The following is a 66,134-nucleotide window of genomic DNA, read 5'->3' as shown; positions in this document are numbered from 1 at the left end:
CCCTTTCTAATATCGGTTATCTTTTCTCCATTGAAAGTTTGTATATGATGATTAAGATCTGAGTATTTTCACTGGCTTGTTCTTTCAGAATCAATGGTTTGATGTCTGTATTAGTAATGATGATTTGTTCGTTGTTTGGATATTTTCTGGAAGATCTGTCATGCGGTTGGTTTTTTTTAAATCTCTTTTACTGATGGGACATGCAGCGGAGAAGTTTCATTGTTGTCATAATTCAAAGCTGTTTATGACATACAAACCACAAGATTTCATTCTGGTGTTTGATAAATCAAAATTAAATAAAGTGATACACATCATGGAATATTTTACTAATATCGTAACAACTAGGTCATAAAAGTCATGATTTTAAGGAGTTTTTCATTTCCAGGTGTGTTTGTACATATATGTCTCTTGTGTTTCTTTGCCGAAGAAATGCATTTAAATAGAAAAAAATGAAAATCTGTTATAACCATGTAAATCACGATAGTCCTGCATTAATGCCCTGAATGTCTGTAATGGTCCAGTTTTGTTTTTATTAATAAATGGGTAGTTTCATACATAATACAATAAACCGCTTGCTAAATCAGTATAACGATATTTTTCTTAAACAATATAGATGTATAATAACATTGTTTTTTAATTCCTTTTCGAATTCAATTTTATAAACCTCAAAATGTAATAAAGTTTGTCATGTTTAGAATATCTTGTATTGGTTGTGATATTTTGGAATAAGGTTTAATCATTTTTTAATAAATGGTCTATTTACAAATGTATGAACTTTTCGAAATACTATGGATTTTCTTATCCCAGGGATAGATAACCTCAGCCGTATTAGGCACAACATTTTGGAATTTTGGTATATTACGGCGTATTAAATTATAAGCCTGGTACCTTTGATAACTAAATAGATCTTCTGTCGAATAAAAATTTTAACTAGCTTACTCAGTGTCAATCGGATACAATCGTCAAAATCCATGAATTTTTTGTATAGCGGTTGGCTTTTTAGTTTTTTCTAGTTTATAAATTAGTTCTGTATGGAGCTCTTTTGGTCCAGCACTAGAGATTCAAATAATTTATAGACTTGGTTGCTTATGCTGGAGATGAAAAGTTTAAGGTTGTGGATGTTAAATCAAGTACAGGACTATACATCTTCAGCTCTTAACTTGACATTTCGTTCGAACTTCAAAAACCACAGGGCTTCATACAAAACTAATGTCGAAACTAAAACAAGTAAACATGACAACCACTTAACAGAAGGTAAATGCATTTTGACCGTCGTATCCGATTGACATTTAACTAGTTTAAAAGTTACATAAAACAGAAGACCTCGACCTTGTTCCAGAATATCACAACCGATACCACATAATCTCAAACTGACATACTTAATACATATTTAGCTTGATAAATTATATAAGTAAAGACATAGAAAAGACTGTTATCATACGTTTATATTTAGTAAGAAAAATGCCAATATTCTGATATATATGTTAGCTTTATTGATTACCTCACTGTCATTTTGTCAATAACTGACTATGCTGACCCCTACACACCTACGGAAGAAAAGTTATTCCGAGCTCATTTTATATATCATTGTTCCAAGTAATAGATGAGACAAGTCATAATTTAGTAGTATATAGCATACCATTCTCATATTTAACAACAAAATTCAAAGATTGAAAATTAATGGAAGAAAAGTCGACCTACCCTATTTTTACATATTCTTTTCTGTTCAAAACACTTGCTGTTTTCTATTTTTACTAACATTTCAAACAGTTTTACCAATTGCTGAGTGATTTAAAATAGTTCGTTTTCAATATCGACGCAACCAGTCTCGGTCCTGTTGGAGTTCATTGCGATTTGATCAAGTTGATTTTCATCTCGAGTGATATCTTCTTACAAAGGATTTTCTTATCCAAGACATAGATTACCTTAGCCGTATTTGGCACAACTTTGTGGAATTTTGGATCCTCAATGCTCTTCAACTTTGTACTTATTTGGCTTTATAAATATTTCGATATGATCGTCACTGATGAGTCTTATGTAGACGAAACGCGCGTCTGGCGTACTAAATTATAATCCTGGTACCTTTGATAACTACTTACAGTAAAAATACCTATTCTAGTGGCGATATTGGTCAGATTGGGGAACTGAAAGATCTGTTAAAATCTACAATAAATTGATTTATCTTTCCTTACAAAAAGTATACACATTTCTAAACTTTAAAAATTGAAAAATCTAACGTAGTTACAAAAGTATGAGAACTGATTTTACACTTATTATATTTGCAACAACTCCCAAGCTAAGCATATGGTGTGTTCGAATGCAAAGTTTATAGTAATGATTACAACAATAGACTCTAATGAAGATATGAATTCAATAAGAGATCATAGCGTTGCCGGCATCACCTTTAGAACTTTGAGATCGAGGTCTAGTTTAAGTTCTCTGTATGCAAATTATGACTTTCACTTAGACATGGTGAAAGTGATGGGGGTAATTGTCCTCCTTTGACGAGTGCAACACTAGCCGTTACTAACAATCTACTTGTTTGTGAATTAAACAAGTTTCGAAGGCTACATATTGTATTAAATTAACACACCACCCAGTAGAAACTATAAGACAATATAATTCATCTATATTTGACTTTTTTCAACAATTTGAACTCCCACAGGACTATAAGGCTACTGTGTGTCGATATCAGAGAGAAGAAAGGATTTATTTTAGACAATTTTTTAGTGGACACCCAACAATCAAAGGACTTTATTTCAATACAAGACAGTGGCAATATCTAAAGTGACTAATACCTCAAATTGACAATTTTAACACTAAAGCACTGATGTAAAAAAATCAATCATATTTGTGGGGGTTTTTTTTATCAATAAAGCTGTGTTGAATTAGCATTGTATATCAAGTTATTGCTCATTTATACAAATGAATTGTTTGTTGAATTTATCAGTAATGTGAATAATCACTGGGTTTTATATGGTCAGTCCAGCAAACTCTCATGATTTTATCAGTTAGGTGAATAATCACTGGGTTTAAAATGGTCAATCCAGCAAACCTTATCTGATTTTTGACTGGTCAAAGGTTACAATTTATCCATTCAATATGACAAAACCAAGGTGTGAAATTTTTCTCATGATGTTTAAACAGAAATAAACTAATAAACAAATTATTTCTAGATGTTTAAGACAAAAAAGACTCTTTTCAAATATCAATTTTAATATCATACTATCAAATCAGCTAACTGCTATATACATATACATACAAACAAATTATTCAACATCATCAGTAGAAAATATTCATTGTAAAAATGTGTAAAAGTTATCTGATACAACCAAAGTATTTAAGTGGTGAATTGAAATCATATTCCAAAATAATGTTTACTGAGACATTTTAAATTACTAAGATTTTATAAATACTGGTTATGGTGGAAACAACTTAACTTTTTGGATTCATAAAAAGTGTTAAAACTTGCATATACATATCAAATGAGAAAAAAGACATTAAATTTCTCTTAAAAATGCGAAACAACAACAGCAATAATCAAAAACAATTTTACACAAATCAGCTAACTGCTGAATATATATATACCACCATCACAACCATAAGAAAAAAGTTATTGTAAAAATATATAAAACTCTTTCTACCAATACCGATTTTAAATAACATTGACTAGAAACTGCAGCCAAGATTAGAATGATGATTTAAGTAAAATTTGTAAAACGAAGGAAGAAAAATACGAACCAAATGTGTGACGTTTAAAGGCATATAACTTTATCTAAAATGACAGAAATAAACTCACAAAATGCACCAGTATTGTAAGGGGAAAAACTCAGATGTTGTTATCAAAATTATAATACTGAATTAAAAAAAAAAGAAATAAAAAAAGAAATGCATATATCAATCAAGAAAAAAAAAGAAATAAAAAAGAAATGCATATAGCAATCAATAAAATTGACATTACATTTCTCATAAAAAAAAACCACAACCAACCACAGCATTGACCAAAACATTCCAAACTTTGATAAGAAGCATGTCTATAGGTATTCATTGAGCATTCTGATAAAATCTGGAAAAAAGCACCACAAACCTCGATCATATTTTCTCAAATTTCAAAGCGTGATTAACTGATAATTAGAAGCATCTAACGTACACTCGGTTGGTAAAACTGACCAATCTTTTGTTTTCGTTGAACACTTTGTCTCGCAAGAGGTGATAAAATCAGAAAAAGAAAATTCATCACATTCATTGATACCATTTACTAAAATTTCAAAGCAAAGTGATTAAATGATTCATCAAAAGCATCTACCATTAACTCGGTTGATAAAACTAACTTATCTTTGGTTTTAATCAAACATTTTGTCTCTCAAGTATTGATAAAATCAAAGAAAGCAAACTCGCCACACACCTCGACTATATTTTTTAAAATCTCAAAATCATCTGAACTCAAATTGATCTATAAAACTACATCATTTTTGGTTTTCATCGAGCACTTTGTCCTGCAAGTGGTGATACAATCGGAAAAATCAAACCCATCACGCAAATTGATTGCATTTAAAAAAAAATAAAACCAGATCAAATGATAATCAAAAGCAGCTAAGCTCATATTGATTAACAAAACGGGCATATCTGTTTTTCAATCGATCACTTTGTCCAGACCCACTAGAAGGTGGTCTTCTTTTCTATATAATCAGCTAGCGAATCAAAGAAGGGATATAAATACGACAGTGTTTGAAACACTTTACCAAAACAATTTGAACCAAAAGAACAAATTATGGACCAATACGCATACTGCAACAACAAAAAAACAACATGAAGGGAAATTAGGAGATGAGCACCATGTTTGGTAGAAACATGGCTCTTGTTTTGACAAAAGTCAACGGATATTATTATGTCAACGTATACAATAATAACCCGCGCAACCCAGGCAGGTGTTCCCTAGGGTGGGATGAATTTATCGAGATGGCCGCAATGCGTAATGTGTTGGAGTAGCTACATTCTCAATTTGAGGTAAGTTGTGTATTTTGTTAAGGTTTATTATGGTACTGCTCGAAGGTACTTTTTTTCATCTCTTCAACTTTTTAGTTATTTTTTAGGCAGTTAATCTGCCTTTTGCGAGCACCCTGGATTTGTGTGCTATCCAATAAATGCTGTAATACGTGCCATTGTTATCATCTAGCGGGCTACTATATTATTTATAACTTATTGGACAGTTTTTTCATACTTTTCATTCTGGATTACAAAAAATATGACCAGAAAAACCTTAAATGATCGTCGATTTTCCCAAAAGTTTTGAAGTTGTACATGGGAAGTAGAGCACATTAGGAATCCTTATGTAGTTTATTATCCCCTGAGCTTTTGGCTAAGGTGTCAAAGAACAAATGTATGAAATATTCAATCGCCGAAAATCTCTAAAGACAAGTAGTTAAGATTTCCTAAATTGCAAAACTCGTAGGAATATTGTAGTCAACTACGATAAGATAAGATAAGATATTTTATTTTCCAATTATGGGCCCAAAGGGCATAAACATTACAACATCAATAATTTTTTCATAATACAATACAAACAATGAGATAAAAAAAAAAAAGAAGTTAAACGAGAACTATTTAAGTTCTTAAAGCATACGTAGATAAAGAATCTATAGTATGCTGTTTTTTTTAATAATAATGCATTTTATTGCAAGTGTGGTTGATATAGATAACAAACAAGTAGCCCAAAAAGAAAAAAAGAAAAATAGATATCCACATATGTATAGTACACAAAAAGTTGGATCAATTAAATATATAATAATTAGCCAAAAAGAAAGTAGAAATTAAACGTGTCCATGACTCATCCTGTGTCAGCAGCAAATAGGAAAGCCTTATGGTTTCCTAAAGGCAGCTGACACCAGGGGGCGATACCTTATGGGCCATAGGCATGTAAAATGTGTGTAAATGTCTCTTTCCTACCTGTATCAAAAGCAAACAAGGAAGCATCATAGGTAACTTGAATGCAGTTGATACCAGGGGACGATGCCTCAAGGATATAAGAGAACATTTGAATAAATAATATATCTTAACAATTATTTTTTTTTTTAATCGGCTAGTATGTTTGTGATATTCAGATAAATATAATTTTCTATGTCCAATCAAATATATATACACACATAGATTTCCTTTAACTAATCTTCAATAAGGAAGATGTTTGTATATAAAATTACATATTATTTTAAGTAACTCAACATTTTCTACACTAAATAACCAGATAATTTTGCTTTGACTGTTCATATGATTAAAATAAGAATTATATTGTGCAATACTAGCTAACATACAATTTCTATCATCCTCAAATTTGTTACAATCAAATAGAAAATGAGCCTCATCTTCGACAGTATTGGAAGAACATTTATTACATATTCTGTTAATTCGGGGAATACCCTGATATCTACCTAATTCTATTTGTAATCTATGAGAAGATACACGTAATTTAGTAAAACTTCTTCTAAGTTCAAAATTCTTGATCAATGTTAGATATTTTTCAAAACCAAAATTTGTTTTATATAAAAGGTAGGTTTTCAGTTTACTGTCTGAAAATTTATCTATTTGTTTTTTCCAACAGCTAATAAACAATATTGATAGCTTGGTTTGTATATATTTCTTAAATTTGTATAAGGATTCACAAAATGGAGCATTTATGGCATTTGTATAGTCAATACCAAGTATTTTAAAAACAACATTTATTGAACCATACCATGATGTTATATTCATGTGATGTAGTGTCTTTGATTGTGTATACGCCTCTTTTAATATAGGAAAATTATTACCTAAATTCTCTAATCTATACCAGTACAATAACATTCCTTTTATAATATTAAAATATATTGGAAATCTTCCAAGTTCAGATAACACTGCAGCATTTGTTGTTTTCTTGTGTACCTCAAGTATAAATTTACAAAATTTTATATGAAGTTTCTCACAGGGTAAACCTGAATATAATTTTTCAAAAGATATATCTTCCTTCTTACATTTAGAGGAAAGAGAATTAAACATCCCCCATATTTCGTATATAAGTTCAACTGATCACGCTGTTGGTGGCAATTTTGAATTAGAAGACGAAGTTTTCGTATCTTTTTAATTTGGACGCAGGGGTTCAGATTAGCGGTGGTCTGGGGTCTGTGACCTTCCACTTTTGCAGTCGGACTTTCTACTTTATTACTAGCTACGCCCGACGGACCTTTAAAGAAAATTTAAAAAAAATTATCAAAGTTTCCTAAAAAACGATCTCAAACTTATTTTCATCTTTACTATTCATGACAGCGATGTTCAATTTGTTCAACCGCTAGCTTTATACAGAAAATCACCGATAAATAATGTGTAAATCCGAGTAAAATCGTATCTCACTTTCTGTCAAAAACAACATTGTAAACAAAATGGCTGCCGCGAGATTACAATATCGGATCCGATTCCGGAAGCGGATAAGGGTAATCCCGGGTTTTGGGGCTATCAACTAAAATAATCCAGACAGTTGACAAAATACAGCTATGCATGGTAAATAAATATAAACACTAGAATTGAAAACCAAAATTGTTTAAAAGAAAGAAAAAGCAGAAAATATTTTGTACACCAATTTTAATGTCAAAATCTAATACAAGTGACAGCTGGGAACAGTTTATCTAACAATATATATGTCATATATGTTCCTGGTAATGCATGTTAAATGCTTTTCAAGTTTAACATATTACTTCAATTTCAAGAGGTATTTTTTTCTTCTCAATTTTGAAAGGTCAGTTAAAATAGCTGGAAGTTTCTTATATATATAAAAAATGTGGTATGATTGCCATTGAGACAACTATCCACAAGAAACCAAAATGACCAAAACTTGGTAACGGTCAAGATCCCCACCACTAAACCATATATATTCATGTATGGGACAATATAACAAATCATATGAAATATAGGTGGAGTTCGTGGGGCCACTCTACCCCTTTCTGTTTGAGAATTTATAACGGTTGAGATCCACAATCTTAAACAACATATATTTATGTATGGGACAATATTACAAATCAAATAAATTATAAGGGGGTCCCTATGGTCACTTTACACCTTCATGTTTGAGAACTTGGAAAAATTCGAGATTATCACCCCGTGACCATATATACTCATGTATAAGACTATATAACAAATCAAATGAAATATAGGGGAAGTCCCTGTGGTCACCCTACCCCTCATGTTTAAGAACTTTGAAACAGTTGGGATCCCCAGCTCTAAATTAAATGAAATATAGGGGGAGTCCCTGCAGTCATCTGATTGAGAAATTGGAAACAGTCGAGATCTCCACCTTTAAATTAAACCATATATAATCATGTATGAGAACTAATCAAATGAAATATAGGGAGAGTCCTTATGGTCACCCTATCCACTCCTGTTTGATACTTAGAAACAGATGAGATACCCACCCCTCAACCATATATATTCATGTATTGGACAATATAACAAATCAAATGAAATATAGGGGTCTAGATCCCCACCCATAAACCATATATATTCATGTATGGGACAATATAAAAAATCAAATGAAAAATAGGGGTAGTCCCTAGGGTCACCCCACACCCTCTTGTGTGTGTTTTGAGAACTTGTAAAAGATTTAGATACTAACGCCTAAACCGTATTCACTCCTATTTTTCATTTCAAACAGATTGAATGACATACAAGGTCAATCTCATAGGCGACACATATGCATATCACTTTGCTAGACACTAACACTTGTTATTTTATTCCAAACTGAGACTTCATGGACTTGAGGTGAAGGTGGGAGATATTTACATTTACTATGGACAGGTCAGTCAGACCTCACCATTGATCCCTGTAGTAGTAAACATTTGTTTGATTTGTGTTTCATAACTTTTGTACTGTAAAACACAAACTCAATTTTCTTTCCAGGGAAGCAAGTCCTTTCATACTTTTACAAGCTCGTACTAAAGTCAACTTGAAATACTAACAGTCAACTAATACGAACAATTACGCACAACTAGAAGAACTGCAATCATTGCAAATTTGTACCACTGCTGACTCATGAAAGACTCATGACCATTCGTGGTCATGTGAGTTACTATTAAAAACCTTGATAAATAAAAATATAATTATTTGCCTTAATGTTTAATTCATTAAATGAACATAAATGCACAATTATATATGAATGTTAAATGTTTGTTCTTTTAATAAAATTGATAATGGAAATGGGGAATGTGTCAAAGAGACAACAATCCGACCATAGATAAAAACAACAGCAGAAGGTCACCAAAAGGTCTTCAATGAAGCGAGAAATTCCCGCACCCGGAGGCGTCCTTCAGCTGACCCCTACAAAAATATATACTAGTTCAGTGATAATGAGCGCCATACTAATTTCCAAATTGTACACAAGAAACTAAAATTAAAATGATACAAGACTAACAAAGGTCAGAGACTCCTGACTTGGGACTGGCGCAAAAATGCCTTAAATCTTTAAAAAAAAAAGTTGAAGCAATATTGCCACAGTTTTCATACCGGTAATTATGTTTGCCATGGTTTTTGGTTAACTGCCTACAGTGCTTACAGCGCTTTGATTTCTAACAACTGGTATGATGTTTTTTTTATTATTATTTTTAAGGACCCACAACAACCACCAAAGGAACAGACGTGCACCCCACCAACACAACCACCACCCTACATTTTTTTTTGTAATCAGAACGATCGCGTCCCTTTATACTTTTATGCTGGATGTCGAAAAGGCCAAATTCTTCACGCCCGACTTTGAATGAGTAGTAGTTCTTTAAACTGTCACTTGTTTCCAAGTAGCTTAGTTTCTTCCCCTAATTGTCGCTGTGGTGACTTAGAAGCTAGCTCACATTTTCTATTATTTAGCCCATTATACTCGGACATAAGACAAGAACTGATAATATCATTTGGAAGCCTAAAATTAACGGCACCAATGGACACCGAATTTCTATTAAATGGCTCAGATACAATTTCGAATGAAGAAAACATTAGTTTATTTCTCATGGTAACAAGGTTCGTTATCAAAACTAAAAGGTTTACAAATTAATGACTCAAACAATAAACCTGTAAGCATTTCGTCTTATCAGTTACATTTTTTTTCTTTACTTTTCAGTTCATTATGTAACTCAACTGACAATATCAATATTTTTATTATGTAACAGAGCATGTAGATTTGATTTATTTGTGTATTATAATGAAATTAATTTACCAAGGAGACAGATTAATATAAGCAATAATTATTGTTGCTTGTTTCTGGATCCTCATTGTGAATGTGTTTATAATTTATACCTGTATTTTTCATAATAAAAATATTGTTTACACTAAGTAATCTATTGTACAATTAATTCATATTCATCATTTCCTTAAACATTTGCAACTCCTTTGATTTCATATAAAAAATTCTAAGAACAGTGTATTACTTGTTACTATGTTATTAATATGAACGATTTTGTAATTTTAGGAGTTCCAATCAAAGAATGTATAGGTTTGCGTCCAAAGATGTATAGTCTAATATATGACATAAAGAATGGTGAAGAGTTATTTGAAAGGGAAAAGCGGACTGCAAAGGGGTTGCCAAATGCGCTATTGATAAACAAATACGACATTTTCATTATAAACAATGCTTAGTTGATAACAAGATGAAAATAAATGTTATGGATTTAATACAAAGTGAAAATCATACTTCATACATAAATAATGTTCGAAAAGTTGGTTTATGTAACTTTGACGATAAAAGGTTTTGGAAAAACTCAATTAACAGTTATTCATATGGACATTTTAGAATATCAAATGTAAAAACATGTTGTTCGATCTATTGTTAAAACATTTATAAATATAAGAGTATATTGTCTATTCGTCTTTGTGTTGTCTAGATACTGCATATAAAACAACTATATTCCCTCAAACTGCTATAGATGTTGAAAAAATTCTAGGGGGTTAAAATTTCCCTCTGTTGACACAATCTGTTTCTTCGGTTGAGGTTCGTTCTTGACCGTGTCGTGCTGTCTTTTTCCCCCTTGTGATGATATTGGTGTGGCAATGTAGGATGGTGGTGGTGTTGGTTGTGTGCACGTCTGTTCCTTTGGTTGTTGGTGTGGGTCCTTAAAAATTAAAAAAAAAACATCACACCAGTTGTTAGAAAAAAATAACTAAAAAGTTATGAGGAATGTAGCTACTCCTACACATTACGCATTGCGGCCATCTCGATAAATTCTTCCCACCCTAGGGAACATCTGCCTGGGTTGCTCGGGTTATTATTGTATAAGTTGACATAATAATATCCGTTGACTTTTGTTTCTCCCAAACATGGTTCTCATCTCCTAATTCCCCTTCATGCTGGCGTATTGGTCCATAATTTGTTCTTTTGGTGCAAATTGTTTTGGTAAAGTGTTTCAAACACTGTCATATTTATATCCTTTCTTTGATTCGCTAGCTGATTATATAGAAAAGAAGACCACCTTCTAGTGGGTCTGGACAAAGTGCTCGATTGAAAAAAAGATATGCCCGTTTTGTTAATCAATATGAGCTTAGCTGCTTTTGATTATCACTTGATCTGGTTTTTATTTTAGAAAATGCAATCAATTTGTGCGATGGGTTTGATATTTCCGATCGTATCACCACATGCAGGACAAAGTGATCGATGAAAACCAAACGATAATGTAGTTTTATAGATCAATTTGAGTTCAGATGATTTTGAGATTTTAAAAAATATAGTCGAGGTGTGTGGCGAGTTTGCTTTCTTTGATTTTATCAATACTTGAGAGACAAAATGTTTGATTAAAACCAAAGATAGGTTAGTTTTATCAACCGAGTTAATGGTAGATGCTTTTGATTATCATTTAATCACTATGCTTTGAAATTTTAGTAAATGGTATCAATGCATGTGATGAATTTTCTTTCTCTGATTTTATCACCTCTTGCGAGACAAAGTGCTCTCTGAAAACCAAAAGATTGGTCAGTTTTATCAACCGAGTGTACGTTAGATGCTTCTAATTATCAGTTAATCACGCTTTGACTATTTGAAATTTGAGAAAATATGATCCAGGTTTGTGGTGCTTTTTTCCAGATTTTATCAGTATGCTCAATGAGTACCTATAGACATGCTTCTTATCAAAGTTTGGAGTGTTTTTGGTCAATGCTGTTGTTGGTTGTGTTATTTTTTATGAGGAATGTAAAGTCCATCTTATTGATTGATATATGCATTTCTTTTTTCATTTCTTTTTTTTTTCTTGATTGATATCTGCATTCCTTTTTTTTTTTTTTTAATTCAGTATTATAATTTTGATAACAACATCTGGGTTTTTTTCCCATATACTGGTGCATTTTGTGAGTTTATTCCTGTCATTTTAAATAAAGTTATATGCCTTAAAACAACACACATTTGTTTTGTGGTTTTTTTTTGTCCTTCGTTTTACAACTTTTAACTTAAATCCTCATTTAAAATCGGTATTGTTTGGATGAGTTTTATATGTTTTAACAATAAATATTTTCTTATGGTTGTGATGGTGATATATATATATATATATATGTATATATATATTCAGCTGTTAGCTGATTTTTTACTTTTGTGTTAAATTGTTTTTGATTAATTCTTTTGTTGTTTCATATTTTTATGAGAAATTTAATGTCAATTTTCTCAATTGATATGTATATGCAAGTTTTAGCACTTTTTTTTTGCATTTTGTATCCTTTTTGAATCAACAACGTTTGTTCTTATTATCAGTGAGTTGTTTCCACCAAATGTTATACATGGCTAACCAATATTTCTAAAATCTTAGTTATTTAAAATGTCTCAGTAAACATTATTTTGGAATATGATTTCAATTCACCACTTAAATACTTTGGTTGTATCAGATAACTTTTACACATTTTTACAATGATGATGTTGAATAATTTGTTTGTATGTATATATATATATATAGCAGTTAGCTGATTTGATATGATGATATTAAAATTGTTATTTGAAAAGAGTCTTTTTTTGTCTTAAAAATCTAGAAATAAATTGTTTATAAGTTTGTTTCTGTTTAAACATCATGAGAAAAAATTTCACACTTTGGTTTTGTCATATTGAATGGATCAATTGTAACCTTTGACCAGTCATTGAAAATCAGATAAGGTTTGCTGGATTGAACATTTAAAACCTAGTGATTATTCACCTAACTGATAAATCATGAGAGTTTGCTGGACTGACCATTTGAAACCCAGTGATTATTCACATTACTGATAAATTCAACATACAATCCATTTTTATAAATGGGCAATAAGCACACATGATATACAATGTTTATTCAACACAGCTTTATTGATATAAAAAAATCACAAATATGATGGATTGTTTTAAATCAGTGCTTTATTGATAGAATTGTCAATGTGTGGTATTAGTCTCTTTAGATATTGCCACTGTCTTGTGTTGAAATAAAGTCCTTTGATTGTAAAGTGTCCAATGATAAATTGTCTAAAATCAATCCTTTCTTCTCTCTGACATCGACACATAGTAGCATTATAGTCCTGTGGGAGTTCAAATTATTGAAAAAGTCACATATGGATGGACTGTATTGTCTTACAGAATCTACTGGGTGGTGTGTTAGTATAATACAATCTGTAGCATTTTGTGACTTGGTTGATTCACAAACAAGTAGATTGTTAGTAACGGCTAGTGTTGCACTCGTCACTGAAAGGAGGACAATTACCCCATCACTTTCACCATGTCTAAGTGGAAGTCATAATTTGCATACAGATAACTTAAACTATACATCAATCTCGAAGTTCTAAATATGCAACGCTATGATCTCTTATTTATTTCATATCTTCATTAGAGTCTATTGTTGGAATCATGTCTATAAACTTTGCATTCGAACAAGGCACATGCTTAGCTTGAGAGTTATTGCAAATATAATAAGTCAGTTCTCATACCTTTGTATTTCTACCTTCTATTATCATTGCATTCAAAGCTAGCAACATTTCTCGTGAGCGCATAACACCACTTCTCATGAGATAAAAAAAAAAGAAGACTTGTGTGTAAGCCTTCCTGATAACGAGATTTTACTACTCATTTACTGTTGTGTATAGATAATGTAAATAATTTGAAAGTCAGTAAAATTTTGAGTTATTGTTAATGTTAACAGTTTGTTTGAGGAGTGTGATATCGTCGTCAATGAATCGTTCTACCTTACTTATTGTAAAGGGGGTCTTATCTTGGAATGTCAACCACATTGCATACTTGTCTGGTGTATCAGTTGAATGATGTTTTAAAAGTTCAGGCTTTAAGATCACTGAGTAGTTTATCAAATTCGTTTCTTATCAAGGCTAAAGGGACGTTGGCGTTATCTGTAAAGTTGTATGTCCCGAGCCATCGAAACGGGAACTGTATGCAGTCGTGCTATTTATTTGTGTCGAAGTTGTCTCACCGTTGCATTTATGCGTTTGAATAATTAGTCTTCATTGATGATACAGACGTTTTTCTCAACTTTCAAATAGACCACGGCACATGTACCAGTTCTGTACACCATCTGAATAATTCTAGTTTTCATTTAAGTTTGCTCTAAGTGTGTGTTCTGTCATGGTATTTTCCTTAGAAATGGTATATTTGTGTAATATCTAAAAATATTCGACTATGTTTGAAACATGCATTAGAATATGAATGACGAATGTATGATCAAATATATGATTCAATGTGTCTGCATATATGAAGAGGCAGTAAGGGCTTTAAAGTGACCGAACTGTGGTATGGGAACATTTTGAACTATGGAACAATTTAAAATGAAAAATCATCATTTTGACAGCAGTGCGGTTCGTGAAGGATAATTGTTTTAAAGCCACCCGGTCACCATGAAGGTTTTTTAAGGTAAGTTCAAAAATACTTTTTTAATATGTAAAATTTCGACAATTATTTAGCAACATGTTTGACATTGCATTTGTCATGCCTTCCAAAAATTTACATTAAGTTCAATTATTCAACATGATGTTTTTTTATGAATCATGACACCTTTCATGAAATTAAAATTCGGAATTGCATAATCGTCTAAAAAAAAATCTCAAATAATTCATTAAATTGTTAAACGAAACATTTAAAAAGTCCTCTTTTTTTCAGTATAAATAATGTTTTATTTTTATTTTAACAATATAGTAATTGAAATTGCTTTTTTTTAAGAATATAAGTTGACGATGACATCTGAATATACTACAGTGTAACTTACAAGTCACTAATATGGTTTACGTCAAAACACTATTAAACAATTCAATTAATCCAAACAAGTTTAACGACTGATATAACTAAAAAGCAATATGATTTCTTTCAAAACATTTGTCAAATCATTCTTTCACAATAGTTAAATTTGAGACTATGTATTTCACCTAAATAATAAAAATATTTACCATATCCCTTTAAATGTAACATAATATTGTTCATATTTTGATAGATCAAATGTCATGTGGCATAGAAGTCAATGTATGGTCGCCTTCCTTCAACACTGGACTGAAAGTACGATTAACAAAAGTAAATAAAGGTAATGTATTACTTTTTCATTACAATTTCTTTTTTTAACAAGGAAAAAGTGCTATAAATTATAAAAAGGTATATTATATCGGTATTCCTGTCCCCCCTTTAAATTGTTAATGATATATTTGTGTGTATATATATAAATGAACTATCTCAATGAATTTTCCTACAAGGATCAGCATTGTTGACAGTGTGCTAGGGTATAAAATGCTGCAATCCCTATGCTTCTCCCATCCACCAGTAAGACCATTTGTAAAATTCGCAGCTACTTATGTAATTATATTAATACGTTGAGTAAAAAACGTCTTTATCAATAATAAGTAGAAGCATTCAAAGCAACTTATATATGAACATTTTAAACCTCTCAACATTCTGTATGCGTCTGTCTCAGGTTAGGAGTATGTCCTTTAGTGTTTGTCATTGGTTCATGTCTGTCACATTCAATTTTCGGTAATTGTTTTGTTTTTGTTATAAATCTGGCTGTTATATTTCTTGTATGAATAATCATATTTCACACTTTGTCATGTTAACGAAACGGCTGGGGCATGGGCTCATTCCCCGACCGCCGCAAACCAATTCGAAAGCCGACTTGAAATGCGGTAAACCAATGCAAAGCACGTAGCATTGAAGAGTATGTGCATTGAATAAAACGTCACTAATTCAAAACATGAAAATTTAAAAATCGATGATAGAAAAAACATCGCAATTGTAAATGAAATCGTTAATGATTAAATATTTTTCGAAAAAAAAACTCATCTGTCGCGGACGTTTAATTCCTTTTTAAGAATAGATTTATTTATACAGTTTACAAACCAATAAACCCCGAAAAACTCTGTTTAATAAAACTTTAAAATATCCAGTGTTTGGTATGCATTTTTATTAACGACTCATTGACTTATTTTAAAGAATAGCTATGTAGCTGACGTTTACAACACGTCTTTTGTTGTTGTTTCAGGGACTTACCAAAATCGACTTATTAGTACTAACATTATATTGCTACGTATAGAAATTAATTTGGTTTACTGCGCTTGAGAGAATATTTATTTAGTTTACATCCTTTTCATTTAATATATTATTAATGTGCAATTTTAATTTAAATGCGGACTTTGATTGAGTATGTGCGTCTCATTAGATATAAAGCTTTTGAAAATACTGGTAAGTATCAAATTTTCTTGTTGAAATTATTACAAATTCTTACAAATTTCAGACTAGGATTAAATTGTTTGTTTTAAACGTAATAAATGTGTGAATGAATATTATTAATATTTACCGAAAGATAATCTTTACCAGTATCATCATTTTCAGTAATTTCAGTATTGTATGTTTTATACATCTATCTTTATCCATTTGATATGATCTATTTATTTAGTTTGTCTATTAACTTGAAAACTATAATGTATAAGAAGAACCTTTGAATAGCAATAATGATCAGGTGTCGACTCTTCATTACAGTTATTGCCCATTGATGGTGATTTGTATACAGTTTTTGCATTTTTTTTACTTTTTTTTCAGGTAAGGGTGAAGGTTGGCGCCTATCAAAGCGTTTCAACCCGCCGCATTTTTTTACTGCTCTCCTTAGCCAAGAACTTTTTGTTCACTGGTTGTTTTCGTTTGTGGTTCATAAGTGTTACTCCTTTCTGTTTTTTTTTTGTTTTTTTTTTAATATAGATAATAACTGGTTTTCCTGTTTGAATTGTTTTGCACTAGTCACTTTGGCCTATAATGGTTAACTTTTTATACATTGTGAATTGGATGGGGAGTTGTTTCAATTGCACACCTTCTTATTTCTAAGATCTACAATTAAAACAATATGGAGGAAATTGCCCAAAGACTCCTTATTGGAGTTATTGCCCTTTAATGGTATTTTTTCAACATTCAATAAAGCTTTGTGCGTTTTGGCATTGATGATAAAACATAACAAACACTTCAATTACAAAAAAAATATCTGTAAGTAAACAAGATCAACTAACAGATCAAATTTTGCAAATATAATAAGTAGACCGCCGCTCTTTATACTTTATAGGAGTGATAGCCCTTAGATGCGGTATTTTTTTTTTACCCTATTTTATGTTTTGAGCAAAACGTAAAGAAGATAGAGAGAAACTAAATATAGTATAAATAATCAGTAATACAAGATCAATAAAACCGACTTTTGTCATTCATTAATGTTGTTCTCCTCTAGTGAGCGATACAGGCTTTTATCAGTTTCTAGTTTAACTGTGTGTTTCTATGGGTTTCTATGTACTTTCCCTTTGTCATACAATGTTCAATTCTTATAAATATGATGTATTTCGCTTGTTCATTAATGGAACTATTATTTTTATTTCTATTACTTACATTGACCCCAAACTAATCCCATACGGAAACTTATGTTCAGTAAAATATTTCTAATTGTATATGCATACCATGCATACCGTCAGATTCTATTCATGTAATATTCTTCACACATTAATAATCAAAGTGTTTATTCTTTTAAAAATATATTGCTCACTTAGAAAGTCTAGTTTACCATGACTAATGTTTTTCATTTGTCATATCTTAATGATTTTTTATGTGTTTGTGTATGTAAATTTTGAATATTAAAATTGCTTTAAAATAAAAAAAATTAAAAAAAACTTTCATCTTACAGTAACACATTTAATACTTTTGGAGTTGTTTAAAAAATTTAATTGGATTTTGATTTTTAAAGGAACTGTTTACATGGAAAATTACGGTAGCCGGTACGAGTCATAGTTAGGTGGAAACTGTGTCGGAATTACAATATCAGACGCGGTTAAATCTAGTAACAGTATATTTTGTCACATTAACGACGACCAATGTCGTAAGATGGACATCATCTATCGCAATATCGAACTGAATAATCGTAAAATCGACATCATTTGTCGTAATATCGAACTGAATAATCGTAAAATCGACACCATTTGTCGTAATATCGAACTGAATAATTGTAAAATCGACATCATTTATCGCTATATCAAACTCAATAATCGTAAAATCGACATCATATGACATGTTGATTGTGGTTATTAATTGATATGCTATGATGGTTCATTTTATAATATGATTGTGATATTACATTTACGTAAATGTCATACTTATTAACTTACTGCTTACGATAATAACCCCGGCCCTCCCTTAACTTTTCAGCTTCGTGCGTTATTATCGACTGGCTGTTGCTTACGTAAGCTAATCGCAATTTTTTGTAACTCATCAAATTCTGAAAAATATACATTCAGATTTTTAAAAAATACGTCAAGTGTGAAATCTTTGGAAAAGATATGTGTTTTTGAGTGTTCAACGGTTGTATTTTTTTCTTAAATAAAATTAAGCATTTTAAAGAGACTAGGTAGTAGTTGTCTTGCAGCATGCATTGTATTTAAGAGTGATATTTTCAACTAGAACATTTTCTTTAAATAATCTTTTGAATTTTATGCATAACATCTTTAGATTATCTCCCAAATATGAAAGCTATAAGATTGTGTCTTTCATATCTGTCAGCAGCAAAAAAAAATGACCGACATTTACATCGTTTACATTACATTTTTGTTGTTGGTGTTGATGGCACTTCTTTCATATTCTCTGTTAAATCTATGATTAATTATGATAGATTAGAGCTCGAAATAGTGTAAAGGCATCGGTCTATTGTTGTAGTTGGAATGATGACCTCTAGGTGTATTTTGTTTATTTGTGTCGTTATTTTTAAAATACCTCGTTGAAACGACAAATTCTGAGAAAATTTCGAAAGGAGATTCGCTTGTTCCATTAGCAAAACAATAATGGTAATGTCTGTATTATATGTATTAGATACATTCTTCATTTGTAGCAATTGACGAATTAAAAATTAAAAATTCCGTATGATGAACGTCAGAGATTTCTTATAAACGCAGTTTGTACTTCGCACTTATTTGTTAACTCAAATAATCTCATTTTGAAATATAATCATAAAAATCTACAATACTTGTCAAATCTCCTTTGTTTAACTTTAAATTCGTGAATTTGATATCGTTATATATATCAAAACAGATAACAAATAAACAAGTAATAAGAATAAATCATCCAGAAACTTGTCAATAAATACAAAACATATAAACCCTGTTTGCAGAATATTGCTTGACACATGACTTCTAATATCTAAAAATGTTTTGATTCAATAATTAATTATTCTGAAAATGAAAGGATTGTAAAATACTCATATTTGTCTATATATATGAAGGGACTTGATATGTGGAATTAGATTAAGAGTTTTTTTTCTAGAACAAATTCCTTACACAGAAAAATAAATACAAGATAGTGTTTCGGTAAAGTATATTGCGTACATTTATATTTTTGAATTAGTTTTTGTATAGTTTTCATTTTTCTTATAACATTCGTTCCTTAGTAATTTACACATAAAAATCATATTTCTTGGCGTTCCGAGTGAAACCAAACACCACATCTTCGAAATATTTTTAAGTTGATTTTGGATAAATTCATAGATTCATTGGTTTTTGCTATAAAACGTTCAATCGCAAATATTTCAAGTAAGCATACACATCTTTCATGGAAATCTTAACCTATCAACAGAGAAACGATGGATATGCCTTGGTGTACCCATCCGATGTTTTAAATTGGACAAGTTTTGAGAACGCATAGGGATAGAAAGTGTATTGTCTTTTATGATTTTAAATAGTCTACAGCTGGTATTTTTTTCATTCAGACGTTCTGCGTCTTTTTGAATCTGCTCATGTATCTTTTCAAGTTATATCGACCCAAATGTTTAAAACATGAATAAATATATATGAAGTAATGTAATTGCAAGTGATACTACTGCTATTATCCACCATAGACTACCTATAGGACGTAAGCACGGCAGTTATATATCATCATTCAAGAATGGACCAAAACCATAACGTAAATAGAGCAAGCTATGAAATTCTCCTGCAAAACAAATTGTGAAACGATTCAAAACCAAAAAACCAGATACATATCAAAACTTAATTTCCAAATAAATATTAACAAAACAGATGACACAGGACAACCACTGACCACTAACTAACAGATCATGTTGTATATTTACGTTTGTAAAACATTTTAACATTACTATTTCTTTATATTTTCAGAAAGGATTATAAAATGAGCAAAGTTTGCATTTCTTCGCGAGTATAACATAAAGCTATGACTGACGGTATGTGAGGTTAATACTGAATCATCAAGTTTGCTAATATGTAAAATATTGTTCCGCATCATTTAGTATTTGAAATGATAACTTTCTGATGGTTAACCATGTATTTCATATGTTTTCTGTCTATGGTATAATTTCCAATAGGGAAATATATATCGACATAAACAAACTACAAGTAAATGAAAAAATAAGATGTGGTACGATTGCGATTGTCTGATACAACTCATCTTCACAGTCCGAATGACATGATTGTTTCGATACTATACATAGGACACCGTACAGCCTTCAATAATGTGGAAACCCCTAACCAAAAAGTCATCTACAACATACGACCATTATAGGCTTTCAAACACGTCGTGCCGGGCTAGCTGAACACTATCGAGGGAAGGAAACTTTGATTTTTTTTAATTTATAGATATAATTACAGAACATCTATAGCTATGTGACCAAACTTATAGACAAAATAGGCTGTATATCTATAAAAAGGCAAATTTATGATTATTGTCAACCTTTGCATATCATCAGAACATATCAAACGGAATTATATTGTATAACTTTTACTTCAGTCTGTAAGTTTTGGAAATCACTCGCGTCTACGTCACAATATATATACTAAATACTTCAGAATCTTAAAAAAAGCATTTCATTATTGTTGTATATATATTATATGTCTATTATTATCTATCACTCAGGTTTGATTTTAATGACAGAGGACACCAGGATCCGAGTTCAAAAAGTATGGAAAAAATTCTCAAATAAACAGGAAGACATGTATGAACTGGGTATTGCAATGTTTGAACAGTAAGATAATTGAATAGATTATAAAAATGTACATTAAAATAAAATCTACTGCGTATTCAATTACACAATACCTAACGAGTCAACAAGGTCATAAGACATCCAGAGGTCAAACAAAAAAGTCCTTAAACTTTATTCTTTTTTTCTTCGACTTGACCGGGGATCTAAAAAACAAAGGAAAAAGTTTAGTCTTTTGTATTGTTAAAATTTGTCCCATTTGACAACTTAAAAATTGTGTCATTTTAAAGATTTTCAAATGGAACAAGTATAATTTCTGGCCGGGGCTTCATGGTTGCCCGTTCATACGATAGTGTTTTCCTGTTGCATGACTGTTCTATCAGAATCATTTGATAACTGTCCAAAAACATGAATCAGTTAGCATCGTAAACACCTCTTGGATGCCATCGTTCATTGAAATGAGAAAAATCAGTTCCCATAACCCAAAAATACACAGAAACCGAGAATGACCAGTATAAGGAACATATTCGATATCATTTGTGAAACGGTTATTCCATAACGGTCAACCAACTCGTGATGACGTCCGTAAAATTTACTTGATTGTATTTTGATTTAAAATTGTAATTTGAAATTTAAGCTGGGTTATTTTACATTGCCAGGTTATTCAAAAGGAAACCTGAAACAAAGAAATTGTTTTCTTTTGATGAAAATAATCCTGATAGATGGAGGCTGGTAAAAAGTCATATACGACTATTGTTTGATATGATTGGTGAAGCAGTTGGTTCGTTAGACGATCAAGCATCTATGACACCTGTTCTTGAAAACTTAGGGAATAGACACTTTCATTATGGAGTCAAACAAGATTTTTACCTGGTATGTATAACCATGCATGATACACGACATAGTATTCCATATAAAGAAGTATTAAAACTGTTACCACATTAGATAGATAAGACAAAAAGATACTTGTATGAGAAGATGTGGTATAAGAACTTGGTTTAAGTGCCAATGAGACAAATCTCCGTCCAAGTCACAATGTGTAAAAGTAAACCATAAGGCATTTTAGGTCAAAGTTCGAAGACACGAAGCCTTGGCTCATACCACACAACAAGCTAAACGGGTCCAAAAAAGGACTAGTGTATCAAAGTTATATTTCGTTTTATGTTGGTATTCTGATTGATAGATGGTCTTTGTAATTTTATGTCAAACTTATATACTAACACTTCCATATAGCCTCGGACAACTTTCAAATTTGCATTACCAAATTTTTATATAAAGACACGGTACCGTTTACCATGGTCTACACAACAGTCACTGGTGGGCGGAGTTATTTTGGTAAGGCATTATTTATTGTTTTAATGCATTGTTTTATTATCTTTTAAAATCAGAGATAAAATTCATGATTTTTTTTAGCCGAGCGTCAGCTTTTCCACGCCTTTCCTTCTTGCACTACTACAAACCGCATGCAACTCTTTACATAAGTTATTTTACTTTGGTATGATTGTCTGCCAATGAGACAACTATCCCCCAAAGTCCAAATAGAGAGAATGTTAACAATTATTGACAACTGTATATTCTTCAACAATGAGAAAAACCCATATCGTATGGTTGGTCTTAAAAGTGTGATATGAGTTTTATATATATAATGATAGGAGCACCCAATTCTAAGTATTTTACTGACCCGAAAAAGGAACAAACAACAACAAAGTAAGCGGATTTTCAACCAGTCATCTGCCGAGAACTTGAAAAAAAAATCCATACACTTTCTGAAATAAAGAAATGATTATGCTAGATTTCAAAAAAGGGTTACTGTCATTTTTGTCCTAGGTGTTTGGTGAATGTTTACTACATGCAGTTGAGGAAGCTCTGGGTGATAGCTTTACCGAAGAAGATCAGACAGCATTTATGACACTGTACGACTGGGTTGGTGGCTGTATAGTGAAAGGAATAGCAATGGAATCGTATAAATAAAATCTGGTGTTGCCTCATGTTAAACATGCATTATCAAGTGTACTTTGTTACATGGAACCATATTTGTTGTGTGATTTTTTTTATGTAAATAATGACTTTTCTGCTCATCTATTAATGGCATTACTTGTTTTGTGGCGGATCGAGATTTTTATAAAACCCGAAAGAAAGAAGCAAAAAGTTTCCTCTTTAAAAAGCGAGACCTTTTTAAAAAAAACATGGTTGGTATGTAAAGAAACATGCATTCCTCCCTCTAATGCAGAAGCGAGGACCTTACATCCCTCCCAGGATCTTCCCGTCTTCGGAACCAGTATAACTTCATTGTAATAAAAACAAATCTCATTTAAAATAAAATTATTTTTTTAATTTCAGTTTACAAAGTAGAACAAAACAAAACGAAATAAACTTGAGATAATTAACAATTGAGTCTGTCTAGATAAACAATATGGACACTGTCACTTCCGGCTTGTTGTCCGTCTTCGTCAGCACAGTAACACTGTGACCCTGTACACTGAATCTCGTCATAGCTACCATCGGCTGTACAACGGAATGATTTCCCCACCATACCAGTTTCCTGATACTCGGCTTGAGAACGTGCGCATTCTGTAATTAGATGGATGAAGATTAGAATTAAATGCTGTTTTTATTAATACGTTTTAAGCATAGGAAAACAAATATTTGTATTGGGGTAAAGATCGCATTGAAGATCATTCAATCATTCAATCATAGCCCTTCTGTGACTGTCCCAGGTTAGGGGAGGGTTGGGATCCCGCTAACATGTTTAACCCCGCCACATTATTTATGTATGTGCCTGTCCCAAGTCAGGAGCCTGTAATTCAGTGGTTGTCGTTTGTTTATGTGTTACATATTTGTTTTCGTTCATTTTTTTACCTAAATAAGGCCGTTAGTTTTCTCGTTTGAATTGTTTTACATTGTCTTATCGGGGCCTTTTTATAACTGACTATGCGGTATGGGCTTTGCTTATTATTGAAGGCCGTACGGTGACCTATGGTTGTTAATGTTTGTGTCATTTTGGTGTCTTGTGGACAGTTGTCTCATTGGCAATCATACCACATCTTCTTTTTTTATATAGAGACAGTCACTGCTTTTGGGATAAAAAAAAAATATATAATGCATTAAGCACATCTCTCATGATAACTAGATATCTATGAACATTCCAAGATAATTATCACCAGAATATATACTCAGAAGAGCTACGCAAGTTACAAAATGATGTGATAACCATTAAAGTAAAGAAAATTACTTGATTTATATATGAGCATTCATTGTTGAATCAGATAATATATAAGGGACCCAGATTCCGACTGATATAGACAGAAAGCAATAAGCAAGAAGTATTACAACGCAATCATGATTTTTCAATAAAGATGACATATACTTACTGCAAGTCTGTTGTTCGGCCTCCCAACGGTTAACACTAAAATCTTCAATTTGTTTACCGTCATCCTTTACACAGTAACATCTGAAATTGAAAATTACACTGATAACTTAAAATTAAACATCTTACAAGATTTCAGATTTTGTTCTTAATTTTATCACATCCGTTCTACAGTATTTGAACTCTCTTTATGTGTTTTACGATTATTTTGCTAACTCTGCTATATATTATATCTCTCCTATTCTTATCACGATTTGAGACAAGGAAGATAAAGGTCATTTAAGTCGCACAATTAATATTTACTGTAAATTCAGAAATTATTGCGAGGTTTTTATTATTGCGAATATTGCGACTGAGTTGTAAACGCAATAATTAAAACTCGCATTTTGAAATATTTTAACTGAATTAAGCATGACTTTTCTCAAAATCGTAAAAATTAAAATCGCATTTAAGTGTTAAATGACAAAATCGCAATAATAAATGCACGCAATAATTTCTGAATTTACAGTACTTTAAATAATAAGGAAATCTGATCAGGCACATCTTATATCAAAGTATATCCCTGGAGTATATATATTCTTTAGTTATTGTTTGATGTTCTTTAGATGTCTCTTGGCTACATGGTATAAGTGCCAATGAGACAAGTTCACTCTCCATCCAAGTCATAATTTGTAAAGAATATGCATAGCGGTGCTGTTTGATTTAACATAAACTGCACATCTCGTATATATATTTGGTTTCTGTACAAATGGGCATTGCTAGCAGTTTTATAAACTTTGTATCACAATGTTTTTTAAACGCTTCTTCTAATGTAAGTTTGCCCTCTTCATAATGTAGGTATGATTAATTATATTCAGTCATTGGCGAACTAACATGCATCTTCCCATCAAGAGACCCTTAATATCAGTGTTTCAATGGAAATCTATTATATTTAATTGGTTTGTATCACGCTACTTACTGGGATCCTGAGCACTGCTTTGGGGCGTATTTCCCCTCGTTATCACAAACCGGCTTCCTTCCTCCAACCATACCCAGCTCAGAGTTTGTATGAAACTCTTTCAACTCATGTAGACAATGTGTTTCTGAAAGAATGAAATGCGTTTAAAGAGCTATGCTGAATCTTAATATGTAATCATTATAGTATAACTTAAATAGGACAAAAGTTTACTATCGTCCTTCTAAAAACAGTTCAACAAAACTCTGACCACTAAATAAAAGACAAGAAAATGCTCAATCAAAACATATGAAAAATGAAATAATGCAACACTTTGATTCTTTTATTAAAATGTCCAAAGTTTTCATCGACACAAAAGTATGACAAACTTGTTGTCTTTTGGATAAAATGTCTGTTTAAAACCATGTAATGGATTCAGAATAGTACCTATGAACTACACTGAAACCACCGCTTATGTGATGAAAACACTGAAACCAATGCTTATGTGATGAAAACACTGAAACCAATGCTTATGCGATGAAAACACTGAAACCAATGCTTATGTGATGAAAAGACTGAAACCAATGCTTATGTGATGAAAACACTGAAACCAATTCTTATGTGATGAAATACTGAAACCAATGCTTATGTGATGAAAACACTGAAACCAATGCTTATGTGATGAAAATACTGAAACCAATGCTTATATGATGAAAGCACTGAAACCAATGCTTATGTGATGAAAACACTGAAACCAATGCTTATGTGATGAAAACACTGAAACCAATGCTTATGTGATGAAAACACTGAAACCAATGCTTATGCGATGAAAATACTGAAACTAATGCTTATGCGATGAAAATACTGAAAATTGCTTATGTGATGAAAATACTGAAACCAATGCTTATGTGATGAAAACACTGAAACCAATGCATATGTGATGAAAATACTGAAACCAATGCTTATGTGATGAAAATACTGAAACCAATGTTTATGTGATAAAACCCTGAAACCACCGCTTATGCGATGAGAACACTGAAACCAATGCTTATGTGATGAAAACACTGAAACCAATGCTTATGTGATGAAAATACTGAAACCAATGCTTATGTGATGAAAATACTGAAACCAATGCTTATGAGATGAAATACACTGAAACTAATGCTTATGTGATGAAAACACTGAAACCACCGCTTATGTGATGAAAACACTGAAACCAATGCTTATGTGATGAAAACACTGAAACCAATGCTTATGTGATGAAAATACTGAAACCAATGCTTATTTGATGAAAACACTGAAACCAATGCTTATGTGATGAAAACACTGAAACCAATGCTTATGTGATGAAAACACTGAAACCAATGCTTATGTGATGAAAATACTGAAACCAATGCTTATGTGATGAAAATACTGAAACCAATGCTTATGTAATGTGGAAAAAAATCAAAGCTCAAAACCTATCGAAATTTCAAAAAATTATCCTAAAAAATTAGAAACGCATATTCTCTTCCCTCAAAGGTACAGGGTAAGTATAACGTTGTAACATCAAAATACTATTTTTTGACTTTACTGAATAAATGCAGTTTTCACTATACATATTAGTGTATTTAATATTATACCTTCATTGTAACTACGGGTGCGTGCAGTGGCTCCATCAAGAAATAAAAAGCAAACACTAAGACAAACAGCAAGGTTAAAGGCTCCTTTCATTTTCCCCGGTATGGTCTTTACAATTCTGAAGTCAGATATACTTTGAGACAATATACCACCCCCATTTTATACATATCTTCCACTGCCAGAAGCTAACAGGCATAACTCAATATATTTGATTGTGGGAACAGTGAAAGTATTTATGTAACATATGGCTACATTCAGATCCCTGATAATTCGACACCTTGCAATTAAAAATGTCAAGAACAGAAAGCTGGAAGGAATGAACACACCAACCACTATAAAATTATATAATGACCAAAACATCTCGTCTATGTTAACTATCTGATAAGGGAACATTGCCAATTGTGATAACCAGCACTGCAACACCGTGCCTTTCGGTTGCCATTAAAGCAGATGTTAATACATGTAGTAACTGATTAAAATCATTACATGTACTAAATGTCTTGAGGCTTTGAAAAGGTGACGCAAGTATTGTCTAGAGTCATATAATGTGATTTGTTTTAATTTTGTTTTCGAGTATTACACACTAAAAATGATACCTCTGGTCTAGAATGTACAAAGTCGTGTATACATGCAAACTACACCAGTTCTCATAATTTTGTATTATATTTTACACAAAAGTTCTTTTCATAAAGTATTCGTAATAGCAAATTGTAAAAACCCTGAAACATTGAGAGATTTTGTAAAACCACTAGCAGTTTTAGTAATTTTCTAAAACACCTGAAGTTCTCATAGGAATTTTATAAAATCACTGAACGATACGGATTAAAATTCACGTCTAAAATTGCAATACTTTTAATGTTTTTTTTGTTAGAAATGTCTTTATCTTTGCAGTTTACATGTAAAAAGACAACACCCTACTATGTATAGTGATTTTACAAAAGTTATAAAATTGAGGGAATTTCTCAAAATCGGCTACAAAAACATTTCACATTCTAGCTAGTATTTCCGAGAAAAAAGTGCACGGTGACCCTATCATTTCTTTTGATACTCTTAAAGCATTTTCTAAGAGCTATCTTCTCGTATTTTATTTTAAAATTCTATTGTTTAGTTTAGCTTCTAATCACACAATAAAGTTTTTTTTCCTGTATAATCCTTACCAAATATGTCATTTTGTCACAAACTGTGGCTTGGTAAATTGTTCGTTGACCTATCATTTTTATCATAAATTCTAAGTGTTATGCATACAATATATCATTTATGTTTTTCTTTTAATCATTTTTTTAAAGAAATTAATGTTAATATATTTACATCTTTTTACTAACTCGAAAAAGTCACTTGTAGAGATTGTAAAAATCTATATCGAAAATTCTTCTTACAAATATAAATATATAATTTGCATAAAATTAATTATGTGACTTCGTCCTCTTTATTGCTTGTTATTCCACCAAGCTTAAGGTGAGAGGTACATTTTGTAAGTAAAGCGATCTCGTGGATTTTTTTTATGACACTTTGTAAAGGAACTTAAAATAATGTGTTTCAACGTTTGAATATAAACAATATGTAAGTATATCTGTAACGCTTCGGGAGATAAATCACTACATAAAATGTAGAATAATTTTACTTTAAATTACCATTTTATACAAAACCCGTTATACCCATTTCCTTTATATATAATGTTTAAACAGATATGTTATACCTATTGCAAATGGGTTTGTCATACAAAATCAGTAATTTGACCACAGCCTACTTCGACATCTCAAAGGTAAAAAGTATAGTATACTGCAGTAGTAAACTGATTTAACAGTTACATTTGTAGATAGTTTGGATGAAGTATGAAGCATGTTGTACTGAGTTTTGGTTTTCAGTCGTGAAACGAAGATTCAGCAATGTGACTATCTGATTTTTACGCACATACCAAATAGAACTATCCTATTTCTCATAAATAGAACCATGAAAATGAGGTCCAAGACAATGGACTTGCGACAGACGGAAACTTCGCAATATAAGGCATCTCTCTCTATATATATATATACAAAAGTATAAAGCACACAGGCCTTCCTCTATATATGTGCAAAGTATAAAGCACACAGGCATTCCTCTATATATGTGCAAAGTATAAAGCACACCGGCCTTCCTCTATATATATACAAAGTATAAAGCACACAGGCCTTCCTCTATATATGTGCAAAGAATAAAGCACACAGGCCTTCCTCTGTATATGTGCAAAGTATAAAGCATACAGGCCTTCCACCTTCTAAAATATCAAGCTTTTAAGAGTTTTAGTTAAAGCCGCCGTCGCGGGATCATTATCCCTATGTGGAGCTTTCTGTGGTATAATTCGCAGGCTCGACAAAAACTCGACAAAGATTCCAGATTTCTATCTCTTGACATCTTTTTGTTATATAGAAGAAGTTAAAACATGTCTTTGAAATGTCTGCATCCCATGTCTTCACTAAATATATCACAAATAAATAACATTGTAACAGATTTTTCACATTTTTTAAATATATATAGTAAAACTACCCTTTACACGAATTCTTAGCGATAGTAATATTGGTAACACACATTTATTTATATAAATTGGTCTAAATGAGATTTCCTTTCTTTACAATAATTTATTTTGATATTTATCACCTAACATTCTACAAAATTCTAGTTTAAAATCATTGATTATATTCGTCCCTTTTCTTTGAAAGAAACTAAGAATGTATGGCCCCCTGTTTGGCATGTGTTTATACACAAAAACTTCTAATTATCATCCAGTAACTGTGAGTATCTTGTATTGTGGTTTTTTGTTTTGTTTTCGGTTTACTTTTGTTGAGGGGGCGAAAAATGTTAAAAAAAAAATTGTACTTTTCCCACTGATTTTTGTATCCAATGTTGGATAGGTGAGTGTTCATGAAGGAAGTTTGACACTGCTGCACAATTAAGTACCTCTCTAGCAAAAAAAAAACCAACAACAACTTATCAGCATCAGCCGTTTCTTTTTTTTTCTTTTTTTTTTTAAATATTTGCGCAAGGATTGATTTCAAATACTTTTAAAATGTACCGCTTTACATTGATCTACGGCTTGCCCGGCGATCTGAAACTAAGAGCTACCCTTTTTTTTTTTATAATTATCAATATATTATGTCGATGGTCGCGCTGGGAAAAAAGAAAGCAGTTTATGATTTGTTAAACTTTATAAAGGTTATCTCCCTTTTTTTAATGCGTTCCATTGAAACAAACTAAATTTCTCATGTCCAGACATATATGCTTGATTGTATATGTTTGTTCAAGGCTGGGGTTTCACAATGAATCACCTCTTGCATGACTTTATAAATAACTTAACTCTAAAGGAAATGTATTCAACTACTTCTAAAGAAGGTGATTCATTAATTAAAGCAAAACGCTATCTTAAGCTAGATTATGGCCAATGACAGTACGTAAACATGTAATATATTTCTAATATATTTTTACAATTGGTTTCTCCATAGAATGATAGATTTTGTCCCTTTAACTTAATTTATGTTAGTTATAAATATAAGTCATGTAATTCTTTCAAAAGTGGAACTTGGCGTAAGACTGACGAGAGGCGACAGGTAAAGTAACAATTGTATCTTACTAGTAATATCTTTGTTCTTTGTGTATATCTAAATGCAAGTCTGACCAGTTAACTTTCCATTAAGGTATTTATAAGTTTAATGTTTAATGCTGTATAGAAAAAAAACATTTCAATAGCATGAACAATACTAAAAAGTTCATACTCAATTTATAAAAATCTAAATACATGCAGATGCTGAAATTGTCTTAGCTTGTAACACATGCATTGTTGACCATAGCCTCCGAATTGCTTTAATAACTACCTCTTTCTTTACTCTTTTTTATGTTTTATTAGTATTAATGATCAGTGGGATTTAGATCACAGGCAACATATTTGATTATAGACACCCTTCTCCTTAACTATTGGACCTTACAGGAAAGACACGAAACATAGAAAGAATTTACAAAGGTTTCGTAAGTCTACCAGTAATGTATTCAATGTGAACATTGTAGTGTTCTGATTGTTAATCAAAGCTATAACTTGTTATGCATAGTTCGATAATCAATAATTCAGTTATCGCAAAAACAGAATACATTATTGACGGAGGGAATAACTTATATTGTAGACTTACATAATCTATGGTCTAAAGAAATAAAAAGAAAACATGACAAAAGGTTTTCTTTAACTAAAATTTATCTCGATAATAACTTTTTAAGTATATCTATCTTTATTTACAAATAAATCAGCTACTTGTATTCATGTAAAAGTGAAATAAATCGTATATGCATTTATATCAATCAAGTTATTAGTTGTGGATTATTATCAGCAAAGCTTTTGTGTAATAAACTTTAAAAAGTAAAACTAAATGGAAAACTGAGAAGCATTATAGTTTTACATGTAGTTAACCATGTAAACAATCATGTGAATGTAAACTATAGAAGACAACTCTGAAGAAAAAAACCTTTAACCTTGTTTATGCATGACTGAATAACCCGTTTTCAATAGATTTATTGATATTTGTTAAAAAAAAAAACCAACTGCTGCACTATAAATCGAATAGTTGGACAAATGGATTCTTATTGTCCTTTTAATGTCGAACTTCTTTTTTTTTTTGTATTAGTGTAACACCCTAAGGAGGAATTATTCTTGCGTAGAAGTGTTATCCTTTATCAGAAAAATGTTCAGGTTTCTGGTAATTGAACCAGAAAATGACAAGATTGCACAGCGATTCATATGTCAATCCAATAGCACTGATAAGATATATCAATTTGACGACAGAAAAATCGACAGAAAAATCGACGCTATTATGTCAATCCAAACCCATTCATGAATGTAAAACCTCTGTCTGAAAGTAGTGGCGGTATCAAGTAGCGTAAAGAGCGTACCCTTCCATTTTTGTTCGCACCAAAAAATAAAAGAATAAATGCTTTTTACATTGAAGACCAGTTGGTGACCTTCCGCTGTTGTTTTTTCTATGGTCGGGTTGTTGTCTCTTGAAAGACAATAAATGTATCTTCGTGGCTGCCCCCCTCAAATATGACTTGAAAGACGATATATGTATCTTCTGGGCTGACCCCCTCAAATATGACTTGATAGACAATATACGTATCTTCGTGGCTGGCCCCCTCAGATATGACTTGAAAGACAATAAATGTATCTTCGTGGCTGCCCCCCTCAAATATGACTTCAAAGACAATATATGTATCTTCTGGGCTGACCCCCTCAAATATGACTTGAAAGACAATATATAATGTACGCATCTTCGTGGCTGGCCCCCTCAGATATGACTTGAAAGACAATAAATGTATCTTCGTGGCTGACCCCCTCGAATATGACTTGAAAGGCAATATATGTATCTTCTGGGCTGACCCCCTCAAATATGACTTGAAAGGCAATATACGTATCTTCGTGGCTGACCCCCTCAGATATGACTTGAAAAACCATAAATGTATCTTCGTGGCTGCCCCCCTCAGAAATGACTTGAAAGACAATATATGTATATTCGTGGCTGGCCCCCTCAAATATTACTTGAAAACAATATATGTATCTTCGTTGCTGCCCCCTCAGATATGACTTGAAAGACAATATATGTATCTCAGTCGTGGCTGGCCCCTTCAGATACGACTTGAAAGACAATATATGTATAAACTTTGCTGCCCCCTCAGAATATGACTCGAAAGACAGTATATGTATCTTCGTTGTTGCCCTCCCTAAGACATGACTTGAAAGACAGTATATGTATCTTCGTGGCTGGCCCCTTCAGATATGACTTGAAAGACAATACATGTATCTTCGTGGCTGACTCCCTCAGATATGACTTCAAAGACAATATATGTATCTTCATTGCTGCCCCCCTAAGATATGACTTGAAAGACAATATATGTATCTTCGTGGATGGTCCCTTTAGATATGACTTGAAAGACAATATATGTATCTTCGTGGCTGGTCCCCCTCAGACATGACTTGAAAGACAATACATGTATCTTCTTGGCTGGCCCCCCTCAGATATGACTTGAAAGACAAAATACGTATATTCGTGGCTGCCCCCCTCAGATATGACTTGAAAGAAAATATATGTATCTTCGTTGGTGCCCCCCCTAAGACATGTCTTGAAAGACAATATATCTATCTTCGTGGCTGGCCCCCTCAGATATGACTTGAAAGACAATATACGTATATTCGTGGCTGGCCCCCTCAGATATGACTTGAAAGACAATATATGTATCTTCGTTGCTGCCCCCCCCCCCCCTAAGACATGACTTGAAAGACAATACATGTATCTTCGTGGCTGACTCCCTCAGATATGACTTGAAACACAATATATGTATCTTCGTGGCTGGTCCCTTCAGATATGACTTGAAAGGCAATATATGTATCTTCGTGGCTGTCTCCCTCAGATATGACTTGAAACACAATATATGTATCTTCGTGGCTGGTCCCTTCAGATATGACTTGAAAGACAATATATGTATCTTCGTGGCTGGCTCCCTCAGATATGACTTGAAACACAATATATGTATCTTCGTGGCTGGTCCCCTCAAATATGACTTTAAAGACAATATATGTATCTTCGTGGCTGACGCCCGCAGACATGATTCGAAAGACAATATATGTATCTTCGTGGCCGACTCCCTCAGACATAACTCGAAAGACAATATATGTATCATCGTGGCTGGCTCCCTCAGACGTGACTTGAAACACAATATATGTATCTTCGTTGCTGCCCCCCCCCCCTGAGATATGACTTGAAACACAATACATGTATACGTTTCAAAACTAGGAACTTTAAAACTATTCTGGTCTAGGAAACAACGTATCTGTGGAATATTTCAAATTGTATCTCTAGTAATAAGATATGCGCATACAATTCCAATAAGATTAGTCAAAATGATTAAAGATCTGTATTGTCAACGGTCCATTTTATTTCTGTTTTATGATGATTAATAAAATAATGGGTACTCACTATTTCATTTCTCCTTGACAATTTAGTAATTCGATCATCGAGACCTGTTCGATCATTATATCATGTGTCTATTTCATCTAAAAAGGCTTATTTTACAGAGTCGGATGTTAATTTTATGTAACTTTTATTGTATACTCAACATGCCTTTAAAAGACTTGATAGCAGGTTGGTTCGTGTAACTCTTTATCAATTCAAAAGTTTTCATTTTTTTTTAATTTTTTTTTTAAATTTGATCAATTTTATTAAAATTATCAAAATTTCACCTTGGTACATGGAGTTATTTTTGTCAAACAGTTTGACCTATTGAAAGAATTCGGAATTTATTTAATATTTTTCTTAATGAAACTCCAAGTGCCTCATTTTTTCAATCAAACATAAGTTCTGTTGTTTTTTTAAAATTATTTTCCTGACTAGTTTCTGTTATGTTTTTACACTTCGGTGTTGACATGAATATCAATTATATGGTCATTTTTATAAATTTTCTGTTTACAAAACTTTGAATTATTCGAAAAACTAAGGATTTTCTTACCCCAGGAGTAGATTACCTTAGCCGTATTTGGCACAACTTTTTGGAATTTTGGGTCCTCAATGCTCTTCAACTTTGTATTTGTTTGGCTTTTTAACTATTTTGATCTGAGCGTCACTGATGAGTCTTATGTAGACGAAACGCGCGTCTGGCGTATAAAATTATAATCCTGGTACTTTTGATAACTATTTACAGTTTAGCTTTATTGCCTTTATACAAGGTCTTTAGCTTTAACTTTTTAAGTAAATGCTTGATGAATGTCTTTTTAAGTTATTGGATAGTTCTAACCTGTTGGTTATCTTTATTTTTTAATAATGTATTTTCTGAATTTTGTACGATGAACTGTCAATACTTGTAAGACCGATTAAGCTCCATTATCAACAACACATCAAATATGTGGCAACCTATGGATATAAAAGATCAATCGTATTTCATTCTGTTTTGTATTTTTTGGCCGATAGTTTTCAGAACAATTTGTCATCTAACGAAAACACACACATACGGTATTTATTTCTTTCATTTGTAGTAGAAGTCAATACGGATAAAAGATATAATGTTTAAAATATTTCAATGGTATAGTCTTTTATAATTCTGTACAGAACGACTCTCTTTTTTCTATTATTCTTATAATAAATACAATGTTGTATTTTATGTTATTGAGAGATAAGACTTAAATAAAATATTGGATTGAAGCTAAAGAAATGCACTATATTGTCTTTTTATGGATATTTATATTGATCACTCTTTAAAATTAACGTTCCAGTGAGTGTGATTGATTTCACATTTATTTCAGAGATTCGTTGCACGGTTCATCCAAAGGTGCGTAAGATTAGAATCCGAGCGATCTTCTATTGCTTGGTACATCCCATTTCTTTCTCTATTCAACGTCAAGGAAAGTCATTTCTTTCCGTAAAATATTGGTTACATCCTAGATATTAGTGGATCAATGTATAGATAGGCGACTATAAATCTAATTTGATTTAAAATTTTCTCATTAACTACACAGATATTGACTTGTCTGGTAAGTATCAAATTTACCGTTAAGATAGTTAAAACTTATATCACAGCAATTACATTATGATTTTGATAGGATATTTAAAACGTGAAATATAATATTTTAACGTGAATAAAAATGAACTGTCATTTAATTTTAATTAAGGAAAACATATTGTATTTGAAACCTAACAGTTGACTTCTTCGGTGAGTTTATTTGTTTTATACGTTTTTCTTTTTTTTTTTTCTTCTTCATTCATTTGATTGTTTCGTCATTCATGTATACATACAAACCCTTTAAGGTATAGAAAGGTAGCCGAGCAATTTTCAAACTATAATGTCAGGCGATGTTACCGCTATAACAAGGGAGTAACTTCATTGCATAATATGCTTTCTCTTTCCCACTAACAGAGAGAGGTTATAAGTGACATAATATAAACGTTGTATATAATTCGATTGAAGTCTAAGAAGCATAGTTTTGTTTTTATTATCTTTGATAGAGAAAGAGATATGTTCGATATTATTTGGTCTTTTGTGAATGCTAATTTCGTTGATATTTTGTCGTCTGTGAAGGTTGACAGGATGATATTTGTTCTGTTGTAAATGAATATTCGATGATACTTGTTATTTGGTAAAGAATGGTTAAGTTCGTTGATGTTGATGTTGATGTTGAATCAATGTTACAATTTTTGGAAATGATATTGACTCGATTTAATCTTCTGTGAAGGATAACTTTTAAAGATATTTGGTTCATTGTAAAGGATATATAAGATTATGTTTAATTGTTAACAATTCCAAATAATTTATTCTGGTTTTATTGTAAAAGATTTTATTGGTCTTATAAAAAAAATTGGAATAAAAAATATCAAAAATTCTATATCTAAATAAATTATATGTTTTACAAAATTTGATAAACAAATCATAATTCTATTCCATTCTGCACAAAATGATTTCACAGCCAAATGACAATAGGTGTTGTAGCCTATGTCATAAGCTGTAGAGGTTCAATTAACCATACAGTTTGTGCTTTGTATTTGTATTATGACAATGACCATTGTTAAATTCGACATATATTCTTTAATTCTTATGTGTCAATGACAGACCATGTATACCGACCTTGATGTCTTTTAAAGTGACCTTGATGTCTTTTAAAGTGAACTAAGACTATTTATGGGTCGAATTTGGTCAATAAAGCATTTCACAATGGAAAGTATTTTATCGTTGAATTTCCTTTCGTTTGATCTAAAACTTGATTCTCATAAATATAGGTGTTTTGCATTTAAAGAAGGCAAATGACAAACATATTACAAATACTTCCTGTGATGTTTTCAAAACTGAAAATAATGTAATTTGGATAGCTGCGGAAAAAAAGTAATTTAAAAGTTAAATGTCCAACACAATATATGCATTGAGAAAAAAACAGATAAAAAGTTAAAATATGTTTACACCTGTTAAATTGAATATTCGTTTTAACAGTAAATCAATACAAAAATAAAAATAGTATTGTGTTTACGAGTCGTTACTTGTTAGTTCATCCTTATAGTAAAAAACATTAAGATCCGAGTTCAGTTGAGTAAACTTATATTCTATACAGAATTTTTCAATTACCTCATGCAGTTTCTTTGAACTATTTTTTATCTGATAAATGCTAAGTCATTATACATTTGTTATACTATACGATAATTAAGTATTTTTTTCCAATGGTAAAATGAATTGAATTGTAATAGTAACAGAAAACTGAACGATTACCTAAACGACCCTTAAATGGATTTTAGTTGATTGTTGGTATAATTGACTTTTAAATGCAAAAATGGCTCGAGTTTCTTCACAGTAGTTAAACATAATTCATGATACCTTAATAAATGTATCGATCAAAATTTATAAAATGGGTTTTATTCTACTGCATGGTGAACAATTGCATATTTACATTATATTAAGATATTTGGAAAGTGTCTCCAACAAATTACAGCATCTGTACTGTACATTTACAGCATACATTTTACAATACACAAGTAATTGAATTGTTGGTGTTAACATTGAAAAACATGATTTTGAATCCTTGTTTACATGTATTTGGTTTCGAGCTGGTCCGTTTTATACAAGTATCTTAGAGATAACTTAATATGGTATAGTTTTTGTGTGCATTATGTTTGCACCTGTACTAAGTCAGGAATCTGATGTACAGTAGTTGTCGTTGGTTTATGTAATTTATACATGTTTCTCGTTTCTCGTTTTTTATATAGAAAAAAGTGAAAAAACAAAAATACTGAACTCCGAGGAAAATTCAAAAAGGAAAATCAAAAATCAAAAGGCAAAATCAAAAGTCGTAATACATCAAACGAATGGATAATAACTGTCATATTCCTGACTTGGTACAGGCATTTTCTAATGTAGAAAATATTGAATTGAACCTGGTTTTATAGCTAGCTAAACCTCTAACTTATATCAGCGTTTGAATGGTTTTACACTTGTAATTTTGGGGCCCTTTATAGCTTGTTGTTAGGTATGAGCCAATACTCCGTGTTGAAGGCCGTACATTGACCTAGTATAATGGTTTACTTTTATAAATTGTTTGACAAATATGGGTAAATCTGTAACACACAATACAATTTGACAATGCATTTACTGTGTTACAAATCTAGATTAGGCCGACGATGTTAGGCAATGCCCGAATAAGGAAAATGATTTTTTATAAAGATTTGTTGGATGAGTGTTTTAAACTCATGTGCTCCGAACCGAATGAGTCCGCTTACTAACGTCATTTGTGGTGGCTCTGAAAGAGTGAGCAGTAGTCGTGTGTTCATATCTGTCATAATTTATTTTCGTAAATTATTTTGTTATAAATAGGTCATTATTTTGTTCTCAGTTGAATTGTTTCATATGTGTCATGTCGGTAACGCATATGTTACATATCAACAAATGACAACAACGTAATTATAGACTTCTGACTTAATAGGATACAAACAAAATGTGGCGGAGTTAAACATGTAAGCGGGATCCCAACACCCCCTAACCTGGAACATGGCGGGGTTGAACATGTTTGCGGAATCCCAATTCTCCCCTTTACCTGGAACAGTGGTGTTACAATACAACATAAGAACGAACTATAAAAATTAGCTGGAAAAGTCTTAACTCATCAAATGGATCTGAATAGAAATGCATTTAACACAGAGTGGACGTGGTAAGGTACTAGTACAGCCCAACAACAAAAAGACACTAAGTACATATTTACCAGAACTCGCAGTAACTGACAGCTAGTTCAAATCCAATAACAAAAAATAATAAAAAATCATGCATATATGACTAAATTTTATAGATTATTGGGTTTTCTACCCATTGATGTCCTAAAAATATCTATCTACCATACATAAATCTCTTAATCATCCCAGGTCTATGGGTACACTGTTCATGACTTAAGAATTCAGCTAATATACTCCATTTCATGTCTATATTTTTATTCTATCAATCCTAAAACAGAATAAATAAAACATGCCAGTTTAAAGATATTAATGTCAGATACTTGAATGTAGGTTGACAAACAATACTACTGTTTAAAAATAAGCCTGATTGCATATCTTTTTTGAGAAGTTTTCTAGGTGATTAATTTTGTTTGATTTGTTTGACATGCATTCATAGTGTTTTGATAAAGGTTAGGTAGTTAAGATTAGGAATCTATATTATATTGTGTATTCAGATCTTGTACAGTGTTTATATACCACCTATATACGCTTGTAATTCAACATCTTTCTTTCCATGCTAGATGGATGAAAATAAGCAAAGAAAACATGTAGTAACACATAATAATCTTAAGTTATTTGCTTAACTATGATAATTCAGTATCTGACAATACAAATAAAACTAATTATTTGCACAGTTTGCTATTAAACTAAAGCGGTATACATGGGGTCAGTTAAGTCAGTATGGTGTGAAAGCGAAGAAACAAAGCTATCCTTTATTCTTACTTTTCAATAAATATCTAAAAAAAAAAATTATTTTTTTTACAAATTTGAAAAATGCTATATTGTAGCGGCAAAAGAAGACCGGGCCTACTCCTTTTGCCCAACAAGATCGATGATGTTATTATTTATATTTTATCATACATTCATTCATTTCTCATTTTCTTTTTATTATTTGTCATTCCTTCCGTCTGTCTTTCCTTCATTTATTCTTTCGTTCGCTCGGTCGTTCGTTCATTTTTTATCAATGGTCATATTTAAGCTAGACATTCAACTCCAGGAGCCTTAATAAAACAGACAGTCAAACAATGTTTAGATAACGATTATTAGTTCTCTCAAATAATAAAAAACAAAAAATAAAATAGATCATGTGAAAAGTTTATAGACACATCAATAAAGAAGTATACGCAATCGCCCATACAGTTTGTAAAGTTCCGAATCCCACTGAACCTACAAATCCATGTGATCATTGAATCTTTGACATCAGTTCTTTAAATATTTACTAAGACGAAAAGAGGAAAACATTTAAAATCAACTTCAACTAATGAACCATTGACAAGGTCGACTAGGTGAAAAAAACCCATTAGTATGTGGTAGTATTAATTCAACATATTCTCTTCCAATTTAAGGGACAATGGAACATTAATAAACAGCGAGGACTACTTCAAGCAATGTCGGACGGTAAATATATATTCAATTTATTTAAAAGGACAATGTTTTAAGATTTAGAAGTATTATAGAGTCAAGTAACTTTTTTGCACTGATTTTTACTATTCTGTTGATCGATATAAATGATCAGCGATTAGCTATTTAAACGATCCTTTTCGATGGTGGTGTGGGCGGGGTGTAGGGTTTACAGAACACAGAATCATGCACCCCCCTCCCAAAAAAAAAAACAAAAAAAAAAAACAACCAAAAAACAAATACAGAATCGAAAAATGGCATAAGAAATTAAAGAATATAGAATATAAAAATAAAGATCTCCCCAAAATCTAGACCTTCGTTCATTAGCCTGTCGAAAATAACGAACATATAAAAGGGTTGTTTTTGTTTATATCTTAGTGTTTTTATAGAGTTAAAAAAAAGGTATCGATGACAGATCTTCTCTATACAAATAACTAGCATCTTCTATTGATGAAACCGTATACTCTTTTTAATACTTGGTATGTGTTGGTTTAACTATCTCGTTAACATAAACACACATTCAACATCCATTCTAAATGTTATAACACTGTTGTGATAAAAACAATGTTTCAGAACTTAAACGATGCTCTGAAGTTTTTTGTACATTGTCAACATTTATTGATAATGTGTAGATAAAAAGAGCAGTGTTCTGATTTTGCAGCTTGTTTTCCAATAAACTATGACTCATTTCTAGTCATTGTATCAATTGAAGAGTTAAGTGAATCATCATGGCACTCACACCACATCTTCCTATATCTACATCATGATTGTTTTGAAAAAGTTCCTTCATCATAAAAGTTCTTTGCGGTTTTGAAAAATTCTGTCTGAATCCTATATGAATGGAGTACATGTATTGCAAAGGACAATACTTTGTTAGCCGTATTTGGCACAACTTTTTTGGAATTTTGGATCCTCAATACTCTTCAACTTTGTACTTGTTTGGCTTTATAAATATTTTAATATGGCGTACTAAATTATAATCCTGGTACCTTTGATTTTTAACACAATAACAATCAGATATGAACGTTTGGAAAACCAATTACACAGAGCAAAGACAGATGACTGAGCCGTCAGGAAGTTGAAGCCTTAAACAATGGATGATTGTATATATCGAAGTTGATAGTCAAACAGCAGCTCTGAAGACTTCACTGCACACGCCACGTATTTCAATAGTAAACATTAAACTTAAGATATATAGTGCATGAATGCCATTGATATAACTTTTCCAACAAATTCTAAATAATATAGATGTAAGCAATTGTACGTCACCAGATAGGGAACGAACAAATCGCCTTCAGTCTCTTTAATATTTAAGAGTTTTACGTGTAAAACTGAAAGTTCCAAATCCAATAAAAAGAAATAAATTCATTGCTTTCTTAATGTTCATCCAGTACGCTCGAGACAATAAAAAATGGAAATGTAAAAAGTTCTCGAAGCATGAAGCATACAAACTAAAAAGGGCCTCTAAGAATGCCAAACCATCTAACTTTTATTTCTAAGGTAAATTAGGTATGAGGGGATTACAGGATTAATTATCATCAAACTGCTGATTTATTAACTCGAGAGTTACATATATAATTTATCATTTAAAGTCATAAGAAACCTCAAATTAAAAAAAAATATGCATATGGTTTTTTTTATAACTAAATGGATAGTTTTCATTATACAACTTATGTACATATACTTTTTCTGAGGAAAATTCTTTAATATGTCCACATTTAGAAGAAGTTTACTTTTTTTTAATTGCTTGCTTCCAGCAAGCAATTCGCCGACATATTTTCCGTATGCATAGTGACCCGAGCGTAACCCTCCTAAAAATCCGGTGACCACAATACGCATGGATTTGTCATTGAAATAAACAAATATCTGATTATACATGTTAAACACGTGCTCAATACCCTTGTTTTTTTGTGATTTGTTTACTATAAGGTGACAATCGGTAAAACTCGGCTTCAAAACACAGCATTTAATGAGCAACCATATTTGTTAAATCATAACAAACAGAGAGAAAAAAAATGACGATTATATGATATATTTGCGAAAATAATGATAAAATCGTGCACAGAGGACTAAGTTTATGATGTATACATGCATTGGTTCAAGAATTGGACAAACATTATTTTTCACCACTCACTCGTTTCATATGACTTTAAACCATTGAAATAATTTAGCATTGGTTTGCAGAGTAAATTATAGCCCAAATATAAACAAAAAGTGCGAAAAATTAAATGTAAAAATTAATTATAATTGTACCATTTCCGTTTGTTTTGTAGGTTTTCTTGGTATGACCGATGATACTAAGTCCAGGATAAAGAAAACATGGACCAAATTTTCAGAAAAACAAGAAGACATGTATGAGCTTGGGATTCCAATGTTCGAAAAGTAAACATTCCATTATACGAGTTTTTTATAAGGTCATTGTATACATTATGACTAAAACCATTCATCTACTAGTTAGTAATGCTACATGATGATAAAATGTAATATGCAAATTATTGAATCGACATTTATAATTAAATAAGAGGAGGCCGTGTGTTCAAAATGAGTTTTAGTGTCGTGGACTGGCGTTTATCATAAAGTTCTCGAAATAAGCATATTAAGATGAACACCACGAAAAATATAATACATTTTACATATACATGTGTATATGTATATGTAGATACGACCACGATAGCTCAAAACTTTGACTCTATAGCCATAAATATAAATAACTTAAACTTTAATCCACATTTGGGTATCAACTATGTTTACACATTTGGTTATCAACTATGTTTACATACATAAGACCGTTAGTTTTCTCGTTTGAATTGTTTTACATTGTGTTATCGGGGCCTTTTATAGCTGACTATGCGGTATGGGCTTTTCTTATTGTTGAAGGCCGTACGGTGACCTATATAGTTGTTAATGTTTGTGTCATTTTGGTCTTTTGTGGATAGTTGTCTCATTGGCAATCATACCACATCTTCTTTTTTATATTACAATATTTTCAAATTATAATAAAATTCTAATAAAAGACACAGCAGTTGTATGTCAATGTTTCATTTCAAATTAGGAACAAAAGGAATTTATCATGGTGCATTACAATATATATATTTTAGGTTATTTGAACTGAAACCTGAAACTAAGAAACTTTTTCATTTTGACGAGACTAACCCAGAGAGATGGGCAAAAGTAAAGGCTCATGTTAAACTGTTATTTGATACAATGGGTTATTCCATCAGTATGATTGACGATCAGGCAGCAGTGACGCCTATCATTGTAGACCTAGGTACCAGACATTTTTATTATGGAGTAAACCAGAATTTCTACCTCGTAAGTTTAGCTTAAAATAGCATGATAGATGTTACAATGAATAAACCGTTTGAGATTACTAGAAAATTCAAGAATATAATCACTGTTGCATTTCACTTACATTATAAAAAGAGACATTTTCTTTAACCAATAACGATTGATATTAAAGATGATAACAGATAAAATCAAAACTGACCAATAATATCTCATTGAATCTAAAAGAATATATCAAAATAACGAAACTATTGAGATAAATTTGAGATACAAACACCTAAAAAATTAGAATTGTTGGCCAGATAACGAAATCTTTGCATAAACATTTATATGAAAATATGGGAATCCATTAATATTGGATTGTATAAAATGATGTAACCAAATTTCAAAATGTAATACTTTTTTCTCTCATCCGAAACTTATTATTATAGAATAGAAATATTCTGGAAACGTTAGAAACCTAATAGTCAAATATCCTTAGATATGTACCTTTTCAGAACCTGAAATCCAGCTTCTTTAAACTGGAACTACTTGAGGAGTATCTATCTTGGAAGATCTTTTGTTATATTAAGGACTGTATTATATTATTATACTAGTATGCTATGTATGATATATAACATTATAAGAGTAAAAAAATTTAAGATTTGTAGCATCTGTGTTTATTCAGTTCTATGTTAAATTAGTTATGTGATACTGTTGAACAATTGAAAGTGTACTTTTCAATGAACCTGCAACTGTTTTATAATCTAGGTATTTGGCGAATGCCTTATCCATGCAATTACCGTAGCTCTTGGTGACACCTTTACCGAAGAAGATAAGACAGCATTTATGACATTCTATCACTGGATCGGTGGATGCATTGTAAAAGGAATGTCTATGGAGTCTTATAAAAAATAAACTGATATTACAAGGAACCTTTCGTTTGATATTAACCTATGATAGCAATACACAGACTACATCATTACCTTATCATTGTATGATAACTGGTTAACATCAAACAGTTTTATATAAAAAAACAATTTGTATATAAACTTACATCATCTTAATTCATACTTTTGCAATATAAATATCCTAATTTTTGCTTGAAGGAAAAATTTATGTTACAAATATTTATAAAAATGTGTTGATGTGCAATATATTCTATTTTATTACAGAAATAAAAATAGTTTGACGTTGTGATTTTATATATCTTTATCTGAAGTAGATTTAGTTTTATTTCTCAAAATATATAAACTTAATGGTAATGTACACACTGAAATTGATTTTTACAATAAGGTTCTTTTGTAAAGACTAGCAACCGTCACAGGGTACATATCCCTGATGTAATATGTTGTACGTAAACTGTCAGGGATCAAGACTCGAACTCGTACATATTTTTGGGGATTGATTTGTCGGTTCACAAGTGCCTTATAGTTGATAAACTTATAATTTCTCTTAACCGTATTCGAAATGCATTGAACCTATGGGTCAAATAAAAAATATATTCAATATAGAAGCTATCAATCAAGTTTTGATTAGTGTTGATATTATATCTTAATCAAATATAGTTTGCTCCTGCAGCCAAAGTTGACCTTATTTCATGTGAAATAATACAGTATTTAAGGAGGTGTTATCTTTTATTGCATTTTATTAGCATATAATTTAAAATTCTTGTATTCTCTTTATCAAGACCGCTTATAACTATGTAATGTATCTCCATGTTTACATAAAAACAAATCATTTAAGAGGGATAATAATTGATTTGCTTAAAAGGAACAGACACAGGCTCTAGGCTCCCGACTTCCAAAAAATTGAAATTATTGAAAGACAAACAAGTTCATACTTAATATTACTTAGCTGTTTACACGTATTTTTGGTATTACAAGATGCAATAAGAAAGTGATACGAATCAACAGCTTAAACAAAAAGAAAAGTACATATGGTATCAGCTATCATTGTCATCACATAAAAACATTTTGTGTTTTCCAATGGCATCTTCTTCCTCTTTTCTAAACAAATTGAAAATACATCAATGTAGCTTTAAAAAAAACTGTTGCATCCTTTTAACTTCCATTAATTTCTATAAGGTATACTAGTTTAGAATAATTTGCGGATATAGAATGGGTGCCATAAATTAATGGAATTGGAAGGCAATCACTTTTTAACAATTCGGATCCAAAACAAATTAAAGTAGAAAAAACATTATAAAATTGTGATTCTGAAATGAGTATTATTTTAATCTGATTTTTTGGTAAATGAAAAGAAGTGGACATCAATCTAGATTGAAGGATTCGGATATAAAAAAGTCATTATAATGTCATAGTCAAACATTAGATAAATCTATGGCGAATATACATTGAAGGTGTAAAAGTAGATCACTCCGTTAACATTCTTAAAAGATTTAAGAAAATCTGTCTCCCGGTTCAGGAGCGCTTGCAGAGACAAATGTGGGACTTCAAAAAACAGAGGTTCAAAATCGAAATCCAAATCAAACGTGTCAATTTTATACAAAGAAATCCAACTTAAACCTCGGAGTGCACTCGTGTAATCGAGAAGGGTAATAGATTGCTGTAAGTAATATAAAAGTAATAAATGTAATTTCATAAAATGGTCACATTTTAAGCATTAACCATGATAGGGAACGTAAACCATGAATTATCGTGTCATCTTAGAGAAGTATAAATAATTTGATGGTTCTGATAGAAAGCTCCTTCTTCGAAATGGAAAACACACAATAGAATAATTGATCTTTTTGTAGTTCATTCAAGTTCTCAATTATTTTCATGATTTTTAGATGCATTTATGTATGAAGCAAGAAGTATCTTGTTATCTTTAACTAGTATTCAAGTCAAAAGGAAAGTTTATACCATATCACGGTCTTCCTGAAACTTGTCTCAAGGGATAAAAGATTAAAAATATCGAAAAGAGGAGTAGAGCTGGTTCTAAAAAGAATACAAAGTACGTGGTTGAAAATACGTACCTTCGTTAGGTAACAAAAACAGTGTTAATATACAATGTAAAAAAAAAAAAAAACGTCATGAGGACGTCATTTTTTGGAGAACTTTTATCAATGAGAGTGATATTTAACGAAGTTTGATTTGTCCCTTCAATATAAGTTGACAAAATATTGGACTTTTGTTTTTAATCTAGCTTTAAGATTTATAAGTCCGGTTAGAAAAAAAGGCACCAGTAGTATAGCGCTGTTTAAAAGTCATTAATCGACTGAGAGAAAACAAATCTTGTTTACAAATTTAACACGAGGGTAACACATCAACTACCGTATAAGAAGAACAACAGAACATTGAGGCTTCTACACTCTTCCTACTGCACATACATAGAGGCAACAGTAGTATACCGCTGTTCAATAGTAATAAGTCAATTAAGCGAAAACGAATCAGGGTTACAAACTAAAACCGAGAGAAACACGTTAACCATAAGAAGAAAACAACGGAACAACAGAAACACAAACGTCAATATATACAGAAACTAATAACTTGATAGCAACTGACACATTCCTGACAAGGTACAGGACATTTTAAGAACAATACTGAGTTGAATCTGGTTTTATTGCTAGCCAAATACATTTTCGTTACTAGGACTATTGTACGATGTAATACTTTAGACTAATGTACACTATAAGATCTTCTTGTTACAAAGCCCCGGTCACAGATCGTACATTTTTTCTGTCATGGAAGATCTATAAAACTAAAATGTTAAAACCCCAATTAAAAAAAAGTTATATCAACTATTATCAAACTCTTATTGATGATAAAATAAATAACTTAAATGAAAATAATAAAATATATCTATATAAATTTCTTAAATCTAATATAAATAACCAAATGAAATACTACCTATCACACCCAAGTAAAGAGACAAGAAAAATGTTAACCAAATTTAGAATAAACGATCATTGTCTCTTCATTGAAACTGGACGATATACCAAAATACCACGAAATGAAAGAAAATGTAAAATATGTAATATCTTAGACGATGAATTTCATTTTTCTTCAACTGTAAAATTAAATAAAAATAAAAGAGAAATCTTTCTAAAATATTATATACAAAAATATGTAAATTTTAATACACTTAATTTTACTGATAAACTCGTGATAATACTTAATCCATCAACACCAAATGATGTAAAAGCAGTTGTTTCTTTTATTAAAGAGTCATTCGAACTGAGGAAAGGAGAACAGTAACTGTTTTATCATATTTCTTATAATATTGTCGAGTTTTCATTGTGTTTCATTATGTTTGTTTGTCAATGTTTTTGCCACAACCAAAATTGGTTTTTGTATGTTTTGCAAATAAAGATATTTATTATGAAATAGTTGGCCTTTTTAATTTTTTTGGATCCGAACGTCACTGATGAGTCTTTTGTAGACGAAAAGCGCGTCTGGCGTATACTAAATTTAGTCCTGGTATCTATGATGAGTTTATTTACAACCACTGGGTTAATGCCACTGCTGGTGGAGATTTATTTCCCCGAGGGTATCACAAGCCCAGTAGTCAGCCTTTTTTTTGTGCTGACATAAATTATCATTGATATTGTTATATTTATGAATTAACTGTTTACAAAATTTTGAATTTTCGGAAATACTAAGGTTTTTCTTCCTCAGGCATAGATTATCTTAGCTGTATTCGGCAAAACTTTTAGAATTTTGGTTTTTAATGCTCTTCAACTTCGTACTTTATTTGGCCTTTTTAACTTTTTTGGATTCGATCGTCACTGATGAGTTTTTTGTAGACGAAACGCGCGTCTGGCGTATTTACAAAATTCAGTCCTGGTATCTATGATGAGTTTATTTCCAGGACCTTTTGTTTTCCAAATAATTGATATATCCAATAATCAATAAGTTCCAGGTCGGCGGGTTCAAACAGAAACATTTTGAAAGCAGAGCAAACTGTACATCTTATAATCGGCTTGACTTTATCAGATGACAATACCAATACTAAAATAAGGCTTGCGCATAGTCATATACTTTATTCAGTTACGGACCCACGATTTCACGGTTGTATTCTAGTATAACCTAATGTTATACGATGTGAAACTTGTATTATAGTATATACACTCTAAGATATTCTTGTTATTGAATGAATCTTTATTGCATTAGCAACAACATTGCTTTAGCATAAAACAAGGTATATACAAATATGACAAATATGACAGAATACAGAGAACAATTAAATAGGTTAAATAATGCAGAGATAACTTATAATAATATAAATAATCATATATTAACTGATAATTTGCAATCTTAGTTTCCATGCAGCTTTAAGATAATTACATAGATTTTTTGTTAAGCTTTTTGACCCAGCTTGTAACAGAAAAATTAGCTTTCGTGTATTTGGCCATGAACAATAATACTTTGGCAAAAAATTACATCTTAGTGATCTATATGCAGGACAAATCAACACAAAATGATATTCATCTTCAATATTATTCATTTTACAACATTTACAAACATTCACAACGCCACTAGCAAGGGATGTTTGAACTTTCAAAGTAACTCCGAAACAAGTCTGGTTTAGACAGTCGTTTGTTCAATTAGGATGACAGTTAGAATGCACAAAAGTTTATTAAATATTTACTTTTCGTTTTCGAATATTGGATCAAATACTGCTGGTGGTGGACTGTAAGCACTGAAGGGTAACACTAGCTCAGTACTCAGTAATGTGATACCGAAATGGTTTCCTACCGTTATAATGCTTTTAAAATTTGTTTGGGTATTGATGCATTTTTGGTTTTCAAGTGTTTGGGTTTGATCATTTCTAGGAAAGATCATTTCTATAAAAGCGCTTTGGACGGACAAAATATATATAGTGGAAATTTACTTTGAAAACAGATGTTAGTTATTGTGAATTAAAATAATCATAAAACATCTGATAGATCAATCCATTTATGGTGTTTGTATTGACATATGTAATATGAGTATTCAGTATAGTGAAAGCTTATGTAGGTTTTTATCTTTGTTTGACATTCAAAAGGTACATCAGAGTTACTAAGAATGTTGAAGCCTTCACAATTACAGAATGTAATTGGATGTAATGAAAAATGGTACAAAAAGTGTATCAACAGATAAATGAAATAAAACTTTTTTTTTATTTATGTAATCATTTTCACTATCACGCATTCACATATCTGTTGTCTACTAATTGTACATGAAATCTATTGATTGGTTGAAGACATGATAATATCTGAAAAAAAAAATGTATATGTAAATTACTAATAAAACAAGTATTTTTGTTCTAAGACTTAACAAATCCTGGCTTCACATAAACATATTAGTCACTAAAGTAAAGTCTTATAAACGTTTGAAGAAAAACTTGTTGTAAAGTAATAAATAGAAAAAAAATGTTGAAAAATCGAAAGAAAAGTAAATAACATAAAGTACTGAACTACAAGGAAATTTAAAAACGGAAGGTCCTTTGTCAAATGAAGAGAATTTAGTTGCAAGAGAGTGCATTATCTTAAAAAAAACTGTATCAGTTCGGAAAGATGTAAGATACCGTGCACAAAGCGATCAAATTCACTTTGCAGAAAATTACGACAAAAATCGACAATCTATATCGATGATAAGAATTTAGTTTTAAAAAGTTTGCAAAGAAATTCAAAATTATGATAACACCTCGTTTGTGTTAATGTTTTGAGTCGAAATATCGAGTGTTTGAAATTTAAGTTAATTTTATTCAAACCAATAAAAATTGAGAATACAATATTTGTTTTTTTTTTGGAAATAGAAAGGGGGTCGAATATGTCAAAGTGAGAACCATCCGACGGTTCAAAGAGCATAAAACAGCTCAATGACATAAAAAAGTGCACGAATATTGCTTGGAGAACAATGTGAATTTTTTTTTGCAGGGAAAAAGATTTTCTTATCTGTATACAAGAATTATAAGAGATGCATAATTAGTGTAAAACCTTATGCCCATCATATCAGCTGATATATGAAATGAAATAGTCTTCTCAACAGTAAGGAATATGATTTATTGTGTTCTTGGGACAGATGATTGTACAGGGTCTTGGATTATCAGTTCTTGATGGCTGTATTATCGTGTGACGGATGATCAATTCATTCAAAAGTTAATTGACTTGTACTAAGATATAATCTTACGATTAAAAATAATTTAGCCCCTGTATATTCCTTTAATGATTGAAAAAGATTTTATATCTTAAAATTATTTTTAAGCATATTTTTTAACTATATAGCAGATATTCTGTAGTTCTATCAGTGAAAATCTTTTTAAATAATTGTGTGTACTTATTCAAACAAATCACTGCATATATTTTAGAAACGTAGAATTTTAAGGTAATTCCGACTAGAATAAGCTGATTACTTGATTTACGATGTCTTAAAATACAATTGAAAAGGCATACATACCCGATTTGCCAGTTTCGTCGGATTTTTTGGTCAGCTCTGTAAAATATTCACATATGTCAATCAATAAAAATCTTTCTATATAACTTTCGGTACAAATACAATGCATGTTAGTGCATCATTTGAAGGTAAGATGAATTACATATCAGTAGTCAATGAGTTCAACGGTTTCGTTGACAAGAGAAACAAGTTTAATAACGATGTTCTTAAAACAACATTTTGAAAACAAAGTCAAAATAGTAGTCATATTCATGTTAAACATGAACCATTATTGTCTATCTACTTAAGTTTTTCTTTTCTGTCATTTGCTATAAGACAAATGTCCTCTTCCTTCGTATTTTTTTTCGAAGTTTTCCATACAATAATTTACTAACAACAAACCTGTACCATAGAATGACTGCATTTTCATACGCCGTTTTACAACATAATCTGTCGAATACTATTATATAGTTATTTACAAGATTTAATACACCATAACAATACTTACTATTTTCCAGTTCAGCTATGTATGCATTCTTCTCTGACAGTTCTCTCTTCAGTCTTTCTATTATATCATCTTTGTCTTTACAATGTAGACATTCCTGAGATGGCATTGCACTATTTAACTGTACACTTATACTACCACTTGCTTCATCTACAGCTCCAGCGGATGTGGCAGCACTACCTTCATTGTCTACAAAAAATATTCTCTGAAGTAACTCAATTATAAGTTTTTATATTTCATTGTTATACTTTAATTCGTACAAATAGTTGTAAAGTGAAAAAAATCGCAGTTAAAGCGCGTTTTAGTATCTAAAATTTAACTGGTTAATATACGTTGGAGTTTGAAAGATATGTTATTGCTCTGACGGCGTGCACAAAGTTGACGGCCCATTTAAAATGCGCTTTTAAAAGTATCTTTATACAACCGTGTCAAACATATATTTTAAAAAGGAAGTTTTTTTAATGATAAATTGATTAGAGCCAGCTATTGAAATCCACATGATTAAAAGGGTTATCAAACTTATATCTATAAAGAATGAAACGAACATGGAAAATACGGCCTAAACATGTGTAACTTGTAACATTAAATAAGCATAAAATATAGTTTTTGGCCTAAAATTTGTACAAATTCAACATATTCCTGCATTTTCGTACAATATATTTTTTTCGGAATCGGATCGGACGTTATACGAACTTCACCTGAAAAAAAATCAAAATCGGACATTGTGGATGAGTTTGGAATGTAGTTCGTTATGTGTAACAAGTGGTAATTTAAAAGGATTAATATCAGAAAAGGGAAGAATTGGTGAAAAAAATATGTAATTGCTATTTTCTTATTTCGAAATGACTCGATATTCAAAATGTGCAAAACAAGAGGTTAAAAACAATCTGTAAAATATGAATGATTCGATAGTCCAGGCTTAACACCGGAATTTTTTAAATGTCCAGCTATTATGTTACAGTTTAAAGAAATGACGTTTTAACGCTATTTTCTGAATAGGGTCTACGATATAGTCGCTAATTATTTTCTTTACACTGTTGTTAGTATGTATTTTCTTAGATCTTCAGAATGTGCATTTGCTGTATTTTGTTGTTCGAAAAAATGACATATGTTGAACGTTTATTTTCAAAATTATGTGATAAACTACGTGTCCAGTGTTTTTGTTACGCTTACGTTTTCTGGGGGAAAATGCCGACGTCGTAAATGATTTTATCTATTTGAAGACGTTACGTTGTGGACTCAGCTTTGTGCACGCCGTCTTTCCTTTATATCAATTTAAAGATTCACAGTGCCACAAACCGCATGTAGGTTCAATTGCATTAGAAATTCAATCTTTCTATGAATTCCAGTACAATCATATATTTAAAACAGAAAATATAAAAAGAGACTGGCAACAAACAAAAAGTTCATTCAAAAATATAAGTGTTCAAGGTTGAAATCTGCAAGTTGAAAAGTTCATCGTAAAATGAAAAAATTGAAAGTGAACAGGTATCAAATAAATTTACTTAACAGAAACAAATCCACTTATCATACTCTCTTGTGTGAAACAAATAAACAGTATGTCATACCAATCATTTTAATGTCAACAAACTTACCTGTAAATGGAGTTCCAGAGATATTTATCTCCACAGGAACTGTTACCGGAACACTAGTATCTATTTCACACACTTCAACCAACTTCTTTAGGAATGATTTGACAGCATTTTGAAATGTTTCTCTGTCTTTCATCATATCAAGATTTGCAGTGGTTTTGATAACCAATGATCCTATCCTTGCTGACAGTATTTGGAAGTCATTGTCATCTTCATTCCATGTTGGTATAACTTTTTCTAGGCTAGCAACCATTCTACCGTTATCCCATGATGATGGAGTTTCAAGCTTGAAGTGAAAATGTTTCCTTCCTATGAAACAGATCAAAGTTACTTATGTATAAATTATATTATTCTCTTTTAATAGTGAAAGGAAGGAAGATAAGCTAACCATTATAAGTACAATTGTTTATATTGCATTTATGTGTATATGGTCTGAATAAAAAATAATAATTCTAACACACTTTTATAAACCCTTAAACTCTAAGGAGACAGATTAATATAAGCAATAGTTGCTTGTTTCTGCATCCTTGTTGTGAATGTGTTTATAATTTATATTTGTATTTTTTCATAATAAAGTGTTGTTTACACTAAACCCTTAAACTACTATTATAAGCTGATTTATCTATAGATGTCTGCTTTTGAATTTGAATGTTACCTAAAATATTAAAGAAAGTAAGACTCCACGTTAAAATACATACCTTCAATTACAACTGGACACCTCAATGCCGTGTGGTCTACGTCAAAACGTATATGATTCACTTTTTCAGAGAAAAATTCTGAAATTACAAAATATCCTGTTCTTTACTAAAAATGTCGAAATAAGGTTTACGCATTGCTTATTTCTACAAAACATGTACAGGTTAGCAACCATTATCATGCCACTGGTCTTACTGATGTTGTAGAACATGACTAAAGGAAGCGAAAAAGTGAGGAAAAGATATTCAGATGTTGGTGTTATGTATTAGGAAAAGAGACAATCGACTCTGATGTGATACAAACAAATATTTATATAGATATGCTCCTATCTTTAAAGGGCTTTATTAGTTTTTGTTCAAATAAAGGCAATATAAAAAAGAAGATGTGGTATGATTGCCAATGAGACAACTATCCACAACATTAGTAAACCGCTGTTCAGTAGTCATAAAGGCAAAATAAGTAAACCGCTGTTCAGTAGTTGTAAATCGAGAATAGGCCAAGTATTAGAATGAATCGCCGAAAATCCACATGGTATTGTTGGTCTTACCAAAGTCAATCGTAATAATGTACATCTGGTTTTACATGTATCTGTAATTCTGATCGTTATTTTGGTTAAGTTACAGTGAATTACATTGAATATTCGTAAACTGCAGAAGTTATTTTATCTTTTAACTGATAACATAAATGCATACGCGTTAAAACTATAAAAAAAATGCAACCACATTTCCGATTTATAGTTACAACTTACAGACGACACGTTTCCAATTTCGAATCCTTGGGAATGAATATTATTAGTATTAAGTAATGCTTACCATAATAATATTTCCTCTTATACGTTAAACAAAGCAATTAAGTCGATTTCAAAAGATTTTTCCTTTGTTAAAATTGGTTGACATTCTTTTGGTGTGATTGAGCTTTGATTTTGCCACTTTTCACTTTGGGGTTTTCACTGGAGTTCGTTTTTTTTTTCATTTTGTATTTTACCCAACATCTGAAAATCTGTTAGCAAAATATATGTCGATTATTCATCAAAGTATAATGTTTATTGTTTTCAATCTCTTCGCGATAATTTAATAAATAGCTAATTTTAAGATGAATTACGTCTCTGCGAGTTTTCTTTATCCTCTAATCTATCCAGTTCTAGTTCGATATGCTGCTCTCTATTATACTGACTTTCTGACTGTCTCAACATCGTTTCATCTCTCAAGGCATTGGTGATGCCGTTCATTCTTGTCGTCAACACTTGACCAATTTTCTAAAAGAAAAAGAAACACTAGCGTTTTATCTAAATGTTAATCCCATTAAGGCATTGGTGAAGCAGTTCATTCTTGTCGTCAACACTTGACCAATTTTCTAAAAGAAAAAGAAACACTAGCGTTTTATCTGAATGTTATTCCCATTAAGGCATTGGTGATGCCGTTCATTCTTATCGTCAACACTTGACCAATTTTCTAAAAGAAAAAGAAACACTAGCGTTTTATCTGAATGTTAATCCCATTAAGGCATTGGTGAAGCCGTTCATTCTTGTCGTCAACACTTGACCAATTTTCTAAAAGAAAAAGAAACGCAAGCTTTTTATTATAATGTTAATCCCATTATCTTTAGTTGAAACAAAACAAAATGTGATAGTTTTACCATAATCCGTACTGTGGTACACATTTACAGTCATGTGTTTCCGTTTTCATTTATGATATTATAACGAATAAATATGACTAGTTTTCTATCTAACTGATTATAACGGTACTGCATAGACAAAGTATATAGGTTTTCATAAAATATATTTAAATATTATTACTTGTTTAAATTTACATTACAGGAAAGACAACGTGTCAGATTGAAATGTGTTTAAATTGTTTAAATTAAATGTAAACATTGAGACAATGAAAGAGAAGCAAAATACATATACGATACCTTATCTTTAGAAAGTTTTTCTAACAGGTCATTCATATCTACTTTTGCAACGTCTGCTATTTTCATCAGTTTGATCTGGTGTTCTACAATTCGTCCATAAGATGGAATAAAATGTTCCTGAACTATTCCAATAACTGCCTTTTCTAGATTGTTCCACACCATTGTGAAATCCTCATCTGAATAGCGTCTGGTTATAGCTGCACGGAAAACGTTCCATCTCTGCTGTCGAATGCTTCTCATCCGGTCAAGGTCCTGCTTGTGAAGTTTAACACAAGTGAAGATGATACTACAAAGAAGACTTACATCTACGTCTTCCAAACGTAAGCCTAACCTTGGAGTTATACGACACAAACAGTGTTGGGTGACAGACCCATGAATACCTTTTTTGAAATGACCTAAATTTGTTGATCCGCTCTTGTCAAACATTTTATTGAAAATTGCTTCATCTATCTCAGCCATTTTCTTGGTTAGAGCTGTTCCCATAGTGACTGATGAACATTGACAACAATGAGTATTTGGTATCCATGAATGAAACAAATCATGTTTGTGTGCATCTAAAAAGTGTGTAAAACTGTTTTCATAGTTACATAAAATTTTTGATTCCGTAAAAGCTCTTATAACGTCTGCTGATAAGTCAACTGAAAACATCAATAGTCTCACAAAGTTTGTTTCTTCTCTGCTAGACATTTTGACTGAAAAAAAGTATGAGTGCTTTTATAGGAAATACATGATACAAAGCCTATAAAGTCCAGATTGATGATTTTATGATTCATAGGGTTTTTATAAATTAACCGTTTGCAAAAGTATAAATTATTCGTAATAATAAAGATTTTGTTATCCAGGTCAACGATTAACATAGCCGTTTTTTGGCATCACTTTTTGGAATTTTGGGTCCTAAATGCTCTTCAACTGTATGGCTTTCTTACTATTTTCATCTGAGCGTCACTGGTGAGTCTTTTGAAGACGAAACGCGCGTCTGGAGTATCAAATTATAAGTCTGGTTCCTTTGATGTCCTATTTAAACCACTGGGTCGATGCCACTGCTTGTGGAAGTTTCGTCCCGAAGGAATTACCAGACAAATGAACATGAATATCGATTTTATGGTAATTTTTATATATTTTTAATGTATGCAAACGTATGAGTTATTCGAAGCTCTAAAGATTTTCCTATCCCAGGCATATGTTATTTTATGCTTATTTGGCATAACTCATCATAACTTTTTTTAAATTTTGAGTCCTAAATGCTCTTCAACATTATACCAGTTTGGTTTTCTAACTGTTTTGATCTGAGCGTTACTAATGAGTCATATGAAGACGAAACGCGGGTCTGGCGTATCAAATTATAAGTTTGTTACCTTTGATGACTATTAGTATTTCATGGTGGGAAGATAACGATTAGGAACTCAGGCTTTTAGAGTCCAAATTGATTAAGTTTTATGATTCATTTTGTTTGATGTGTATTAGCATGCATGATATAAATAATAAGGATAATACTTGTAGGAGAAACTCAGTGCTGTGAATCAAACTGATTGTTACATAATTCATTTTGATCTACTAGTATTTTCAGATTCATTTGCTTAGCCTTTTGTTTTTGGCAGATTTTTACAAACCTATTTGCCTTAATATGCTGTAAAACCGTTTAATTGGCGTTGAAAAAAAACACTTCAAGTCGGATACAGGCCGCCTGGTGATACTTTTTCGGTTCAGTAGCAATACTTCGTTCGACCTTGGTTGAAAAGCTAACATCACATTAACTAAAGGTAGATCGGAGGTCTCAAGAGCGACCAATGCAAACTATTTCAGAAGCATGTTCGCACGGAAATCATTATAAATTACATTGTCACATCAGCATGATCAGTATATATATGTTTTGAATAACGTGAATGTTGTGGTTTAAAAAAAGTATAACAAGAGACTTTGCTTAGTAAGTCTCTTATTATCCTTTTTTTAAACCACAAAATTCACGTTATTCAAAACATATATATACATTGAATTTGATAATTTATAAATTACTGTAAAATATAATTAAAAAAAATGAATACCACAATGAACAGTTATTTAGAATTCATTTAAATGTTAGAAATTACACTAAACGAAACTAAACCGTCAACATATAAGTTGATTATATATAAATTATATAAACTGTATACATAAATATATAGTTTTTTACATATTAAACAGGCCGAGTCATGAAATCGAAAGTAAAATATACCAAAACGAGTTGTACTGCAAAAAGTTGACAACATACAAAGAGGTTAACAAATCACTGATGTCTAAATTACTCTCAAATGTATAATAAATAAAAACTTACAAAATACTGACAATAAACTTCGATTAACAACACATAAGGAAGGAGTTTCCCTGTGACAAAAATAGAGCAGGTAAAGCCAATTACCACAATCTCCGAATAAAACATAAACACGGACACATTTAAAAAATTGATATTTCAAATATATCTCTCAAATGTAACCTTGAATTTTCGTGGTGTGTTGGTCAAATAGTCACAAATGCATTAAAGTGTCACGGATGAGTCTTCTGTGGACGAAACACGCGTATGGCACAAATTATAAAATTTGAATCCTGGTAACTATGATGAGTTTGTTTATGCCCATGCAGGCCCTTCATTTTGAAAATGACCTGCAGATTACCATTGAGGATTGCAAAAGGGATACTGTAATACAATAGAAACGCAAGGAAGTGAAATATTTTTTTTTCTTTTTCTGAATTAATTCTGAATCTTCTACTTTTTAAGTTCAAACCGAATTCCAGTAAAGAAACTCGAAAGAAAGATTTATGAAATGCCGGAGTATATAAAAAAATATATGTTTGAGTTTGGTGAGTGACATTCTCACAGACGGTTGTTATTCCAACTGGTGCATTGTAAACACTGTGTGATTCTGCATGTTACAGTGTCTCAATTTTGTCTTGTTTCTGGTTTTGATAAAGACATATATAGTCATGACGTCGCAGTGAGTGATACGAATAACGCATGAATCATGTGAATAGAAGGGTATAGATATTCCATCCACTTTAATAATTTCACTCTGTCTTCAGTAAATAAACTCATCATAGATATCAGGACTAAATTTTGTGTATACGCCAGACGAGCGTTTCTTCTACAAAAGACTCATCAGTGACGCTCAAATCCAAAAAAGTTAAAAAGGCCAAATAAGTACGAAGTTGAAGAGCATTAAAGACCAAAATTCCTAAAAGTTATGACAAATACAGCTAAGGTAATCTATGTTTGAGGTAGAAAAGCCTTAGTTTTTCAAAACTTCTATATTTTGTAAACAGTTAATTTATAAATGTAACAATATCAATGATAATTCATTTCAGCACCAAAAGTGCTGATTACTGGTAAAAAGTAAAATCACAAAAATACTGAACTCAGAGGAAAATCAATACGGAAAGTCCATAATCACATGGCAAAATCAAATAACAAAACGCATCAAAAACGAATAGACAAGAACTGTCATATTCCTGACTTGGTACAGGCATTTTCAAATGTAGAAAATGGTGGATTAAACCTGGTTCTATAGCGCTAACCCTCTCTCTTTAATAACAGTCTCATCAAATAATGGTAAATGATTTTCATTTTTTTTCAACTCTCATGTTGTCTGAAAGTATGTGATCATTTGTATAATGGTATTACTGTTATGAGGTTGATACCTCTGCTGGTTATTTGTTAGTCCCAGAGTACATCGAAAACCCAGTATCCCGATGACATCAGCAGTCCGGAAGCCTTTGTGCCGACTTTGATATACGCATACAGTTTGATAGAGGTGTGCTGTTTTACTATCTTGAAAATCTTTTTAGATTCAGGATTATATCTCACTCATGCAAGGTTCTGATTCCGGAATTTAGCTATATTCTTTGAATCTTTTTGTTTTTGTTTCATCAGTTGTTCAATATTGTTCAATAAGTTTTGGTTTTTGAAATACTTTGTCCTCGATCTTCATTGAAGAGAATTAATTTTCGAAATGCGCTTCGGTTGTAGTAAAATTCGTACTATTAACATATTTTTACAATCCCATTTAATATCTTTGTCAATAAAATCTTTCATATATCAGCATGCTCAAGAAATTCACAAAATTATGAGCAACACACAGATAAATGGAGCAAAAATCAATAGAGTAATGTTAAATCAAAATCAGGCAATAAAACTTAAAAAAGCACTAAACTCTTTACAACAGAATAATGTCATTGAGAAAAATCTAGATAAAGAACAAGAGAAGCACAATGAGCTCCAGCAAGATGAAAAATGCTTTAAATGTAGACGTCATTGTCGAACAAGATCTGTCATGTGTTAAAAAAATCAATGGGTCCATTATAATAAAATCAACGGTACCAATTTTGTTGCACCAGATGCGCATTTCGACAATACATGTCTCTTCAGTGATGCTCGTAGCCAAAATATTTGAAATCCAAAGCTTATATAAAAGATGAAGAGCTATAATCCAAAAGGTCCGAAAAGTATAGCCAAATTCGTGAAAGGAATCAGAGTTTTGCATGAGGGAGATACATTCCTTAATTTATAATAATTTCTAATATTTTGTAACAGCAAATTTTAATAAGTAAACACAAAAAATCCGTATTTTCATGCCAGTACCGAAGTACTGGCTACTGGGCTGGTGATACCCTCGGGGACTAATAGTCCACCAGCAGAGGCATCGACCCAGTGGTAGTAATAAAATCAACGGTACCTATTTTGTTGCGCCAGATGCGCATTTCGACAATACGTGTCTCTTCAGTGATGCTCGTAGCCAAAATATTTGAAATCCAAAGCTTGTATAAAAGATGAAGAGCTATAATCCAAAAGGTCCGAAAAGTATAGCCAAATTCGTGAAAGGAATCAGAGCTTTGCATGAGGGAGATACATTCCTTAATTTATAATAATTTCTAATATTTTGTAACAGCAAATTTTAATAAGTAAACACAAAAAATCCGTATTTTCATGCCAGTACCGAAGTACTGGCCATGCTACTGGGCTGGTGATACCCTCGGGGACTAATAGTTCACCATAAATGTGACAAAGAAGATGAAAATGAAATTGAAGGAATAGAACAAAGTGAACATATTTATGTGTGTAAAACTTGCACAAATGAACAATTCCAAAATCTGTAGAAATAGAGACAACTTACTTAAATAAACCAGGACAGATTAACATATCCCTATGAAAAAAAAATCCAAAATATATACAACCTGTATCTAGACCTACTGTCGGTATTGTTCAAACAGCTGAAATACGCCAACAAACACAAACTGAATTTCCAAATAATAAAAATCTGATTACTGATGATTCAACATATACCGTTATAGCTGATAAAAACAAGCTTGATGAAAATCCCAAAACTCGTATGAAGGAGTTAAAACAATAAAAACAAAAGTTGCAAAAAAGAGAGGAACAAATTAAAATGAAAGAAGCCATCATTGATGAAATAATGAAGGAAAAAACAAACATCTTAGATTACATAAAGCAGAATTTCGAAATATAGAACTGAAAAATACAATTAAAACTAACCAACTACACCAAAATAGAGTCTCTTCAGAACAAGCCAAATCAACATCTTCCTCAACACCAATGCTCTGCTAGCATGGCAACTGATGACCTTGTAATTGGTATACGAGAAAAAGTAACAAAATATGTACTTAGTAAAGTTGAAATAAATAAACTTCAAAATGAAAATAAAACTACCAACAATGATACTCTCAATACACAAAATCAAACATATGATTACCATCAAACGTATCCTTCAAACCAACAACTATATACTATAGACAGAACTATGGTGAAACATCAGCAACTATTCAGTATAGTGAACCCAATCAATACTGTTACAGCTCAGAAAATGAAGATAGATAATATCAGAATCATGATCAAGAATACCTAGTCAATACTCATATCAAATAGAACTAGAGACTCGAAACATTTGCAAGAATAACCTAATAGAAGTTGTTCCAAATTGGACAAACAAAGATGATGTCCAAAATCACATTTCTGTTCAAATCAATACAACACAACATTCAAGAATAAATGATCAAGATACATACCAACTGTGGCATAACAATCAGCAAATAACAGACAATCTGTATAGACAAACAGGACAGCCGTTGTACTACCAACCTTCATGACACACATATCATGTTGTATACCACCCACGCCTCAACTAGACACCGCACTAGATGACAATTTGCTCACAAATGTAAATAGTAACTGTACAAGGAATCTGATGTACAGTAGTTGTCGTTTGTTTATGTAATATATACGTGTTTCTCGTTTCTCGTTTTGTTTATATAGATTAGACCGTTGGTTTTCCCGTTTGAATGGTTTTACACTAGTAATTTTGGGGCCCTTTATAGCTTGTTGTTCGGTGTGAGCCAAGGCTCCGTGTTGAAGGCCGTACTTTAACCTATAATGGTTTACTTTTTAAATTGTTATTTGGATGGAGAGTTGTCTCATTGGCACTCACACCACATCTTCCTATATCTAAATAATGATTTAGATTTTAACGATTGTGAGCAGAAGAATATGAAAATTCTGAGTTTTGATTGTAAAAACATTCTTCAGAGAGATAAAGGAAGATGTAGATATTTATTTAATTCAGGAACACTGGTTGTTTGACTGTCAACTCAACATGTTGAATGAAATTCACTATAAATATATAGGAATAGGAAAGTCGGTTGACACTGATGACCCTCTGCCGCCAATACAAATGTCGAGAAGATACGGCGGAGTGGCAATATTGTGGCGAAAAGAACTAGACCAACTAATATCGACTGTGAAAGCAGGAAATAGTAGAATTCAATGCATTGAAATAGAAGGTGATCCTAACATCATCATTGTTTCCTTATATCTACCATGCAAAGGACCCACTAATAGTACACAAGAATTATAGACAAACTAAATGAAATTGTATGTACATATTCCAATACTCATCAGATTATTATAGGAGGAGATTTTAATGAAGCCATAACTAATGGTGCTCCCTCTCAACGAAAGAAGTATATCAATGACTTTATGCAAGATTATGAGCTATCTTCAAAAGAAACTGGACATACCTTTATACATTCAAATGGAAAAGATGCCACTGCCATTGACTTTATTCTTTATCAAAACAATTACTCAGAGAAAATAATAGGTATAAAGAAACTAAATGTAATTTCAAATGTCTCGGACCATTTCCCTTTATTATTGTCTGTTTTACATCATCAGAAAAAGCTCAATACTTCGGAAAACTCACAAATTTCAACAAAAACATTTAACAAAAGAAGAATAAAACAGGGACAAAATTGATACAGGAAAATATCCAAGTCTCATTTCTACAGAAATTGGCTCAACAAGATGCGAAATACAAAACCGTGAAGACATTGTGAGTGATTTTAGCACTTTAAATAACATCATAATAAAACATACAAAAGTCATTGCTCCTAAATAAAAAAAAAAGGAAAATAAAATGCAAAAATTACAATTGATGAATGAGGAAATCCGAAAAGCTATCAGTAACAAGAAAGTTGCGTTCTATAATATAAATGGAAAAGTAACAGAAGCAATAATGATCACCACAAATTATATCTGAGGCAAAAGAAACGAACAACCTACGAACCGATGAAGTAATGTCGTTTAGAAATAGCATTTAGAAGAATAAATGGACGGCAAAAGCTAATTGAATATAAAGTTTCCGATACCAAAACATTTTTTTAGAATGATCAGAAATCAAAGAGGAAAAAAGTACAAACATATAGACGAGCTCAATGTTGATCATCAAATTTATAACAGTAACAATAAAATAATTAACGGCTGGCATATACATTTTGGAGAACAAGCTAAAAAGTCTGTCAATGCAAAGTTTGATTATAACGTTTGGAAATGTTGAAAAGGAAGTTAAATCGTATTTTCTTGTTAATTCGACCTGTTGATACTGTTTATAATGCTTTTTTGTTATTTTTTATTTGTATGGATCTTGTCTGTACACCAGCTTTGATTATTTGTAATATCACTTATTCTTACTACATTTGTATAAACTTCAAGAGTAACATTAAAACCGGTTTTTTTCTAAAGTGAATATTGATCAATATTTTCGAAGGGTTAAATATTTCTCAGTGGTGTCCTGCCATGGCTTTGTTTGAATTTGTTTGTTAGCTTTTTGGTCATGAATGTTTGTCTCTAATATTTAATTAACTGTGCATTTGTATTCAGATATCGCAGATCAAATTTATTCGTTCATTGTGTAATCATACGTTTTTTTATTGAGTTAAGTCTGCCAATTGATATTTTATCGTGTGTTTTTCTATGTTGTGATGTTATGCTATTGTTTCAGAAAAAGGGAGGTTTGGATCCATTAAAACGTTTAATCCCGCTGCAAATGTTTGCACCTGTCCTAAGTCAGGAATCTGATGTACAGTAGTTGTCGTTTGTTTATGTAATATATACGTGTTTCTCGTTTCTCGTTTTGTTTATATAGATTAGACCGTTGGTTTTCCTGTTTGAATGGTTTTACACTAGTAATTTTGGGGCCCTTTATAGCTTGTTGTTCGGTGTGAGCCAAGGCTCCGTGTTGAAGGCCGTACTTTAACCTATAATGGTTTATTTTTTAAATTGATATTTGGATGGAGAGTTGTCTCATTGGCACTCACACCACATCTTCGTATATCTATTAAAGTTATATCTGATATTTGCCAAGAAAGATATATCCACATGCAAGTGACTGATGAAGAAGTAGAAAAAGCAAATAATATTAAGCTTTAACAATAACAAAGCAGCAGATATTTATGGAATCACAGTAGAAAATATTATATATGGTGGTGAAGACCTCAAAGTTTATATACGTGAACTCATAAATATGTCATTCAAATACTGCTATGTTCCAGACCTACTAAAAATAGGCACATTATCTCCAATATCTAAAAACAAAGGAAATTTTGAAGATGCTATTAACTATCGTGGAATTACGGTCACTCCAACCTTATCGAAAATAATAGAAAAGATTTTGAAACTAAGAAAAAATGTAAAAATTATAGAATCTAAAAACCTGTTACAAAGTGGATTCACAAAGGATACCACCCCATAATGTGTGAACTCATCATAGAGGAGTTTGAGAGAGAAAATAAAGACCTAAAAAGATCAACTTGCTTAGCTATGCCTGATGGGAAATCAGCCTGTGATGTCGTAGTACATGCAAACCTCATTAGAAGACTATTTCAAATTGGAATATCGGACCAATCTCTACTAAGGATAAAAAATCTTTACCAAAATGCTGCTTCATGTATTAAATGGAATGGTCACCTTTCGGAACCTTTTCTAGTAGAACAAGGAGTACGTCAAGGTGGTACTGTATCTGCTGACTTGTATAAAGTATATGTCAACCCTTTATTGAACTTCTTGTGTGAAACAGTACAAGGTGGAAAAATTTGTAACATAAACTGTTGTACACATACCTGTGCTGATGATGTCGCTATTATAGCAACTAATCCACTGGAGATACAGTCCTTGTTTGACTTCAGTAGGAGTCCTTGGTTGATATTGCTGTTGACTTCAGTAGAAGAGACGGATATTTGTTACAACCAACTAAAAGTGTAATACTGCCAGTAAGAACAACCACAAAAATAATAGAAACTGAAGAAGGATTCTGGAATATGGATGATACGCCAATGCCAGTAGTTAAAACAGCAAAATGCATTGGAATACATAAATCAGGAAAAAAAACTCAGTCGAAGAAAACACCAAAAAAGCAAGACGCATTGTGCTGACATGAATTATCATTGATATGGTTATATTTATGAATTAACTGCTAACAAAATTTTGAATTTTTGAAATACAAAGGCTTTTCTATCTCGGGCATAGAATACCTTAGCTGTATTTGGCATATATTTTATGAATTTTGGTCCTCAATGCTCTTCAACTTAGTACTTTTTTTGGCATTTTTACCTTTTTTTTGATTCGAGCCTCACTGATGAGTCTTTTGTAGACGAAACGGGCGTCTGGCGTATATACAAAATTTAGTCCTGGTATCTATGATGAGTTTATTTATATAGTTTAATGGGATCAGGTCTACATGGAACCAACGGTTTAGACCCAGAAACAATTATCACACTAGTTAAAACTTTTGTACCACCAATTCTAACTAATGGACTAGAAATTTTGATCCAAAAAGGAAAATCACTAACAACTTTAAAACTATACCACAAGAAATTATTTAAACAGCTATTATCATTATCTACCAATACAGCAGACCCAGCCATTTATATACTCTCTAGACTGGCATTGTACCAACTGAAACTTCAAATGTGTGGAGAAAAGCAGAAAGACAGTTGGTT

The 66,134-nt window shown here is 31.5% G+C and overlaps 4 protein-coding genes across 7 annotated transcripts; 2 read left to right on the top strand and 2 right to left on the bottom strand.

Annotated features, from left to right (window-relative positions):
- Positions 1–15,428: 15,428 nt before the first annotated feature.
- On the top strand, positions 15,429–23,507 carry LOC134706277 (neuroglobin-like). 4 transcript variants are annotated; one of them, XM_063565050.1, is made up of 5 exons: positions 15,429–15,515; positions 20,608–20,672; positions 21,362–21,470; positions 22,085–22,298; positions 23,253–23,507. In XM_063565050.1, exons 2-5 carry the CDS (start codon positions 20,663–20,665, stop codon positions 23,394–23,396), a joined length of 477 nt encoding a protein of 158 aa, XP_063421120.1. In that variant the 5' UTR covers positions 15,429–15,515; positions 20,608–20,662; the 3' UTR covers positions 23,397–23,507. The 4 variants fall into 4 exon arrangements, with proteins under 4 accessions (XP_063421120.1, XP_063421122.1, XP_063421121.1 ...); XM_063565052.1 differs by lacking the exon at positions 15,429–15,515 and adding an exon at positions 16,611–16,663; XM_063565051.1 differs by lacking the exon at positions 15,429–15,515 and adding an exon at positions 19,704–19,806.
- A 228-nt stretch (positions 23,508–23,735) lies between these two features.
- On the bottom strand, positions 23,736–27,559 carry LOC134706276 (equistatin-like). The gene is made up of 4 exons (XM_063565049.1): positions 27,349–27,559; positions 25,751–25,874; positions 24,797–24,876; positions 23,736–23,996 (listed from the first exon to the last, which is right to left on the bottom strand). Exons 1-4 carry the CDS (start codon positions 27,437–27,439, stop codon positions 23,809–23,811), a joined length of 483 nt encoding a protein of 160 aa, XP_063421119.1. The 5' UTR covers positions 27,440–27,559; the 3' UTR covers positions 23,736–23,808.
- A 3,298-nt stretch (positions 27,560–30,857) lies between these two features.
- LOC134704854 (neuroglobin-like) lies at positions 30,858–44,948 on the top strand. The gene is made up of 5 exons (XM_063563637.1): positions 30,858–30,927; positions 40,437–40,488; positions 42,765–42,873; positions 43,590–43,803; positions 44,527–44,948. Exons 2-5 carry the CDS (start codon positions 40,479–40,481, stop codon positions 44,671–44,673), a joined length of 480 nt encoding a protein of 159 aa, XP_063419707.1. The 5' UTR covers positions 30,858–30,927; positions 40,437–40,478; the 3' UTR covers positions 44,674–44,948.
- Positions 44,949–49,927: 4,979 nt separating this feature from the next.
- LOC134708656 (uncharacterized) lies at positions 49,928–58,052 on the bottom strand. Its single transcript, XM_063569303.1, has 8 exons — positions 58,033–58,052; positions 55,821–56,512; positions 55,011–55,164; positions 53,912–53,989; positions 53,217–53,522; positions 51,625–51,810; positions 51,141–51,176; positions 49,928–49,956 (listed from the first exon to the last, which is right to left on the bottom strand). The coding sequence occupies exons 2-8, from the start codon at positions 56,505–56,507 to the stop codon at positions 49,928–49,930; spliced, it is 1,476 nt and encodes a 491-aa protein (XP_063425373.1). The 5' UTR covers positions 56,508–56,512; positions 58,033–58,052.
- Between the last annotated feature and the right edge of the window lie 8,082 nt (positions 58,053–66,134).

Source organism: Mytilus trossulus, chromosome 2 (genome assembly GCF_036588685.1).
Source record: "Mytilus trossulus isolate FHL-02 chromosome 2, PNRI_Mtr1.1.1.hap1, whole genome shotgun sequence".
Classification (NCBI taxonomy): domain Eukaryota; kingdom Metazoa; phylum Mollusca; class Bivalvia; order Mytilida; family Mytilidae; genus Mytilus; species Mytilus trossulus.
This window is presented reverse-complemented; position numbering and strand designations above follow the sequence as displayed.

Excerpts from the sequence above, each read along its gene's own strand:
- LOC134706277 (XM_063565050.1), top strand. Across the intron at positions 21,471-22,084 it reads GGTATTGCAATGTTTGAACA|GTTATTCAAAAGGAAACCTG; the intron begins GTAAGATAATTG and ends TTACATTGCCAG. Across the intron at positions 22,299-23,252 it reads TCAAACAAGATTTTTACCTG|GTGTTTGGTGAATGTTTACT; the intron begins GTATGTATAACC and ends TTTTTGTCCTAG.
- LOC134706276 (XM_063565049.1), bottom strand. The coding sequence starts at position 27,439 with ATGAAAGGAGCCTTTAACCTTGCTGTTTGTCTTAGTGTTTGCTTTTTA. Across the intron at positions 25,875-27,348 it reads CACCCGTAGTTACAATGAAG|AAACACATTGTCTACATGAG; the intron begins GTATAATATTAA and ends TCATTCTTTCAG. Across the intron at positions 24,877-25,750 it reads AAGCAGTGCTCAGGATCCCA|ATGTTACTGTGTAAAGGATG; the intron begins GTAAGTAGCGTG and ends TTTCAATTTCAG.
- LOC134704854 (XM_063563637.1), top strand. Across the intron at positions 42,874-43,589 it reads GGGATTCCAATGTTCGAAAA|GTTATTTGAACTGAAACCTG; the intron begins GTAAACATTCCA and ends TATATATTTTAG. Across the intron at positions 43,804-44,526 it reads TAAACCAGAATTTCTACCTC|GTATTTGGCGAATGCCTTAT; the intron begins GTAAGTTTAGCT and ends TTTATAATCTAG.
- LOC134708656 (XM_063569303.1), bottom strand. The coding sequence starts at position 56,507 with ATGTCTAGCAGAGAAGAAACAAACTTTGTGAGACTATTGATGTTTTCA. Across the intron at positions 53,523-53,911 it reads GTGTCCAGTTGTAATTGAAG|GAAGGAAACATTTTCACTTC; the intron begins GTATGTATTTTA and ends TCTGTTTCATAG. Across the intron at positions 51,177-51,624 it reads CATAGCTGAACTGGAAAATA|AGCTGACCAAAAAATCCGAC; the intron begins GTAAGTATTGTT and ends AATATTTTACAG.